Source organism: Aspergillus caelatus (genome assembly GCF_009193585.1).
Source record: "Aspergillus caelatus strain CBS 763.97 unplaced genomic scaffold BDV27scaffold_223, whole genome shotgun sequence".
Taxonomy (NCBI): domain Eukaryota; kingdom Fungi; phylum Ascomycota; class Eurotiomycetes; order Eurotiales; family Aspergillaceae; genus Aspergillus; species Aspergillus caelatus.
The window spans coordinates 1-51,663 of NW_022475486.1; the positions used below are offsets into that span (position 1 = coordinate 1).

At 43.4% G+C, this 51,663-nt stretch overlaps 14 protein-coding genes across 14 annotated transcripts; 5 read left to right on the forward strand and 9 right to left on the reverse strand.

The window, feature by feature from the left end:
- Positions 1 to 327: 327 nt before the first annotated feature.
- BDV27DRAFT_148887 (ribonuclease H2 catalytic subunit RNH201) lies at positions 328 to 1,419 on the forward strand (the record flags this gene model as incomplete). The annotated part of the gene is made up of 1 exon (XM_032070979.1): positions 328 to 1,419. The coding sequence occupies one exon, from the start codon at positions 328 to 330 to the stop codon at positions 1,417 to 1,419; it is 1,092 nt and encodes a 363-aa protein (XP_031923285.1).
- A 315-nt stretch (positions 1,420 to 1,734) lies between these two features.
- BDV27DRAFT_148888 (peroxisomal membrane protein-domain-containing protein) lies at positions 1,735 to 5,631 on the reverse strand (the record flags this gene model as incomplete). The annotated part of the gene is made up of 4 exons (XM_032070980.1): positions 1,735 to 1,858; positions 1,916 to 2,733; positions 3,493 to 4,854; positions 5,017 to 5,631. 4 exons carry the CDS (start codon positions 5,629 to 5,631, stop codon positions 1,735 to 1,737), a joined length of 2,919 nt encoding a protein of 972 aa, XP_031923286.1.
- Positions 5,632 to 5,978: 347 nt separating this feature from the next.
- BDV27DRAFT_148889 (WD domain protein) lies at positions 5,979 to 7,691 on the forward strand (the record flags this gene model as incomplete). Its single annotated transcript, XM_032070981.1, has 2 exons — positions 5,979 to 6,106; positions 6,167 to 7,691. 2 exons carry the CDS (start codon positions 5,979 to 5,981, stop codon positions 7,689 to 7,691), a joined length of 1,653 nt encoding a protein of 550 aa, XP_031923287.1.
- A 2,777-nt stretch (positions 7,692 to 10,468) lies between these two features.
- On the reverse strand, positions 10,469 to 12,937 carry BDV27DRAFT_134859 (YdiU domain protein). The gene is made up of 6 exons (XM_032068388.1): positions 12,373 to 12,937; positions 12,305 to 12,314; positions 12,224 to 12,254; positions 12,023 to 12,173; positions 10,864 to 11,969; positions 10,469 to 10,798 (listed from the first exon to the last, which is right to left on the reverse strand). The coding sequence occupies exons 1-6, from the start codon at positions 12,833 to 12,835 to the stop codon at positions 10,598 to 10,600; spliced, it is 1,962 nt and encodes a 653-aa protein (XP_031923288.1). The 5' UTR covers positions 12,836 to 12,937; the 3' UTR covers positions 10,469 to 10,597.
- A 2,376-nt stretch (positions 12,938 to 15,313) lies between these two features.
- Positions 15,314 to 18,742, forward strand: BDV27DRAFT_134863 (uncharacterized protein). The gene is made up of 3 exons (XM_032068389.1): positions 15,314 to 15,629; positions 15,696 to 15,779; positions 15,844 to 18,742. Exon 3 carries the CDS (start codon positions 16,032 to 16,034, stop codon positions 18,465 to 18,467), a length of 2,436 nt encoding a protein of 811 aa, XP_031923289.1. The 5' UTR covers positions 15,314 to 15,629; positions 15,696 to 15,779; positions 15,844 to 16,031; the 3' UTR covers positions 18,468 to 18,742.
- A 106-nt stretch (positions 18,743 to 18,848) lies between these two features.
- On the reverse strand, positions 18,849 to 22,051 carry BDV27DRAFT_134865 (uncharacterized protein). Its single transcript, XM_032068390.1, has 2 exons — positions 21,614 to 22,051; positions 18,849 to 21,524 (listed from the first exon to the last, which is right to left on the reverse strand). The coding sequence occupies exons 1-2, from the start codon at positions 21,624 to 21,626 to the stop codon at positions 19,252 to 19,254; spliced, it is 2,286 nt and encodes a 761-aa protein (XP_031923290.1). The 5' UTR covers positions 21,627 to 22,051; the 3' UTR covers positions 18,849 to 19,251.
- Positions 22,052 to 22,547: 496 nt separating this feature from the next.
- BDV27DRAFT_43552 (Rab family GTPase) lies at positions 22,548 to 23,844 on the forward strand. Its single transcript, XM_032076634.1, has 2 exons — positions 22,548 to 22,826; positions 22,885 to 23,844. Exons 1-2 carry the CDS (start codon positions 22,758 to 22,760, stop codon positions 23,650 to 23,652), a joined length of 837 nt encoding a protein of 278 aa, XP_031923291.1. The 5' UTR covers positions 22,548 to 22,757; the 3' UTR covers positions 23,653 to 23,844.
- A 191-nt stretch (positions 23,845 to 24,035) lies between these two features.
- pmt2 (protein O-mannosyl transferase) lies at positions 24,036 to 26,517 on the reverse strand (the record flags this gene model as incomplete). The annotated part of the gene is made up of 5 exons (XM_032070982.1): positions 24,036 to 24,679; positions 24,744 to 25,503; positions 25,557 to 26,109; positions 26,175 to 26,305; positions 26,380 to 26,517. The coding sequence occupies 5 exons, from the start codon at positions 26,515 to 26,517 to the stop codon at positions 24,036 to 24,038; spliced, it is 2,226 nt and encodes a 741-aa protein (XP_031923292.1).
- Positions 26,518 to 28,496: 1,979 nt separating this feature from the next.
- On the reverse strand, positions 28,497 to 31,608 carry BDV27DRAFT_168050 (putative MFS monosaccharide transporter; the record flags this gene model as incomplete). The annotated part of the gene is made up of 7 exons (XM_032074667.1): positions 28,497 to 29,104; positions 29,159 to 29,871; positions 29,946 to 30,139; positions 30,192 to 30,480; positions 30,539 to 30,616; positions 30,678 to 31,183; positions 31,591 to 31,608. 7 exons carry the CDS (start codon positions 31,606 to 31,608, stop codon positions 28,707 to 28,709), a joined length of 2,196 nt encoding a protein of 731 aa, XP_031923293.1. The 3' UTR covers positions 28,497 to 28,706.
- A 786-nt stretch (positions 31,609 to 32,394) lies between these two features.
- BDV27DRAFT_134875 (putative mitochondrial carrier protein) lies at positions 32,395 to 34,231 on the reverse strand. The gene is made up of 4 exons (XM_032068391.1): positions 33,824 to 34,231; positions 33,738 to 33,744; positions 33,514 to 33,662; positions 32,395 to 33,460 (listed from the first exon to the last, which is right to left on the reverse strand). The coding sequence occupies exons 1-4, from the start codon at positions 34,030 to 34,032 to the stop codon at positions 32,602 to 32,604; spliced, it is 1,224 nt and encodes a 407-aa protein (XP_031923294.1). The 5' UTR covers positions 34,033 to 34,231; the 3' UTR covers positions 32,395 to 32,601.
- A 160-nt stretch (positions 34,232 to 34,391) lies between these two features.
- On the forward strand, positions 34,392 to 38,157 carry spt16 (chromatin-remodeling protein SPT16). Its single transcript, XM_032076636.1, has 7 exons — positions 34,392 to 34,789; positions 34,848 to 34,932; positions 34,996 to 35,117; positions 35,184 to 35,339; positions 35,395 to 36,826; positions 36,878 to 37,476; positions 37,528 to 38,157. Exons 1-7 carry the CDS (start codon positions 34,610 to 34,612, stop codon positions 38,017 to 38,019), a joined length of 3,066 nt encoding a protein of 1,021 aa, XP_031923295.1. The 5' UTR covers positions 34,392 to 34,609; the 3' UTR covers positions 38,020 to 38,157.
- Position 38,158: 1 nt separating this feature from the next.
- On the reverse strand, positions 38,159 to 40,095 carry BDV27DRAFT_43710 (zinc metalloprotease). The gene is made up of 2 exons (XM_032076637.1): positions 39,577 to 40,095; positions 38,159 to 39,457 (listed from the first exon to the last, which is right to left on the reverse strand). Exons 1-2 carry the CDS (start codon positions 39,862 to 39,864, stop codon positions 38,789 to 38,791), a joined length of 957 nt encoding a protein of 318 aa, XP_031923296.1. The 5' UTR covers positions 39,865 to 40,095; the 3' UTR covers positions 38,159 to 38,788.
- BDV27DRAFT_43650 (CDC50/LEM3 family protein) lies at positions 40,096 to 42,128 on the reverse strand. Its single transcript, XM_032076635.1, has 6 exons — positions 41,748 to 42,128; positions 41,642 to 41,678; positions 41,483 to 41,579; positions 40,704 to 41,424; positions 40,491 to 40,653; positions 40,096 to 40,426 (listed from the first exon to the last, which is right to left on the reverse strand). Exons 1-6 carry the CDS (start codon positions 41,845 to 41,847, stop codon positions 40,327 to 40,329), a joined length of 1,218 nt encoding a protein of 405 aa, XP_031923297.1. The 5' UTR covers positions 41,848 to 42,128; the 3' UTR covers positions 40,096 to 40,326.
- A 690-nt stretch (positions 42,129 to 42,818) lies between these two features.
- On the reverse strand, positions 42,819 to 44,234 carry BDV27DRAFT_43726 (SWIRM domain-containing protein). Its single transcript, XM_032076638.1, has one exon. The coding sequence runs from the start codon at positions 44,132 to 44,134 to the stop codon at positions 42,953 to 42,955; it is 1,182 nt and encodes a 393-aa protein (XP_031923298.1). The 5' UTR covers positions 44,135 to 44,234; the 3' UTR covers positions 42,819 to 42,952.
- Positions 44,235 to 51,663: the final 7,429 nt, after the last annotated feature.

Genomic DNA, 51,663 nt, shown 5'->3' on the forward strand with positions numbered 1-51,663 from the left:
AAAAAAAAAAAAAAAAAAAAAAGAATATTTTGGATTAGGTACCGTAAAAAGAAAAGCAATGAAAGAAAAGGGAATCCCCGTTAGCAACAAGGGTAAATTTTAATTGGGAGGAGACGGAAAGCTAGTGAAGCGCTGTGGAGGGGAGTTGGGAATTCAAGATAGGCGGCGACACGCGCGGAAGCGCCGCTAGTCCGGAATGGTTTGGGACGCGTCTAGAGCACAACCTTCTTAGCTTACAAGAAGTCCTTTACTTCCATAGAAATGCTTTCGTCTTTGTTTATAGTTCTTTATCCCTAGCCAGCAGTATTTATCATGAGACAAGCTAGCATGGGAGAACCGACTCAGCCTCCCTCGTTCAACTCTCAAGGGACGATCACTTCTGCGGGCCTTTTCATCCCTCCCAATATAAACCGCCCACGGTTGTATGTGGGAGATTCTTATTCCTACTATTCGCCATGCCCTGCCACAATCGCAACCCGCCAACCGAGTTCACATGCTTTTAAAGCTGACGAGATGGCCATAGATGATTCCACACCGACTGAAAGCTACCCGGAGAGCTATTTCGTTTTGGGTGTTGATGAGGCAGGTCGTGGGCCGGTTTTGGGTCCTATGGTATACAGTGCTTTCTATTTGCCACATGACCTTCACCACTCCCTCCTTGCACGCGATTACAGCTTCAATGACAGCAAGGTTCTAACACCTGGTGTACGCGCCAATTTAATGCGTCTGCTCTGCACCCCAGGGACTCCCTTGTTCGAGTCATGTGGATGGGCAACTAGACTTTTATCCGCAAGAGATATTTCATCAGGCATGATGCGCCCTGGTGCGGGGATGTATAACTTGAATGCACAAGCCATGGACGCTACTGTGGAACTCATTCGAGAGATTGTGGAGGGTCGCAAAGTTGACATTAGAGAGGTGTATATTGACACAATTGGAAACCCGGCCACCTATCAGCAGAAGCTGGAGCGGGTTTTTCCGTCACTAAAAATTACAGTGGCTAAAAAGGCCGACTCTTTGTACCCTTGTGTTAGTGCTGCAAGTGTTGTTGCGAAAGTGACCCGAGATGTAGCCTTGGAACTCTGCCATGAAGATATAGTGGAGGCCCAACAATCCGATGACCCTTCACAGGCAACTTCTACTGACAGTTGGGGCAGCGGTTATCCCTCTGATTCGAAGTGCGTAAGCTGGCTCCGAAGGAATATGGATCCCATATTCGGGTGGGGTAATGAATGCCGGTTCAGCTGGGGCACTTCGAAAGAAATGCTTGAGATGAAGGGGGGGATGAAGGTGGACTGGCCGCTTGATGAAGAAAACACACAACTTCGAGATTTCCTTTTGACGTCTTCTGAAGCTCCGAAGGGAACCAATCAAGAGTTGCGAGATTGGTTTGGGCAGAAGACAGCAGAGGTCCTCTAAGCAGAAATAGCACTCTTCCAATATGAAATTGCGATAGCGATGTGTGACACCCTAGAATGTATAAATATAAGACGCTAAATGTGCAAGAAGATCGCGAAAGTATCAAACAATATTAGAAAACGCCAAAAGGATATAAAGGAACGGGGGAGAAACAGATAAAGAAAATGTGTCATCAATGAACGGAGGGAGACAAGAATGCTAGGATCCATTGGGTATCAAATCAATTTCACTCCTTTCAATATCCTAGTTCGAGGAGTCGACGGGGATATTGGCGAGACTTAGTTCGGTGAAGGCAGCAAGATGAGATACTTCAGCTCATAAAGTCGCTGTTGAAAAGTAGTAATTGTCCCACAGGTATTCATAATCTTCGACAACACTGCCTACCAAGTCAAGCAGTGGTTTCCCTTTCATCTTCCCAGTTAACCCTTTCAACCACGGCCTGGTTAGAGTTAGCAAAACAATGGCATTGATTAGTGGTAGTAATAAGCGCTCATACTTGGTCAAGTTTTCATAGAGAGCGCCTCTCATGAACCACCATCCCATAGCCCATCCTCTCTTTCTCAATTCCTCGCGCTCCAGACCTGTCAGGCCACGAAGGCCACCAGCAAGTCTCTCTCGAAAATCGGTTTTGGCAAGTTGTCGGCAGCCATACTCCATGCCAAATCCAATGAGCCAAGGCCTCCAACTTCGTTTATTGCCATTCCATCTTTGCATCGCTAGTGCATAGGCTACTGGCCGCAAAATGTACAATACTTCTGCCAGCTGGCCTTGACCAGTGACTCGGTGCAAAAGGGCCTTGGGCGGCTTGATATCATCAGCAGTAAGTACTTTCGATATTAAAAAATTTGAGACGTCGTTCACATCCGGAAGGCAAGGAAGCGACAGTCCCGTACGAGGCATGGCCCAGCTCAGGTCCGAAGACCGCTCGCTTACTGGCGTTTGCATCCCGTTCCAATCGCCTTCCTCCTCTTCCGCAGATCTCGGGTCGACATCGCGCTCTGGTAATGGAGGGCTGACTAGCGGCCTCGAGTTTGTGAGACGTAGCAGAAACAAACGACATATTGCTTTGATACATTCGATGAGGATAACAACTCGCCAGCGAACTTTTTCACCTCGACGCCGCGCGATCATTTCCCAAAGTAGTTCTGTGTACTGAACCATTTGAAGGGCGATGGCGACCTTATGGTAAAGCGAGGAGTGGGACGTCCAGTACTTTGTATAGCGGGAATGTGGAGTGGGTGCCGGTCGAGAGATGGTCGATGGAAGTCTAGAGATGACTCGAGAAACAAGGGAATCATGATACAGCGAAAGGAGCTGTACAGAAGAATGTACTGGATGAACAATGTTAGAAATCTAGTTCGTGTTTGAAGTTGGCGGTATATATACCGCACTCTGACGAGATCTCCGAATCTCTGTATCGTCCTGTGTTGTTCGTAGGCATCAGTTTTTGTATACGTATATGTATAAGTAGATTACCCTGAAACGAACCCGGGATTATGTATGTGAGAGACCTCAACGCCGACTCTACTTGACCTACCGAGCTAGCGTTCTTAGTCACGAAGTCCTCGTACAATGGTAACCATTTAGATGGTCTCAAAAGCGTCGAGGGGACTGATCCTCTGCAGTTCCGCGTTGAATCCATAATCAATGAAGAACGTATTTTGTGTAGTAAGCGAGCCCCTATTAGCCTCAGGAAGAAGGAGAACGTAACAACAAAGTATGGGGATGAAGTTGAGCAAATCAACAAGTGACAGGGATATATGCAACACGTGCTCTCCGCATGCCAAGGAATATGTGCCGAGGTTCCGTTCGGACTATCTACTATTACTCAGTCCACCTTTAGATGTAACTAACTAGGGCAAAGTTGGCTATTCAAAGCTCCAAGCCATTGATATTCTCTTGATGTTAGAGTTATACCCCTAATCTCAAGAACCATAGTAGAGATCAAATATCTACTTCCTCCATAGCAATCACCACTCAGGTGCCTCGTTCCGGCCCTCGCCCATAGGCTCACTCATCCGCGTATTTCCAAAGGCCACCCGGGCGCATTGCTTCTCTATATCGTTCTTTTACTTTATCTCTCTCAAGCCTTCTTGCCTCCTCATGGTCAAATTCTAGTTCTTGTGTGTCAGGCATATCCGTGCGCCAAAACCCTGGCGGCGTAGCCGGACGTGGATGATGATTTCTATGTTTCCCAAAACAGTTGGCGATCAGCCTTGCTTTTGCCTCATCAAGGAGCTTCTGGCGGTCCTTTTCACCAAGCCCATCAAGTAAATGCTTATCTTCTCCCAAGTAGTCTTCTAGGATTTTCTGGTCATCTTCTCGACAAGAGACTGTAGAGTCAGTTCGTAGACCAGCAAGGCGTGCCATGACTAAGAATTTTTCTCCACAGCAATCAGGGCGCGTGCATCCCTTGATGCACTTGCGTTCTTTTTTCTTGCGGGTAACAGTGTTATATGCATACTCGAGCCCTTCGTTATAGTCAGGGTTTATCCTGAAATGACTAAGCTCGAGCCGGTGCAGTGGCAGAGCTCGATAAGGTCCATCCTCTGGATGCATTTCAATGGAATTAGATTTAGCTCGGTCGGAAATTAGGGCATTGGTTGATAATTGTTGTTTAGTCGGCCGTTTGTTGGCTTGCGAAGAATCCAATACTGCCGTTGTATCAGTAGGTAAAGGTGTATTATACTCAGATGCTTCGTGATCAGCATGAAATTCGTGCTGTTTGTGCCTTTTGGTATCGTTCGCGTTACCATTATCCTTCGCTAAATGCAACAGTGGCCTAGGAGGCAGCGGTTTCTCCAATAAGTCCTGCAAACGGTATGAGACACCTTTGGAACTTAAAGCTGCTGATAGGTAGCAAAAATCCGCCTTCAGCGGTGTCCTTCCTGCATGTGCTGTGGGGTACATTTGTTCACCATCCTCAGCTACGCACGATATAGCATGCTTGGGCGCCCTCGGGATTACTACTGGCTTTTTTTCTGGCCATCGAGCAGAACCATGCATAATGCTAGCATTGTCATCCACTGATTGAGGTGCTGTGGATCCATTAAGAAGCATGTGGCCTGATGCTAGGCAGTGATTATCCTGAGGCGCTGGTTCTCGAGATGATGGCGAATGAATAGTCGAAGGGTCTGTTTGGGATTTTTGATATGCATCAATGACCATCTCTTTGGTCGGTGTCTCGACAGTGCCGCCAACTTCATCCAAATCTTGGGTTTCAATTGTTTCGACGTGTTGGGAAATGTTTCGCACGGGACTAGAGAGCATACTTTCGCTTTTGATAGTAATGGGCGGTTTCGATTCCCTTTCCCTCAAGCCACTATAACGAGCTAATGCCCCAGATTCGGGTAAAATCCCGCGTTTCCTCTTCAATCCCGGGTGACTCTGCCTCGCTGATGTATCGATACCTTCGTTCTTGAAAGGAAGACCGGACTGTGTCAAAATTACTTCTGGGGGTTCAGTCTGCAGGGGCTGTCCAAAGTTGTTCTCTGATATTCTATATTCGCCGCAAATGACAGACGTACAAACTTCACCCAGCTCAGGCCTAGGTAAACCCAAGAGCCCAGGAGCCCCGTCTGCTGCATTGTGACTAACCGGCACTGACATGCCATTTGCAGGTACCGACTCTGCTGTTGGAAAGCCATCATGGTCTTCATTTGCGATGTTCTTCACACGTTGAAATTTGGCAGCGACACCATTCAGCACCAGTGTAAACTCATCCCGCTTGAGACATTTGCTCCAGTGTTCCAGCTTTCTCTTATGCCGCTTGATCTGTTGTCTGAGACCCTTACACGCCTTTGCGAGTGTTTGTGCATCTCCATATAGTGCAGCATATTTTCCATTGACAATTCGCATCTCTTTAGCACTATATTCCCGCGACAAGAGATTGTGGTCATCACACAGACTCAAAACACGCTGCGGCGCATATGCTTCCTCCAATTGAGACTCGCTCACAGAGACTTCAGCACCATCTAGGCCAATGTCATTACGGCTTATTTCTTCTCGTAAATGGGTAACCTCAATATTCAGCCTCTCGATCTCGGCCACGGCTTTACTTCGGGCATCCTCCGTAGCCCTGAGTCTCTCTTCTGCCGCGGCGACTTTTCTGTCACGAATGGTAAGCACAGCAGTCAAATCGCTGTATGCATCATCGAAAGATTTCTCGAAGCTCTGAGCCACAGAGGCATGAAGTTGCTTTAGAGTTTCCATGGTAAATGAGAGTAGTCCCATGAAAGGTAATGGATATACATATTTTCAGGAGTCTTGGGGAGCGCGGCAGTACTTATTCAAAGGACGTCATACCCGTGACCCTAGGCGGGTTCTGGGCTTGGCCTGTTTTTAGTCTTGAAATTATCGTTTATCGCCCTTTAGATAAGCGTCCTTATCAGACACCCATCATACTCCGTGGTGTCCAAAACCATCTCCTTAATACACAGTTTCAAGGAGTCTTCATTCTTGTGACTTTTCTTAAGTCCATACATATTTTTTTGTATTATTTTTATATGAAAAAGAAAGCTGCTAGCAGCATGTCGAAAAGACGTGATGACGGTGATACCATGACTTATCCATCGCCAAAACGGCGGCGTATATCCCAAACTAGCGACTACCTCTCATTCTTAAGCGATGAAGTTTTATTGCATATCCTATCTTACCTACCGATACCCGCTTTGCTAAAATGTCAGAGGTATGCTTACTCAGTAGGGACTCAATCTGGCAGAAATCTAACCTACTTCTTCCCCTTTAGAGTGTCCCGTCGCTTCCACACTTTAGCCGGAGACTCGGAGCTATGGAAGCGACAGTATTATTCTCGATGGGTACGACCTCGAGCACGTCGCTTACCGAGAGTGAGACGTGCCACCCCTCAACTTTCGAGGCTTGAATACTCGCCTAAAGTATCTACGTGGCTTGACCACAGTCATCTGGCAAGAGAAGGCAGCAATACAAATTGGAAAAAACAATATCGCCTTAGACACAATTGGTCCAAGGGGATATGCCGTGTAACCGCAGTTGAGTTGCCTCAATCTCCACAACCACCAATCTTGGTACAATTTTGTGCTGGGCTTGTGTTTGTAGCAGATTCCGCTCATGGGCTTAGAGTTTGGCACGCGGACAATACAAACTCTTGCTTAGCAAGTGTACCTTTCACGAACGCCACCACACAAGCATCTATAGTACCCACGTCATTAAAAGCAACTTACTGTTCACAGCAAAATGTGGCCAGAATTGCTGTCGGATTTAAAAGCGGTTGTTTTAGTGTGTATAACATGGACATTAGAGCCTTACGATTGAAGTTGGGACTCACGTACACTACTTCCACTGATCGGGCAATAACAGGGATGGCTCTGTCATTCCCGTATATCTTAATGGTATCCCAATGCAATGTGCTATCGTTATTTGGTATCCAAACTATCAATGAGAACTCGGACCACAATCCCGTCGAATTGATGGAGAAGGCCTACATCCTTGCAACACTCAAAGCCGAAAGCATATTGGCGCCCATGTCATTGTCTGTGCGTGTTGCAGGCTCAGAAATCATAGCTTCCATAGCGTACAGCTTTTACCACATCGGTTGTGGTTGGTCCATAGGGGTACAAGAACTACATTTCAATAGAGGCGGCCAGCAGATCAGCTCGCGACTCACAACCACAGTGGACTGTCAATATGGTGCGATACCGTTACGCCCCTCTAGCCGGGTATCAGACGAGCAACAACTTTCACTGAGCAGTGATCTGTATGAGTGGCCTACTGGGCCATCGATTTTACATCGACAGCCTCCAACTTCGATCTCCTATTCGCACCCGTACCTCTTGACCTCTCACGCAGACAACACCTTGACTGTGTACCTTGTTGTTTCTACAACAACAAATCTTCATGTCAAAGGCGGCCAGAGACTCTGGGGCCACACCACGTCGGTTGCAGCCGTACAAGTCGGTGATCACGGTAAAGCAGTATCTGTTAGCTCTCGTGGTGATGAAATTCGAATATGGGAACTCGAGCCATTGATCTCTTATTTCGGAACGCAAAGGATATTAGAGGAAAAAAGCATCCAAGTTAGCCCTGAGAACAAGCAATGTCGGAAGTATGAGAACTTCGGTGTATTATCAGGAGTCTCTCGTTGCGAGGTCAGTGGGGATCAGTCCTCTTCTCTGGAAAGGTCATACGAATTGGACGGGATACGAGGCTGCATTGGATTTGATGATGAGCGTGTGCTTCTGCTACGAGAACGGAATATCGGAAACCAACTTCTAGAATTATATGACTTCACATGATTCAGTGGGTAGAGCTAAAAGAACAGGACGGTTTACACCGTCCAAAACAGAAAGAATCAAAGAGAGATTTCCTCTGGTATGAACCAAACTTCTATAATACTCCGGAGTGATTGAAGCAGAGTGGTTGGCTCTAATTAATCACAAGGTGTTCATCTGAGAACCTTGGGAGGGTGTATTATTTAACTGCATGAATTGCTCAGATTGAACAGGAGCCCCTATCATATACTAGCAGTGCCCCCGCGGAGATAGGGACAAAAAAAACGTTCCTCTCTTAGACTACGTTTAAATATTTAGTAAACCACTCCGGTGATTTGGGCTGGTAAAGCTTTCCCCGTGCCATCTCTCCAGAGCCTCCTCACTGCGACAACGGCCTTCGCTCAACCATTCTGTTTCTTTTAAAGATAATTGGACACGTTACGGGGAATGATGAATGTTAAATGGAATGCAACTCAAAAGATCGTTTCATACATTCCTTGGTCTTGTCCCCAGTACGGCCGGACTTTTGAGATCCTCAGATGAAAGCACCGGTTGCTTTCGGTGAAATACAACCCTCCGACTAAGTCTTGTTTATCATTCAGTTGATTTCTTTTCTGCTGCTTTTCCTTTCCATTTGATTTATGGGATAAGCAAAAGAGGACGAGGGAGAGAGGGTTTGTAAAGGATAATAACGAAATCAAAAGGGTAAGGTTAAATGCAGAAGTTTCGTACCACAGAATTGCAGTCTAACTAAAAAGATGGGAGCTCTGCAGGAACCGCACGGCAAGCGAATTTAATTTGATTAAATAAATTAAATTCAATTTCTCGTCCCCGCGCACCGCCTTGGGCATATTATCTGCATTAAATTTCTCATCAATCAATCAATCAATCTCTACCGTTATTATTGTGGTCTCTTTCCTACTCCTTTCTTAAGAAAAAAAAATTCTGCTCATTCAATAATAGTTTCGCTACCATTCAATCTACCCAGAATATCTGCTAGATTCGATCAATATGAGTTTCCAAACCGGAGGTCGTGGATGTTTCAACTGTGAGTTTTTACTACTCTAGCGGCCTCGCTTTCCTGGCGCTCGCTCCAATTTTGGTGTCTAGCTTCTGTGCCCTCGCCTTGCGATTCACGCTGAAAGGTTTCCCTTCCTTCACATTGCCTGTCTTGCTTGATTTTTATTTCACTCAGTTAGCGCCTGTTTGATCTTTTCTCGCAAGAAGTGTGGAACTGAAAATCGGTGCCACTCTCGTAGGTCACTAAAGAAATTGAACTAACATCTTCTATACAACAGGTGGCGATGCTTCCCATCAGGTAATTTCTCCCCAGGTCACTAGTGCAAAGGACATTGATTATGTATTTCATCATTCACTTTTCATCAAACCATAATCTCACGGACCTGGACTCATAGGCCCGTGACTGTCCCAAGAAGGGCACCCCAACTTGGTATTGTTTATTCCTCTTTCCTCTAGTCATAGTTTACATTCACTAATGGAATAATCAAAGTTACAACTGTGGCGGTATGCTATATCCTGCCAGCTTATACTTTATTTGCACCTCATTAGCGGGTTTTACAATCCCAACACTCTTCCTCGTGGTAATATTCATTGCGTCTTGTCTAACGGTTTGAAAATCAATTGCAGGACAGGGACATGTTAGTAAGTGGATACTATGAAATATACTGTACAGTAATAAGCGCAACTTATCTGACGACCTCCCCTCTGCTAGGCCGCGAATGCACAGTAGCGCCTAAGGAGAAGTCCTGCTACCGCTGCGGCGGCGTTGGCCATATCTCCCGTGAATGTCCTCAGACAGCCTCGGGAGATGGCTACAGTGGTGCTACCGGTGGTCAGGAATGTTATAAGTGCGGCCGCGTGGGCCACATTGCAAGGAACTGTTCTCAGGGTGGGAGTGGATTTGGTGGCCGTCAACAGACTTGCTACTCTTGCGGTGGCTTCGGTCACATGGCTCGTGACTGCACCCATGGTCAGAAGTGTTACAACTGTAAGCTTTCCCCTGCGTTATGCAATATGTCACATCTACGCCAATGGGAGGGACTTTCACATTCTAGTCTTCATTTTCGAATCCTTACTATTCTCTCCTTTCTTCGTTATCTCTTATGCGAGTGTGTACTGACCCCTCAAATATAGGTGGAGAAGTTGGACATGTTTCGCGGGATTGTCCCACTGAAGCCAAGGGTGAACGGGTTTGCTATAACTGCAAGCAGCCAGGCCACGTTCAAGCTGCCTGTCCTAATTAGGTCAGAAACCAATTTGGGTTGTTCGTCTAATTTGCTGCGCCAGTATATACACGAGACGAGGCTTTAGAGGCTTTCTCATGGACTGAGCACGCGCTCTTCGAACCACTCGAACTCTCATATTTCTGCTTTCTCGTGTAGCCAGATCAAGGCTTGGCTCAGAGCCCTGGTCTTGGTGGGTTTTGCCCGTCCCTACCATGAGCATGATATTCATGAGTACTCGCGTGCCAATACATTGTATCTGTGATATTTGCCTTCGATTTCCAAGACGTGGACAGAAATTACGTCGGCAGTGATATGGCAAGTGGTCTAGGTTGCAGGACGACAAACGTGGCAGGCTTCTTTTGTGTGTAATGAGGATGGCAGCAAGTAAAATAAATCGATTCAGTTGATGTCTCAACTACTGGGAGTATTCTTGACTTTCTGGGACTCCTCTAGGCCTTTTGCTCAATTGTAGGTTTCTCTAAAATTCGTATGGGGGGAGCACGACGATTCGGAGGCTGAAATCTTTGTCCGCCGCATTTGATGGCATGAGTCCGAATTCAAAGTGCATTGGCATGTAATACATTCTTGCCTACACTTCGGACACCGCTATCAGAATATATACAGATATACTACAGTTCACGGAACAGCGAAAATATAATTTGGATGACCGTTGACTTATAATACCTAAGAGCTGCAGCTGCACATCATGGCCCGCTTGTATCGAGGAACATCTCCACAGAAGCGTTCCTCCTCCTCTTTGTTCCATCCCCAATCCTCTTGGAAGGGGTTTAGGGCCATTTGCATTACGCAGCCGAGGATCTCCCGATCTCCCTGACGTTCTACTCGATCGATAACTTCGTCGAGTATCCATCCGCGAGGCAAGAACTAGTGAATTGCCACCGTTAGAGAGGTAATCTGACTAAACTTGAGGGACTACAAGACTCACTCACCTTTGGATTCACTGTTTTCATAGCCTTCTGTCGCTCCACATCACTATGGGGCCCCCAATCCTCAAGAATCCTCAGTCTCCAGCGCTCGAGCCAATTTGCGATGCGCTCCTTTGCAGAATCTTCTGTGTACCCGATCCCGCCACATCCTTCATTATGGAAAAATATTGATGCAGCTTCTTTCCGTTTTTCTTCGGTGTCGAGGGCGCTGAGCGGTACATGAGAAAGCCGCAGGAAAAAATGGTTGAAGTCCAGCTCTAAAGCCTCCAATGTGTCAAGCATTTCTGAAAAGAGGTCCTGAAAATCTGACTCTTTCTGAGTCTTTAGTCCTAGTCTTCCGCCCATTAGCCGCTTGTATTCATTCAAAAATACAGTCCTGAACTCTTCACCCGTCCTTTCAATAATTTGTTCTGCAAGTTTGACGATAGCTGGAGCGGTATTTTCGGTTACTCCTTCTTTCAGAAAGCTCTCTTCATCAACTTTAGCTCCTACCCCAATGAGCTCTCCTAAGGATTCTCCAAGTCTAACCAAGTTCCACCAAATAATAGTTGGCTGGTTTTTATACGAGTACCTTAACAGATGGTCATCGTGGTTTGGTGTGTATTGAGGATCAAAGTTGTCCATGAAAGCGAACGGGCCGTAATCAAGCGACAAGCCATAGATTGATGTGTTGTCGGTGTTCAATACGCCATTCATGAAGCCATATGATTGCCACGCAGCCACAGTCTTCGCATTTCGTCGTGCAACCTCTCTATATAGCCTTGCAAACCGATTTTCTTCGACTCCTTCGTGTTTTTGAACCACGTCCCACGGCACGCCTCTTGCTGGATTATTAACGGCATCGGTGGGCTGATCTTCACCTAGAGGTACTGCAGCCGGTAGAGCTTCCCAGCCGTGAAATACATCTTCGGCAACATATGTAGCTAGTCTTCTGATTAGATCCCTGTCACCGCGTGCGCGGAGAAGGTCGAATGTTCCTATTCTCAGCCAGGATTCGGCAAACCGGGCCACTATAGCTCCAGGTTCAATACGCTCGCGTAAAACTTTGGACTCGGGCAGTAGAGTGATCGACAAGGCTCTGGTAGTTGGCACACCAAGTGCAGAGAGCGCTATGCTCGTCGTTAGCTAGACCGGTAGTATTACGCGGCTGTTGGTTTGGTACCTTCCGACACAACATACTCGCGGATGCTAGATCGAAGGACTGATTTTCCATCTGCAAAACGTGAGTATGGTGTCCTCCCAGCTCCTTTGAGCTGCAATTCATATCGAATGCACGTATTGGGGTTGGTGCTCTCGAATAAGCTGATAGCACGCTACTTGAGGTCAATCCAGGTCAGAGGTAAGGTCAGGAAACAAAGCTTACCCCATCCCCAAGCTGCCCAGCCCATGAGCCGCTGTATCCTGTCAACTTCCGCATCGTAGTATAGGTACAAAGACAACATACAATTGCCATCCTTCGCATCGTTAACTAACCGCGGCCAGCGTGTGAGTCTATTGAAAGGTCTACATTACCTCCATAGCATTGCGCCCATGGGTAGATGCCTCCGTTCTCCTCAGTCCAAAAAAAGTGATTCCCAGACACTACCGCTTTAAACTGAGGTGTAAGCTCTTCTCCTGACTTTAATCCCAAGTCCGCCATTGCTTTGGGGCTGACATCTAGAAGCTCCGTCTCATTAGCCGGCTCGGGGCGAACAAAGGTGTATAAGGCGCCTTTCACCAAGCGCGGACCGAGAGCTTCCCTCGGAGCTCCATGGGAGATCTTGGGAGTCTCGAAAGCAGGGTCTGGCGGCAGTTTGGTAGTGAAAATATTGGATTTTGGGAGGTCCTCCAACGAAAACCCCTTTGCAGGGTCCGAGAGTTGCGTAGCCATCTGTCCCAATCGATTCCGGACAGTTCGTGTCTGGTGCAGAGTATTGCAAAAAGACATATAATGACGATGGCGGCTTAGGAAGAGACGTGGCGTAGCAAGAACCATGAGGACCTCTCACAAGGCAATGGATGAGGCGGTGTGAAGAATGAGAGAAGCCGCCTAGTATAACGCTAAGTTGTAATGACCGCAGAGAATAATTCGCTCTTCTGTACGGAGTATGATTGCGGAGAAGACGGGTATCGGAATAGTATACTCGTAAGCTAAAAGCGGAGGTGTGACATCATTTGCGCTCCGTGACTAGGACTGGAGTTTCCCCCCCAACAGTAGGTCATATGATCAAAACGTAACATACTAGTGGGAGGCGATGAGTAAAGATGATTATGATCAGCAACGACACACGCCTTCAGGTGGGAATGAATATTTAATAGTGCCTTAACGTAACTGGTAAACGAGCCGCCACTGTAAGCGGCCCGCCCTCTTCTGTTTTCCATAGTAAACAGCCTATTTTTAAGCAATAATATCTCAAGATTCTCAACCATTATTAGATATATCAGTTTACAATCAAGGTATTGTACTAATATTATTATATTTCTTATATATAAATTAAACTTAAGTAAAAAAGAGCCCTGGAATATATATATCCTTATGTGGTTCTGGGTAGTAACCACCCTATATATATATCACCTAACCGATTGAATCCTTGTTCAGGATTCAATTGTGAGCCTTTTGGTCGAGCGGGTTAGGTGACTCCTAGTGGGAATCACACTTACTATATACTATAAAATATAGTATATTCTACCTTAGCTTAGTAGTAAGTATCTAAAAAGATTTATACTGTTTATATATAATTATTCTACTGCATAATAAGTTATATTTTAATTTTCAAGTAGAGATAAACTGAATTGGTTGAGATATTATTGCCTAAAAATAGGCTGTTTACTATGGAAAACAGAAGAGGGCGGGCCGCTTACAGTGGCAGCTCGTTTACCAGTTACGTTAACTACCAATATTGCATATATAGCAATCCTACAAATGCCAAAGTCCTCAAGGAAGGTAAATGACTATGAAACTGACTAGCTATGGATAATAATGATTTGGCTCCCTTTACAGAGTGGCGTCACTCAAGGATGGGAGAGCCTTCTTTTTCTTCCATTTTCTGTAATTGCAACACGTTTACGGAGTACTAGTACCTGAAATGAGTATTGGCTAACACACCATCGAACTTATTCCTAACAATGGAGGTCTTGTTCCTCTTTTGGAAACTGTCCAGGGCACTGACGTTTCCTGGCCTCCTAGCTTAATGATTGACGGAATCTCCCTATTACCCATAGCTGGGTTATGGCATAGGCACTCCATGGTGGAGCCCGCCTGTCAACTGTGAACTTGATGCAATAAAGTATGCCGTCAAACCTGGATACTGTCATGTTTATGGAGCTGGGATATATGCTACAGAGCAAGAAATATAGCCATGTTATCACGAAAAGTGGTATAGAACGAGAGAATCTGTTCGTGCTGACCAATGCCATAATTCATACCACACATGTCCAAAGAGTGACCAACGCAAGTCTGGAAAAGCTCCAGGTGAACTGTTAGCAGTCTGTAGATTTAAACATTTTCATGATTTTCTTTTGACGGGTGCCTCTTGCAGTTGACTTCCTTGGCCAGAGCTAACAATGGCCTACAGGGGCTATCAAGGAAGAGGTCAAAGCCGCAGGGGAGTCGCGTTCGATAGGAGTGTCTACTTACAGAGTTACCTTGATGACATTTAGAAAACGGCTAGAAATTATACCTTCCAACTTAAGTAAATCAAATATATCTGTACCTACAACATGGCAAACTTTTCCCCTCTCATGAACGCAGGGAATATGAACAGTGAGTTGTGGACCATTGACCTCCATCACTCAGGAAGTTATCCACTCGATGAGTTTGGGTATTGTCCAGCTTGGCTAAGAAGAGTATGCTCCAAAGATTGTGGCAGTGTCTGCAAAATTACAAGGAGCGAAGAGCTCTGCCTCACCACCTATCCGCGTGCTCTGATCTCCCAATCGAGGCTGGGGGTAGGCGGTATACCTACATCTGGCGAACAGGAGCATCAGAAGCTAAAGCTTTCTCGAAAGGCAAATCCCAAGTTGATGGTTGGCCATAACCTAAACGACAGCATTTGAACTCCGACAACCAGCCACTAGCAACGTTTTGTGCTGCGTGCAACTTGTACTCTATTTATTTAGCGAGCAGGAAGAAAAGGGAAGAAAGTAGCTCGGGTGCCTTTTCTCGTTATTCCCATTACCCTCCCCCCAACATTCAAATACCAAAAGTGGACACAAAAGGCATTGGCTGGGTAAGAAACCCAATATATAGCTTTGTATAGTTACAGGGAGCACACTATGAATTTAAACACATAGGAAGTAAGGGTCCCTGTTTGTATCCAGGTCAGGCACATCTCAAGAAGTCTTGATTACATACTAAACAGCAGATAGAAAAAGTAAGGTTTTGATAGTGTGCTTACTGCCAAGCGTCTCCGCTTCGGCTGCAGTCCGAATAGTTTACCTTCCCTAACAATTACAATTATCTTCATGAGGAAGTGTTGCTCTCTATATTTCTGCCCACCTTTGTCGTCGCCCACCCCCCTTTCTTAATTACCATCTTCCCCTCCTCTTCTTTGCCTCTACTACTTTGCCCCATTCATTATAGCTCATTTGGGTGCCACGCATAGTCTTCATCCAGTGAACGGAAGGCCCTCCGTCCATATGGCCTCGTTCTGGCATCGGTCGTCTGTCAATCGTCAGTTCTCTTTCTCGTGAAGACCAGAAGCTCAACAACCGCCCGTCTCCAGCTGGAAAGGTTCCGCTCATTGCCTGCATTCATAGAAAAAAGTGATATGGGCCAGCGGCCTTGGACTGTACGCTCTGACTATCACCCTTGTTTGTTTCGTGTTATTGATTGGCTTCGGCGAACGTATATTCAGTTGCCAGGGTTTCCTTGAAAGACCTAAGCGGTGTGACACGGAGCTGGAAAGCAAGCTAAATTGAGCCGTGTCGATCTCATGTCTGTACGTATAAGGTTTCTTGATTACTGACCTAGTAGAGAGAGCACGGGTTTAGCTAATTTACAAGGCGATCGTTGTGATGCTCTTGCCTATTTTTTTCACGTCGGATTATCGTACAACGAAACCGCATGAGTCCAAGTGACTTGGACTCGAAAAAGACGGGAGCACCGAGATAGCATATTCAAACATCCGACTGCCATAATATCATTTTAAACGGTTGTCAATCATTCATACTCATCTAGTCAACGGAGTGCAATGTCGGTGAACCGGCCCTCTCGCGCCACGGACGATGATATAAGAACTACCAAACTTCCCAGTGAACTGGCATATACATCGGAACAGTATCCGATCGATCAGCGACTGAAACGTCTCAAGGAAGACGTTCTTCCTCTTTATCCTTTTCTCCTAACTGTGCCTACCGATGTGCCTTTCCGCCTTGGGAGTCGCTTCGTCAATAATTGGGCTGTGGGTAATGACGGTCCATTTGCACCAGAAGAGCATCAACTTCAGTATATGACCTTCTTAACACATCACGAAGGGGACTCGTTACTGGTGGCTGTTGGTGATTGGTCAGACGGGACTGGAAACGTCATGTCCGACCAGCAATCTGGACTCCAGGGTGCAGCAGGCACTCCATTGAGCGGGCCAGTCAAGAAAAAGATTAGTTTGAACGACTATAGAAACAAAAGAAAGACAGGCGCTTCAGCCTCGCCCGTTGGCCAGGAAGCTTCTAGCCACCATCTCTCAATGGACTATGTAATTGATGACAGCCAAAGAGCTCCCAAAGTCGGCCCTGCTGGAAGCAATTTGCAGAAGTCCTCTGATAAAATTACGGCTTCACGTATTTCTATTCGAGCTGGTTCTGAAGCCCTGGAACGCAAGCGGCCCGCTGAATCTGAAGCGGAGAACTCCAGGCTGCAGGAAAGGAAGGGTGTCGAAATTGGAGTCTTAAAGAAACCGAAACTCTCCGCCGAAGCAGCAGAAGCAGAGTTCAATAAGCCTGGGCGCTCAAAAGCTAATGGCCTCCCAACTCTCTTGTCACCTACCCTTCCGCCAACTTCAAGCAGCCCTAAACTTCCCAGGCTCTTATCACCCACCCTCCCTCCAAACATAGAGAAAGAGCTCGCTAGACTTGGTGAGGAGACGCTTGTCTCAGATCCTACGCGGACGAAAAACGCTCCCAATGGTGATGCGTTGAAAGGCAAGACTCAGAAAGCAAAGTCCTCTGATATCGGCACATCCAGCATAGATTCGATCTCTGTGGTTGGCCGTCAGAGTTTGCGAAGCAAACACCCAAATTCAGTCGCTGATAAGCGTCCATCTACTACTCAAGGCTCTGTGGCTTCTTCCTTCTGCGAAACTCCTACCTCCAACTTACGGTATCAAATAGATGACAAGCCCAACAGCCATGAGAAATCAGCGAAACCGCAATTGCTGATGAAACTCAAGTATGGCAGAGCAAATAGAAAGCGTGTTGAAGCTCTCCTTAAATTTTCAGGGAAAAGGAAAATGGCGCCTCCAGGCTCACCTGCAAAGAATATAGCTGACCCCGATTCCACCCTGATTAAGAGGTCCAACGAAACTATTACAAAGACTACGGCCTCGGACAACTCCAACTCTAGAATATACCGGCCTGAGGGGAAAGCAAGGCATGTTCCGAGCATCCAAACACCTAGGAATGCGGGCTCTGAAAAACCTCGAACCCCAGTGTCTTCTACCCTTAGTGCGATAACACACAACCAGGAGAAAACAAAACAAGCCTCTGTTACGCCTGTTAAAGATCCCAAAGACTTAACTTATCGTTCGGAGAATGTTGATAACGATGGTAGAACGCTCTCTCAGCCGACAATCAGATATCAACCAGGCGATGCGGCCACTGGTGTAAAACAATCACTGTCACAAGTGAACCTTCAGTCAAACGCGTCACGCAATGGTGAGCGCCGAGCTTGGAAGGATGAATATCAAAAGTACGGGAATTTAGGGCGGGAATTAAAACATGCCGCGGAACGACATACCACCAGAGATTTCGTGACTGATGTTGATGAGAAGCTTGCGGCTGCTACTGCTATTGAAGCTATTCTCTGTTTTATTCTAGCCTTTGTTGCTGACGATCAATCCAAAACTTTGTCTCGTCAGATTAGCGACTCATCGTCTTGGCTATCTATACTCGCTTATTGGCGTGTGGTAAAAAAAAATAGCGCCCCCTTTCCACAGCTTCATAGCCTTTGTTTGATTCTTGGTGCTACATCCTATGATGCTATCCATGCGCTTGATCTGGAGCGGTTTGCGGTCACTCCTCTGCCAGGGGAAAACACCCCTGTGCCGACACCCGGTAGTGATGGAAATACTGTTGTATCCGATGAAAGCAAAAAGAACCGAAGGGAAATACTAGAGCTAAAGAGTCGACTGCCTGAATGCTACAAAGAGTCCCAGAGGCTATGGCTTGAAGGCTCACAGGGACTTTCAGAAGACGTTCTTGTTCATGAATTTCCTGATACTTGGTCCAGGCGGTCTAGGAACTTTTCAGAACAAGGGAAGCAACGGCTCAAGCCTGGTGACTATTCTGGTGAGTTTTTCCTGCCTTTAGGAAGAATGACCACACCAGTAGAAACTGTCCGATTTGGTTACTCAATACTAAGAGAGTGGTGCAAAAAGGAAGGTGTGGAATGGAATGGCCGGCTTTGTTTATAAATCTCCACCTTCTCATCGCACAATCGTTTTCTGCACATTTCGAATTTTCATCATTATCTGTTAGTTGTCCTGTTTCTTCCAGCGGTTTGCGTTGGCGTCATTGGATTTGGAGAGGAAGTCGCGTACAAAAGTCTACTTCTACCTGTTATTATAGCATGATACCATGGGTTATATCCCTTTGTCATAGAGGCCATATATAGTTTTGTCTGGTTCTTACGGATATGGTTCTGCAGTCCATAAAGTAGTGTTGATTCTATCGGTCATGATCTTTTTTTCAGTAATAATGGCTTCTACTCTACATTGGTATACGAGATGAGCAATGCTCGTCACTAAATTATTTATTTAAATCATCCATAACTTCCACTATCATGTAGGCAAACTACATTATGCAGCAATCAAATTTAGTGTCTATATCCCAAATCCTCGCTGTTCCATGTATGTATCTGCTGTAATACCGATGAGTTGCAAGTAAATAGGAAGGCCATAGCCAAGTACTATAAGACTCGTCGAGATCTAGATCCACGATGCACCGATCTGCATATCTCTCGCTTTTCCCAGAAACTCCACTGCTAATACATCCAAATAGACGCTCTTTTCGATACTTGAAACGCTAAAACCTTTAGTTAAACCGGAATCATGGCTTTCCCAGGCTAAAACAATCTATGGCCGTTTGAAAAGAAGGAGGCGAAGGGGGGGAAATGAGACAAGTTTGCGCCGAGGGCTAAGAACAGCACCCACCTAGCATTGTGCTAATGCTATGTAATGAGTACAACCATTCAGACAATCAAGTTGCCTCTCGATGACGTGTAAAGCTTGAGTCCAAATTTGATCCCTCGCCAAAGAGCCAGCCAGCTTCCCGACAATACCTAGCTTCTCTACCATACGCGCCAACCTCGCTGCTCCAACAGATGACGGAGGCATCTACAATATCGGCTATTACACGCTCTATTGCTCCCAGTACACTCCAGCCAATCGTCCCCGCAATTAGCCCGACAACATAAGCATATACGCTGCCTCTAATAACACCGCTACCGCTCGACACACCTAGGTCACGAGCAGTAGTCACCCAACCCCCAAACCCAAGACCCAGAGACATCATGAGTCGGGCAGCGTGGAGGATCAATTTTGAAAGTCGATAGGAAAGAAGAGGTGTCATGCTTTCATGTGATCGTGAATAGAACCGAGGATGAAGTGAGGAATTAATTATGGTGGGCGAAAGAGTTGTCATCCGGGCAAGACTTCGAGCAGATACCACCAGCGGCTGTGAATGTATTGAAGCATAAGTGAGTGCAAGAGGATCTGTGAGTGTTGTGACTGGAGTGGGCACAACGGAGTAAGCGAACAAGCTCAAAACAGAGGTGGCACGACTCGGAAGTAAGAGAAGAGGAAGTCGAACAAGGAGTGCACTTAATCTGGACAAACAAATCGTGCCAAATAAAGCTGTGAGTGAGTGAACAATTGCTGCCCAAACAATCTGTCTTGAAGTCGGGGCAGGGGAAGTGAGTCGGTGAAAGTACCACTGGCTCACTGTAGCAGCCGTAACTGCACGCTGAATGCCAGCGATGACTCCCAGTGACCAGGCATAAACAAGAATGAAATAGACCCCGAGCCACCAACTACTGAAACTGACGATGAAACGACCCGGTCCCGTTATGTTTCCTCCTAGGAATACCCGCGTGAACATAAGTATCCACAACCATGTCCATGAAACGATGAAGGCGAGAATACCAAGACCAAGGATCAGTAGTTCCGGGTTTGAGGCGAGGATCCGACATGCAAATTCGAGAATTCTGATCGCTTTGCCTATAGCATGACGGCCCCGAATTACATTGTATATCCACACGCTAGCTATAATGAACGGGGCAATTGATCCCCATCTCATTACTTTATCCTGTATGCTTGTTCCATGCCAGGTGCCTTTGAAGCTTGAAACAAATGGATAAAGAGAGAAGGAATATAAGATCACTGGAACAGCGAAAATGATAACGTATACGAGTTGACGTATGTAGGACCGCAGTAGTGCAAGCCAAAGCAGTGAGACGAAAACCGAGGCAACAGTATAGAAACCAAGCAGATAAAACGAGGAATGAATAGTCAAGTATATCGTGTCGCCCCACTTCGATTTGTCCCCCGAAGGTGTGGAAGTATGGAGGTAGACAAGGAAAGAAGTAGCGAAAAGACAAGCGATGGATATTAAAAAGAGTTGGCCCCAAAAGACATCGTGCACAGGCGATTCGGGTCTTACTGGGGAAAAAGAGGCCTGAACAGGGTTCGTGGGACTTAGTTGGCGGGGACCGTTTATCAACGGTTGCCTGTCCGTTCCCATGGGCATGAAAAATGAATCTATGCCGAAATTGCCCTTCCGTGATAGAGACTCACCCCGAAATCGTTGTATTGAGGGAGGATTATCGTCACCTGCCTCTGAAGAATCAGCTCTATCACCATCCGACGCAGATCGCAGGCTATCTTCGAGATGAACGTCAACTAGGTTCTCCCTAGCTCTGGTATTATATTTGTCCATAGGTGGTCCATCTTCGACCTCAACAGCCTCGGGTACGGTCTCAGCAATCGTGTCTCGCTCTCCGTGGGAGGACGTCCCAGCACGCCAGGAGCTTCTGATGCCTTGCGCCCTGCTGTATATTCCATATCTAGATTTTCCAGAGTCCTCAACGCTATTTGAATAGTCATCATCTTCATCGATCTCCGAAGAAGCTTTCAGATGACTACTGCCGAAATCTCGCCTTGATTTCTGGAGGGCATAGAAGTCCGCGATCTCACGCTCATGCTCTGCTTCATCATCCTCTTCACAAAAATCATCAGTAGCACTGTAGAAAAGAGGCGCATGCTGGGCCAGGTTTCGAGACCCAAGAGGAAGGTTAGAAATTTGAGATGCCGCTGGTTGATATGGGTCAAGGGTTGCTCTTTGCAAAAAGGAACGTGAGGATGGAAAGCGGGAGCTTCCCGGTTGCTGCATCAGTCGTCCATGACCTTTCCTGCGTGTTTCATCAGAGTGAGGAAGTAGTCGTGATTGTGACTGGGCAAGGAAGCGAGAGGCATCTGTGTGATGGTGAGCGACGTCGGTCCAGTGAACGGCCAGGGAACTAGGTGTAGACAGTGAAAGCTCCATAACTTTATATAACACATACATTCCGAGAACATCTCTAACTAACTCCCGGTAGAAGGCCACTTTGCGGTACAAAGCAGTTGCTGCTCCTCGACGGCCTTGAATGTTGCTCGTTCGAAAGTGCGATATGGAAGCGGTGAGCTCCAATAGATTTAGTGATAGTTTCAGAGCCAGTGGTACGTGGAGGCTGGCAAGGAGAACATCTGGAAAACTATTTATCTGATAGTAACTTGCTCAGAGAACGTAAGGTGAAACAGAAGGCAGGAATGAGAGCATCTGTAAGGCGTAAAGTGAACGAGTAGTGAAGAGGGTGCAAGCGTCATAAGGCAAGGTCATGGTGATAGATGACTCAGCTTTCGGAAGCGTCTCCACTCTAACCTAACCTAACCTAACAAACACCCTAACACCATGGTTCCGGAAGGAACCTTTTAACTAACCGTTGTCTGGCTTGTACCCGAAGTGCTCTACTCCGTAGATACAGTAGTGTAGTATCTACTCCGGATACCCCATTCACGGATCTACTATGTACTAGTCTACGTACTAAGTATAATGTGAGGACCCACACAGCTGATCCACAGTTCTTGGCAAATCATATCTTTTCATCTCGCAAATCTCTGCTGGCGACCCATTTATTATTTATCACATGGTGAGGTTATGTATGGATCCTAACAAGATATCGTAGCATGGCAGCTCACTGTTTTCCGATGATATTATATGGAATCGAACAGCTTTGGAAGGGAAGAACAAAAAAATGAAGGAAAAAAAAATACATTATCAGATTAGTTTTTCCGAGTCATAATCGAATATCGTATATTATGCATGAAGAGCAAGAGTCCTAGCGTAAAAGGTCGGTAAAGGGTGCTGTGTCCATCTAATCACGTGCACGAAGGCCGCCGCCCTAGACTTTACAGGAGAGCTCTGAAAAGCCCGCTTCCGCCGGTGTGTTAAAAGACCGCCTTAGGCAATTCTCATATGACCCATTAGTGCGGACTAGGACGATTTGTTTTATAGTCTCTAGTGCCATTTAAGCGGTTTACTTGCTCTAAGCTCTGTCTCGGGTGTTTTGCGGCGACGGTTTTCGGAGCATGAGTCTCTCAAATACCTGAGCTGGCGGATAGTAGTTAATCAGAAATCAACTATCTTCAAACCTAGAGTCCGCTGTATCCATGTCACAGCCATGGGATTACATCGCTAAGCTTGTCTGTATTGGTGACTCTGGAACTGGAAAGTCCAGCGTAAGTGTCTGATCGCTCTTTGAATGCCGTAGCTCAATCATGCTAACCATTGCTATAGTTGACTATTCGGCTTTGCGAAGGACGCTTTGCATCTTCCCACGATGTGACTATTGGTGTGGAGTTTGGGTCGCGCATTGTTCCAGTTGGACCACCTAGTTCAAAAACCCTAAATATAGAATCAAGCACCAACCGTCGCAACCGTTCCTTTTCGTCACCGGTAGCTTCAGATACCTCAGAGGAGCCTATCGTCTCTGGTTTACCTAACCCTCCACGAAAAATAGCCGAGTCTCAGAAAAAGATGAAGTTATCACTGTGGGATACAGCAGGGCAGGAAACGTACAAATCCATCACACGGTCATATTTTCGTGGTGCCTCTGGTGCTCTGCTTGTGTTCGACATAACGAGACCATCTACGTTTACTTCATGCACACAGTGGTTGCAGGATTTGCGGCAAATTGCGGAAGAAGGAATTGTAGTTATTCTCGTCGGTAACAAAAGTGATCTGACCGGTAATGATCCGGAACGGAGTGAGAAGCATGTTACGAGGCGGGAGGCGGAAGAGTGGTGCCGTATGAACAACGTCGTACGCTACGTTGAGACCAGTGCAAAGTCCGGTGACGGCGTCGAGCGTGCGTTTCTTGAGGTCGCCGAGAGAATTTATCGAAATATCGAGGCGGGCAGGTACGATTTAAATGACCGCCGAAGCGGAGTGAAGGGCTTCGGCGCTACTGGTGGGGGGAGCACTAATGTGCCGACAACTGTTACCCTAGGCTTGAACGATGCAATGCGCAGGGGCGGAAATGGATGGGCTGGAAACTGTTGTTGAGTAGATTACGTCCACAACTGCAATAATCCTGATTGTGCAATGCTACCTGAGAGCAGCGACAAGTTCACTAGATTACTCTTTCTAAGACAGTCATCAATGCTCGAACTAGGCTTTAGGAGGGTTGGAAATATCCTGGGAACTACCAATAAAGAGAAAAAGTCCTTCTAGATTTGACGGAGTGAATTAGACTTCATTGACATCGCCGGTATAGCCGATGAGATGCTACACAGACCATAGTGAAGGTGATTTAATAGCAACACAATGGAAGCATGGGGGACTGGAAACAACGGGAAGACGATAATAAAGAAGGAAAGTAAGACAAAGAATAGGGAGACAAGGAGGAAAGAAAAGTAGAGAGGGAATGATACAAGAGTCAAGGTGTTTCAATTGGCGATGCGCCAGCCGCTCAGCCAATCCAAATGATCCCACTGCTGACTCGAACCTTCAATGCCAAACACAATCACGCGGAAATGCACGAACATTCCAACTATGATAGCATAGAGTAAAGAATAGACCATCCAGCGGGGTTTAACATTCATCGTTTGCGTGAGCCAGTCAACGCAAAATCCAAAGGTAAGAATGGCGTAATATAATGCTGGGTAGTAATGATGAACATACGTCACTCTTCCCATGACAATGAAGGGCAGATAATGCAGAATCCATCCAATGATTGGGTACAAGCCAGAATAATGGATATGGTTGATGTCAGCCTGGGAAAGCTCATTGTAACCTCGCTGCCAACGCACGAGGTACCAAAGTACCAAGAGCCCAAAGACGCCAAGGCTAAATGTACTTCCCCAGTAAACGAATGGGTTGCCAAGGAGATAGTATTTGATAGTATTGTCGTCCCAAGAGCACATCCGGAGCCCAACATTAAGTATAGGCCACTGCCAAAATTTCGAAGCGAGATCATCCTGTTTATCGGGGTCGGGAACCAACGCATTGTTAGATGTCATCATAGCGACATTCAAATGGATAAAGTCTTTCAAGAAAGGCGACTTGTAGGATCCTGGATCTCCCGGTGGAACTGTATAAGAAATAGTCAATAGCCTTTCCTTTGTAATGGCATAGGGCTTAAAATTGAAGCTTACGTCGGTCGTTAAAATGAGACTCAACATTCCAGTGTGTGTAAACATCGCTCGGTTTGTTCTCCTTCACGCATGTAGTTTCAATCTGCTTGAAGCCCCACTGGGGGAGATTGACATTGCCTGCTCGTAAATAACAACCCAGAACAGGATGTCGCAGGCGGAAGGCAGAGGTAAGAGTACGGATTTTACTTCTATCCTTCGATGCAACATCATCAACAACCTCAACCAGCCAATGATCTTTATCATCACCGATAGTGACATTGCCGTAGCATGAGACTTCGTAGTGTGACTTGGTAACTGGTGCAGAAATAGCATGAGAGTGCAAATTCCGGCCTGTCTGTCCATGAATAAGACGAATGACATCACCATCACCTACAAACTTTAGAGGCGCACTCGGATCATACTCTGGCTCGCGGCGGTTGGGGTAGATGAACCAGTCGTTGTTGGCGTCCTTGTGGTGATAACAGGTAACCTGTTGCTGGGTGGATCCCTCGGGGTATGTCTGGATATGCGAATGGAGAAGTCCGCCGCCGTAACCCATGTTCTTCAGTGTGACTCTAGAGCCGAGAGCAATTTCCAGGGGGCTATCTTTCCCGACCTCGGTTCCTCTCAGATTGGCCTGGAAAAGTGAACTCATTTGGGCGTCGCCCGGTCCACTATTTTCCAGAACCAAGAAATGCAGGTAGAATGAAAATACATAAACCAAAACGGGTATAATGATCAGCCCCACCACACGAGCCATGAGATGCTTGGCAAGGACGACCTGCTAGTGGGCTTAGCAATAGATTCGAGACATGGGTCCCTTCCATAACTGACCTCTGTCATCTTTAGATCGCCAAATTTGTTCCAGAGATCCTCGATCGTATAGAGGCCTACAAGCGCTGTGCAAAAGAAACCAACCCATTTCACACTGCACACACAACCAATACTTATCCCGGTCAGGAACAGCCAGACAAACCACTTAATCGAGAAACTCGCATGCTGTAGTCGATGAAACTTTGCCCAACACAGGGTAGTGGTGAACGTGAAACAGAGGAGCATGGAATCCAGTAATATAAACCTTGAGATGGTTGCGTAAGAGTTTTCAAGTAGCACCATCAAACTCACGAGCCAGATAGTAGCTCTGCGGAAGCCAAGCTCTCGTGCTGTATAATAAGCAAGTGGCACGCACACGACGCCGAACGCAGCGTTGAAGACGCGCATGAAAGTATAATTGACTTCTTCCGGATATTTCTCTCCAGATTTAAATTCGAACGACCCGTTGTAACCGGCAAGATATCCTGACAAACCGACAAGCATTTTCCCCAGAGGGGGGTGTACGTCGAAGTAGAACTCGCGTTTCAAGTAATGTGATCCAAACTTGCCAAAGCTAAACCTAGGGGTAAGAGACTGGGCCAACAGGGCATGATTCATTAGGGGTTATGTTTCTCTTACTGCGCTTCATCCCAAGTCACAATATTGGAGCGACCAATTCGGTACATGCGAGTAAAGATAGCTGCAGCCGTCAACAGAATGGGCATTATCAGAGGTTCCCAATCATCCAGAACGGAAACTGATGGATTGGACTACACACCAGCCCGACTAGCGTTAGTCTTTGGACAATGTATCTTTAGGGCGCTAGGATTGAAAGGAAACATACTTTGAGCTTGGACTGGGTATTGCTTTCCTTCGTGCCATCGGGCTTCCTTCTAGGCCCCTCAGCATGCGGGACATTTCGGCGCCGCATATCAGAAGCTAAATTGACCCCGGTACTTGATGCAGAGTCCATTTCCGCCATAGTGGAGGATCCTTTCCTGTAAGTTTCTGGTTTGGTTATAAAGGGAGTAGGTGGCATATATCTGGACGGAAGACTCGAGGTATTGCCAAAGATGGAGTGATAAAAGGAGCAAGGGGAAGGAAGAAAAAGAAGAAAAAGGTGGTTGAACGAAGGAAATATTCAACGAATGCAATTAAGTTCAAGAAAAAGACAATTTCATATCCGATAGCATAATATGGAGTTTCGTGGACGCGAGGTAATGGGGAGGCCGGGTCTACAGTTCTAGTGGAAAAGTGAATCAATTGCGGTGGATTGAAGAAAGGGGAGGGAAAGAAAGGACCGAGTGTGGAGAAAAAGAGAAGGAGCCACGAGAACAATCAAAGGATGGAGGAGGACAGGGAAGGCATTGGAAATGAAAGACGACAACACTTTCAAATGCAGAGCAGTGGTGTAGGTAGTGGAAGCAAATGGAGAGTTGGCCTGGACATAACACGGAAAAACCGGCGCGGTCATCCCAAGCTGCGGCCCCGCTTAGGCCACATTGAATTCTGGCCAAGGGTACAGGGTATGTACTAATAATACTGTACCTATCAGGAGTCTCTCCACCGTAGATGAAGGCTACCCTGCATACAAAACCAGGTGATATGTAGCATTATATAGCAGTATGTTTCTCTTGAGTAGAAACCACCTGCCTCTTAGGGCCATCTCACGCTTACAGAGTCTATCTTGCAAGGCTCATCTCAAGCGAATACATATAGTGATTTTTGTGCTGTCTGGACGGTATAAAGACCAAGGAGATAGGTGATATCCCATACCACGTGGAGTGCTAGTTTTGTCTTCAAGTTGTTCTAAGTACGTTATACCCAGGTAACAAGCTAGCAACGGTGTAAATTGAGCAAGTACAAGACACCCAAGACACAAAACCGACAGTGGTCTAGAACATTACTAGCTCAGTGTGGTATAAATTTCGTATAATAAATCCTACTGGAAGTTCCCCCTTGACCTAACGATTATCACTCTAAAACACCTAAACAAACTTCCCGGATAGTGACATAACTCTAGCTTCAATAAGAGTTATTCATCGTTAAATAAGTACTGAACATACTTTGAAGATACTACTAGATCGGTGCTATCAAAATCCATCTCCTATTGGCTGCATGGCTTTGCTCGACGCCACTAGATCATGGTTTAGTCCAGAAACTTCTAATCTTCAATTGCCGCCAGCTCATCATGGGAGTCGGTATGTTTGAGTTTACATGGAGATATCTATCATAGCGAGAACGATGTACTGACCTCGGCATTTATATTTCACGACCACGAAGCTCCCTCTGCTTATCTCTGTTCTACTTTATGTATGGTGTGGTATTACCCAGCGTGACAGAGATAAACTATTCCCCATGCCCAGCTATAGCAAGAAATTCATAACATCAAATAATGTTACTGTACCTGGGGATTGAGTCATGAGGCCTAGAGTCACCAACTTGGTCAGGCTTACTTGGTGCCGTTCGATCTTGTCATTTTACCACTTATGAAAAGACCCTTCCTGCAGCGTGTTTTGAGAACCTGCACCGCAGTCAATACTATATAGTTCATTTTTAGTCCTACATGACTGGCGACGCCTATTTCACATACCTTAAAACCAGCGAATGCCTGGATTTAATTGTGCATACATATAACACCTCACCCATAGTTCCAGCGTTCACTCCCAAAGAGACCGACGGAGTGAATTGGGGGGCACAATTCTCTGTAATACCCATTGTCCTGAGCGCTATCTTCAAGGGTGTGAACATCTAGGGCATAATATTTCGATCTCTTTTATCCCAGGGCAAAGTGATCAGCCCACATTCATTGAGATATCTAGTCCGAGCTGATGTCCCAGTATAGGTGATACTTGATAACTCCATACTCTCTCACAAAAGGCCGTGTCAAGACAAATGCACCGTTATTTTACGCACTGGCGTGGTAGGAGAATAGTAGATGTATGCGTACTGGAGGACACAGTGATATGCGGTCAAATGTGACGGCGAAATATGGACACGAAGCAAAGGCCAAAACAAAGGGCACATGTGACATGTAAAAAAAACCCACCTCATACTCCTCAGAAGAAGAAAAAACTAAAAAGGAGTTAAAAAGAAAAAAGAAGGCAGTGCGATATCGATGGATGATATATAGGAGCCCCGTTGTGATCTGATGATGCCCCTACCGTCCCATTACTCGTCCCCGTCATCTTGCTCAAGGCGTCTATACTGAGTGCCTTGAAGCCGTTGCTCAGATGACCCCTTATGACGAGAGACCATGTTCGAAATCCAACCGCCAAGGCCTTCAAGGCGGCCGCCACCGCCATTTTGAGAGCCACGTTGACCAACTTTAGCGTTCTCGCCAGCATTGATGGTTGGAGGATCGATGTCTAGACCAGGAATGGCATTTTCAGGTCCAAACTGGCCATATTGCCGGCGTATGTCAAGTGAAGGCACAGGCGAACCAACACTCATTAGAGAGCCATGTTCTCCTTGGGAGGCGGGTGTTGGCATGGCAGTTGTTGCGTCCCCGAACAGAGTATCCATGTCCTCGAGCCGAACTCCACTAGTCTCCGGGTATAGGAAGTAAACTAAGCAAAGCACATGTCAGGATATAGTAACCTGCTAAAGAGAATGATACTAACCAAGGACGAAGCTACACGCGCAGAAAAAGGCGTGTACTAGGTAGAGTCGCCATTTTATTACGGCCTGAAGGACCGGTGTGAGCTCTCCAACAAGCCAATTAAAAGCCCAGTTTGTAGCCGTGCTAAGACTGGCACCTTTTGCACGAATGCTTAACGGCAAGATCTCGGGCGGGTATAGCCATGGGATAGGTCCCCAGGATGCACCAAAAGCAGCATTGTAAATCATAACGAGAATCACAGTGAGCGTTGGAGTTGCTGCAACATCAATGAAAATAAAATATGATATCAAAGAGAGAGAGACAATCATAGCGACTGCTCCCGAAAGGAGGATTGGTCGCCTTCCCCAGCGATCAACAAGGTACCATGGCGGAACCGTGGATGCCAGGTATGAAATCGCATTGATGCCAGTCATCAGAATGGCATCGCGGCCAGCCCATCCTGCTGATTCGAAAACGAGCGGGGCGTAATAGGAGATGACGTTAATACCATTCAGTTGGGCTAAAGCCTGAGCGGACATGGCTATTAAGACTCGTTTGTGGTATCGCTTGAACATATCAGTGTAGGATCTTTCACCTTCTTGCCGCTGAAGAAGGACATCCATTTTAATTTCTCTGTACTCCTGCCTTGCTTTGTCATTGTGCAAATCTCCCTGTCCGTAGAGATTAGCAATAACTACCATACCCTCCTCATCATAGTCATTATCTAACAGCCATCTGATTGAACGAACATTAGCACATGTTCTGGTTGTAAGCATAAGCATACTTCGGCATGCTCTCAGGAGGCATACCTTGGTGATTCACATATAATGAGGCTTCCCAGTCCAAGAAGAGCTCCCATTATACACTGGCATAGCAATGGTAGACGCCACGAATAGTTGTTGTCGATAAAGCTACAGAAGTAATCAACCCAGACACTGGCTGCATATCCTGAGATATTTCCGGTGAACTCAATACAGGCCAACTTCCCTCGGTTATGGGGAGGCTTAAGGCTAGCTGTTAGCAGTGGTTGACATGGCTGGGGATATATGATTTACCGATATCTCAGACTGGTAAACAGGTACGATCGTTGACAATGCGCCAACTCCTAAACCAGCGACAATACGACCGACCATCATCATGGCAAGTCCATTTGCAAATGTCTGCAATGCCCCACCTATGAAAAAGACTATTGAGCCATAAAGAATCGTTCGGCGGCGCCCTATCAAGTCGCCAATACGTCCAACGAGTAACGAAGATATAAAGGCTCCAACCTCCAGGATTGCAACAACCGTACCAATTGCAGCGCGTGACGGTTGGTTGAAATAGTCCTTAAAATACCAACCACTGCCTCGTTATTAATTTGAGAACTCTCTGAAACCTTCTTTTGGGACAGGAGACGAACGTGATAATACCAGACATGACACCTTGGTCATAGCCAAAAAGAAAGACACCTAAAGATACAAAGACACTAGTAAAGTACCTTTGTGGGGTTAGCGAGAATACAGACCAAAGAAAAGTGTAAGAATATAAGATTCACTTACAGCAATGGCTTCCCAACCAAGCCATGCATTTGTGCCGTCTGCCGATTACTTGGAGACATTATGACAGCGAGAAGACGTTCAACCCGCGAAATATGCCGGGCCGGGGGACGGGGTATCTCTATCGATGTTTTTTCGGGTTCGGCTTGTTCAGTGACGAGATTGCTTTCGTTAGGATAATGTACTCGTTTCAGCTGTTTTACTCGAGCCCTCGATCCCAATCGACTAGAGATCTCACGATCCAGAGATTCTTCGAGACGGATCCGAAGAGGGTCTTCTTCATTAGCGAGTTGCTCAGCTAAGTCGCCAGTGTCTGTCCAGAGAGAGTACTCAGACTCGACAGACCGTGCAGATAAAGAAGAACGCCGGCTACCCTTCTCGCTAGCAGATTCGCGTTCTCTAACAGACTGTACAGGGGGTGACCGAGACCGGTATTCTAAGGACCGCAAGGGTATGCTCGAGGAAGTACGCGGTGAAGATGTCGAAGTAATGTTGGCGGTCGTGATGGGCTGCAATTACCAGCCCTTCTTGCGGTGAAAGGTGAGTAGGCAATACGTTTGATTTAGGTAGATCAACAAGTGATGCGGGTAGAGACCCCCCGTGTTCCTCCGCAAAGAGACGGAGTAAGGAAATTTCATCAAGGGGCATACGAACTAACAGGCTGGCCCCGATGAGTCCCGCTCGAAGGGATGAATCAGAAGAACAGCACTGTGATAGGGCGACGGAAAACAAGCTGAGGCGGAGGGACAGTAAATGACCAATAGACGAATCAACGAGAGTAGAAAGCGGTGATGATGGTTGTGTTCACGAGACGGGCAGTTGACCAACAATGCAAAATGACGAAAATCGATGTTGTTCAGCCGAGAAGAGACGGTCAGGTGGAGGTAAGGAAAGGGGATCAAATAAGGCTGCTAACAGGCTGGGCGAAGAGCATATTTACGTTAGCAGGTGATGCATTACAACCAAGAATACGTATGGAGTACGGCTGATCACTGAATGAAGTTTATGTGCTTTAAAAGGCATACCCAGGTGTGGGACTTCACACAGAACAAAAATTAAGGAATAGTGCTCTGAAATACCTGGCGGCAATAATGAACAGTTGTAACGGTGACTGTAATAATAGCATTTGATTATTCTTTGCTGGAGGTGTACTCCGGAGTATCTGGGGGAACCTCCACAATCAGCGGAAGGGTGGATCCAGGAAATATGGGTCACTTGATCTAGTCTTAAGTAAATTGTCCATCCATTCGACCCAGACGCGCATACTAAACTATTCTGGGACTTCCAGATGCTAAGGACTGGATAGTAGGCCACTCTAATGAGGTAATGGACCAGGTAGAACCTCTTCTAGGTACTGGACTTTACACGAAGTTCAAAGACGTACCTTGGCAATCAGAATCACTTACCTGGTATAAGTACTGTATTTACAGAACATATACCTAGGCCTGATACTATGTACACAATATGTATATAACATAGATAAATTATCGGGTCGGGTTACTTTCCAATCGACTGACTAAGTCTGGGCAGTCACCCCGTGCACCAATGGAATATATTCATGATGCTAATTCCTCTTTTCGAACCACCGGGGTTCTCGTGCAGAAATATTTAGCCGGTTACATATGATCATTTATTCCCGTTAGGTAACCGCCAACTTTAAAGTATACCAGGGATTTTATTCACAGGAGAAAAATGGATGTACAGAGAGAACTACTAGTAGACAGCTTGCAGATATCCTTTCCCTTGTTTGGGCTTGACAAGCACATTAGCTTCCATATTTGACAGCTAATTGACATCATGGCGCAGTCTTTATACTGCGCCTGCGTCATCTTCCAACCACGGGGCTAATACGATCACTATTCGACTACTAGCTCCTCAGCTGATTTATCTTCTCATTCAAAATACATCACGTGGAATAGAGGAAGCACTATGATAGAAGAATATCATATCCATCTTTTTGAATATACACGGCATCTGCCAGACTGGCATATTTACGACGCAGCAACTCGAATATCACCAATCCAGCGCTAGTGCTAGGCACTTGACGAATGGCATTTCTTACATATCCGCGAAACAACCAATGGCGCCAGCCACCAGCTCGCGTGGCCCTCTTCCTGCATCGTTTGTATGTCTCCTGATAGGCAAGATAATAAAGACGTAACATTTGCCGCCTGGAAGGGTGGAGACTTGCCTGATGATCCAAGTATTCTAGTCGAGCAACATGAAGATTCTGTATGATGCTTAGCGGGTGCTGTATTGCTTGCTGGGCTATAGATGCCGCAACGCCCGCGGCCATCAAGAAGCATGGCTCCAGAGTATAGTGAGGTTTGATAAGTGGAACACCGCGGTCACCGGACTGAGTAGACAACAGCTCGTTCACATGATGAGCGCGCAAAGATCCATAGTATCCCGTGATAAATGAATAGTATGCCTGCGATTTGATGTACTCGAAGAACGAGAAAAAGACGCCATAGCCGAAAGCGTCACGCAAGAATGACAGACTCCAACCCGCAAAGATACCACGAATGCCGATCTGTTTGAGTTTATGTCGGCCGTAATGCCACATGCTCCGATACTGTCCTTCAAGTATGTCATTCGCCCGCAGACGAACCTGGAGAGCATCTAAAGGTGCAGCCACTATCGATTGAATAGTTCCAGCCGCAAATCCAGCTGTAAATGTATATAACGGACTAGCAGGCGGATAGATGCGCTTCACCCCACGGGACACTGGCTCATACATGGCTCCAAGAACTTGGAGGTATGATGTATATAGCACAGCACCAACCCTATTCGCGAAGTCAGACGTATACTATGGGTGTACTTTTCTCCATAAACCCACCCGGCATTTGCCAAAAGGGGAGGCATGATCTGATTTGGAATAAAGCGCCAACCATATGTGCGAACAGCGTGGACAAGTAACCCCGGGGTAGTAGTATGGAGGGACCATCGGCTTTCAGACGAGTGTGGATTGACAGCCCTGGCAAATGCCTATTATAAAGTGCATAAATAGACGGCCCGCATTAGTACTGAGAATATATGAGGATGGGAGACCGGATCAAGTACCATGTAACTAAAGGTAAAGAAGTCAAGTCAATGTGAATTCTCCGAGTAAAGTACACAAAAGATGAAATAAAGGCACGGTTTCATACTCAACTCGAGTGCGAAAGAATGCTTTTATTGGCGCTCTAAAGTAGAATGCAACCAACTGCGCGCTGAGAGCACGAACCCCAGCAGCAGAAGCCCCGGTGGCTGCGTTATTTCGTGGTTTCTTGTTGGAAGAGCCTTCGGTATCTGAACTGATAACATAAGAACCACGGTCTATTGTATGACCAGGGGTGAAGCATTTTTGGGATTCCATTTTGTAGTATTAAGATTGACATGCTCCATCAGGAAGGTGCCCGTATCTATACGCTAAAACCAACGAAAGCGAAAGGTACAATAAGTCCAGAAACAATGAACCAAGAACCGTCTTGATAGTATAAGAAAATGTGATGAATAGAAATAATTTAGGGATACATCTGGCAATATGAGGCAGTTGTACTAGTAGTGGCTGTGGACATACCTCAGCGCGCTTGAGGTCCCATATGTGATAAACTCTCTCTGCCGTAATATCGTCGCTGTAGTTGAATCAAACAGTGCAAACACTTGAAGGCTTTGCCCAAAACGCGCTTTGCCGCTCTTGACTCGCGTTCGTAACAAGTCCTGAGAATTATTACTAGCTTCTCCTGATAAGCGTCTACCTATGTCGCTTGCTTCCACAACCACATATCAACCTAAAGTAGCCGTGCCAATAGTGGCTACTTGGGTGACTGTCTGATACATGCCCAGTGATATATTACTCTCTTTTTTGCTTCATACTCCCGTCCCCTCACCCAGACTTTGGTTGAAGATCAGAAGGTATCAGATCTTCGACTCGAACCCGAATAATATACACCATGGCTGAAGAGATCGTGATCGATAAAAACGCTTTTTTCAACCGTCTTTCGAGCTTCTTTGCAGCATGGAAGGCAGACAAACGATCTGGCCACGCAGCTTTTGGCGGCGTAGGATCAATCGTTATCCTTATGGGGAAAACAGATGAAGCAAATAGCTTTCAGAAAAACAACGCGATGCATGTATGACTCATTGTTTCCTTCACGCACAAAGCTCCAAATTGTTAATCATCGATTCTAGTTTTGGCTTCTTGGCTATGAATTTCCGGCTACACTTATGGTTTTCACGACAGATATGATGTATGTTGTGACTACAGCAAAAAAGGGTGAGGACTAGCCTAATACTGACTCCACGTATCTCTCAACTAACACTGGCCTGTTAATTGTAGCCAAACACCTTGAGCCCTTGAAAGGTGGTAAGATCCCAGTGGAGATACTTGTCACATCCAAGGATCCAGACGAAAAGACTAGATCTTTCGAAAAATGCTTAGAAGTCATAAAAAATGCCGGCGTGAGTGTTCCCAGGCACTAAACACGCGAATATACACCATACGTGCTAATCGAATACTTGCAACAGAAAAGGGTTGGTGTACTTCCAAAAGATACAGCTGCTGGCCCGTTCGCGGAAGATTGGAAGCGTGCATTTGCAAACATAACGCAAGATGTGGAAGAAGTCGACATTTCACCCGCTCTTTCTTCGGCCGCTTTTTCGGTGAAGGATACAGATGAGTTGGTAAGCTCTTTTCCTGGCGCTGCACCCGAGCGAACTGAGAGCTAATATTGTGAAGGTGGCTATACGAAACGCGTCAAGGGCTTGTAGTGGTTTAATGTCAGAATATTTCGTCGATGAGATGTCCCGCTTACTTGACGAAGAGAAGCAAATGACCCACAAGGCGCTCTCGATGCGGATCGACGCAAAAATTGATGATGCGAAATTCTTTAAGAAACTTGCTAAGCTCCCAGCGGAATTTGATCCCCAACAGATTGATTGGGCCTATGGCCCTGTCATTCAGAGTGGAGGAAAGTATGACCTTCGACTTACAGCTACGTCTGATAATAGTCACCTTCAGGCTGGGATTATTGTTGCTGGGTTTGGAATCCGCTACAAAACTTACAGTTCCATAATAGCACGCACCTATTTGGTGGATCCGAGCAAGTCCCAGGAAGCTAATTATGCCTTTCTACTGAACCTTCATGATGCAGTCATGAAAGACGTTCGCGACGGGACGATGGCCAAGGATTTATTTAACAAAGCGATCGGGCTGGTACGAGCCAAAAAACCTGAGCTTGAAAGTCATTTTGTTAAAAGCGTTGGGGCCGGTATTGGAATTGAGCTCCGAGATTCTAATATGGTTCTGAATGGCAAAAACAACAAGATTTTGAAGAGTGGAATGACTCTTTCTATAACGGTGGGGCTAACAGATGTCGAAGACCTGGAGTCAAAAGACAAAAACAACACTGTCTACTCAATGATTATTACAGACACTGTACGTGTTGGAGAAAATGGTCCGCACATATTCACTAAGGAGGCAGGTATTGATATGGATTCTGTTTCATTCTACTTCGGAGACGAAGAGGAACCGCAGAAACCTGCCAAAGAGAAAAAGGAAGTCAAATCCAGCGCAATGGCTAGCAGAAATGTTACTCGCACCAAACTTCGCGCCGAGCGACCGACTCAGGTCAATGAAGGTGCAGAGGCACGACGACGCGAACACCAGAAGGAGTTGGCGACAAAAAAGACAAAGGAAGGCCTCGATCGCTTCGCCGGTACTACTGGTGACGATAATGGAGTCACACAGAAAAAATTCAAACGATTTGAATCGTACAAGAGGGATAATCAGTTGCCTACTAAGGTTAAAGATCTAACCATTTATGTGGATCACAAAGCATCAACGGTAATTGTTCCAATCATGGGTCGACCAGTACCTTTCCATATCAACACAATCAAGAATGCTAGCAAAAGTGACGAAGGGGAATACGCTTATCTCCGAATTAATTTTCTTTCCCCAGGGCAGGGTGTTGGTCGGAAGGATGACCAACCATTTGAAGACATATCAGCACACTTTTTGCGCAATTTAACCCTCAGGTCTAAAGACAATGAACGACTTGCCCAGGTTGCTCAAGATATCACAGAGCTCAGAAAAAATGCTTTGAGGCGAGAACAGGAGAAGAAAGAGATGGAAGATGTAGTGGAGCAAGATAAACTCGTGGAAATCAGAAGTATTTGGCAATAAACCTTAATCTTGCTGGCATGAGCTAATATTTCTCCAGATCGCCGTCCTGTGAGATTACCCGACGTTTATCTTCGGCCTCCATTAGATGGCAAACGAGTCCCCGGAGAGGTCGAAATCCACCAAAATGGTCTTCGTTATATGTCACCTTTCCGAAACGAGCATGTCGACGTACTTTTCAGCAATGTGAAACACCTATTTTTTCAGCCCTGTGCCCACGAGTTAATTGTCCTGATCCACGTTCACCTGAAAACACCCATTATGATTGGCAAGCGCAAGACGAGGGACGTGCAGTTCTATCGGGAGGCAACTGAAATGCAATTTGATGAGACTGGCAATCGTAGGCGCAAACATCGCTACGGTGACGAGGAAGAGTTCGAGGCAGAGCAAGAAGAGAGACGGCGGAGAGCAGCCTTGGATCGAGAATTTAAGGCCTTCGCTGAAAAAATAGCAGATGCTGGTAAAGACGAAGGAGTGGACGTTGACATCCCGTTTAGAGAAATCGGTTTCACTGGTGTACCGAACCGCTCCAATGTCTTAATTCAGCCAACCACGGATGCTCTGGTCCAGCTTACAGAGCCCCCTTTTCTTGTGATCACCCTAAATGAGATTGAAATTGCTCATTTAGAGAGAGTTCAGGTATGTACTGGTTGGACGGAGTCGCGCTTCATATTGCTAACATGACTGTAGTTTGGGCTCAAGAACTTTGACTTGGTGTTTGTGTTTAAAGATTTCCACAGACCACCTGTTCATGTTAACACAATTCCCGTTGAGTCCCTTGAAGGAGTGAAAGATTGGCTCGATTCTGTCGATATTGCATTCACGGAAGGGCCACTAAACCTTAACTGGACTACAATCATGAAGACGGTCGTTAGTGATCCATACGGCTTCTTTGCAGATGGAGGTTGGTCATTTCTTGCAGCAGAATCTGATTCCGAGGATGGTGCATCTGATGAGGAGGAATCTGCCTTCGAACTGTCGGAGTCAGAACTTGCTGCGGCAGACGAAAGCTCGGAAGACGATAGCGAATTTGATGATGATGCCAGTGCTGAGGCAAGTGAGGATTTCAGTGCGGATGAGGACAGTGGTGAGGATTGGGACGAACTGGAAAGGAAGGCCAAGAAGAAAGACAGAGAAAGTGGCTTGGATGATGAGGAACGTGGTAAGAAGCGAAAACGTTAAGTCTTTGTAATTGTATCATAGGGCATTTTATGCAGCCTTTCTCTCTTTCCTTTTACTTCCCCTATATTTTTCTTCTGGGAATTCAGCTACTTTCATGGTGATGATGACTAGATTTTAGACATTGCTTTCCCTGTCATGTGAAACTAGCAGGGTGTTTAGGCAAATCGATAACAATGTCGTGGACGCCTAGGGCATTCGTCGCTTCGTATATAATCTGTATAGTCGTCATTGCCATGGCATCTTCCTAGCGTCTAGCTGTGGAGATCCAGAGGATAGCCATTTCCCTTCCTAGCGAACACATTGTCCTAGTTATTCCATGGTCTCATCCCACAGTGCACCTTGGTGGTAAAGATCTCGTGCAGCGCTGTCACTCTTTAGTCCTGCCGTCAATCCAATCCCAGCTTTTATACTCTGCTGTAAATTCCAGAGCTTGAGCGTCCTGCCTGATATAGCATACTCGGCCGAACGAAAAATGTCTGTTTGGAATGGTTTCTAGATGCGTAGTCCACTGCGTCAAACGAATTCAGAGTAACCTGTTGCGGTTGCGCGCTATTTATTACTTTTATTTATCTCACTGACTCCAGCGTAGCATACAATGTATATGTATACTGTTCCCACACTTGGACTGCATAACCACGTGGCATATTTCACATGACAAACAATATCGAATAACACACAGGAGTGGGAATAAAGTATGAATTGGCAGGTTCCATCCATGTACTGAGAGGTGATATACTCCATGAGGAAACGACGATGTATTCTTCATGTTTCATTTCCCGTCTCTCATCGTAAACCACATGTTTCGCATCCTACTGACCTGATCTGGAGTAAAGGAATCGTAACACTCATCAGATGAATAGTCCATAAAATTATGGATAGCATCAAACCCTGGGAGCTCCGGGCATGAATCTTTCTGGGCAGGACACCCTTCTGTGGGCTTGGATTGCTGCGGCGTGTCTGCGATAAAATCTCCCTCGTTATCGGGTGAGCATGACTCTCCTTCGAAGGTGTGCAGCAGACCATTCCAGTGACCTATTTCATGAATTGCTGTACCGCCTCTGTTGTAATGTGCAAGAGAACCACCCGGCATGGTCTCCGCAAGTACATTGCAGCCATCCTTGATATAAGTAGACCGAGGGCTGCTAGCGTTTATGCTCGGGTCAGGCAATGTGCAAAAACCAAGCATGCTGGTAGGTTGTTGTTGCGAGGAACCCAGTTCGCGGCCGACAAGGTCAGAAGCTCTGGCGCCCGCGCTGGCAGACGCCTGGAGATCAGTGTGAAAGTAAACGTTGAGCGTACGGTAACTCCCTCTCCGAAGGACAGTCTTCATAACCATTTCGTCCTCATTGCGAGCCCACGTATTATTTGCCGAGCGGGTCACGCCTTGTAAGCGATAGGATATTGTGGCATTCGAGTATGCGTTTTGAAGGTAAGAAAGCTTCACATAAGTGTCAGACGATCGTTGTTATCATACTTATCGAGAATACCAGGTAGGGTTTCAAACCCAGCAAAAAAGCGAACATGGAGCAAGAACTAATGTGAGGTGCCACTACTGACCTGATCAGCAATCATCTCATCTGAGATCGATTCAGTTCCAGCTTCACCAGTAACGATGTGGAACCACGTATCTATCTCAATCGGGGTGACTGCCGCCCGACTTTCGGAATCGACAGGGTTGTAACTCTGAGAACCTAGTGCGCTCAATCTCCTGTACTCTGCCTTCAGGGATTCAGTGGGCGGGCCGGTCGCACAAAAGCCACGACTCTGCGAAACAAAAGCGAAGCATTGAATTTGTAGATTGGCTATCACAAGGATCAAAATATGTAAAGTGGGAAAATGCGACATCTTTTTTCAACATTGGTGGCTTCATAGAAATTTGCCAGAACCAGCTTACCGGTTGAATATAACCAGCGATGCTGTTGAAAGAGAAGCATGATTGAGTCCAAGAATGCCATAACGTAATGGGAATGTTAACAAGGGGTGTAAACAACCTATCTGGGAAACTCAAAATAACAATCTGGCGACAACCATCGTTAGATCAGTCTTCGTAATGAGGTGGCCTCTTACTCTTGAAGACGCACCCAATCCAGATGACACTAGCGTAGCAACAAAAACAGTCATACTAACAGTTAAGCAAGAGAAGGGCCGCTTAAACTAACAGACACCAGAACTCCAGCCGCAGATGCCTCGAACTATGATGCATGGTTTGGCAAGAACCATAGAAGGAACCATGCAGATTGGCCAACTTGATGAGCATTCAACGGTGTACAATAACGCACGGTGGGGTGGTTGGAAAGAGAGTATCATTTAATGGGTATTCGGCCCAAACCTATTATCTCTCCCGGTTGCTGTGGCGCTACTTTCCTGCTCGTTATTCCAGGTCAAGTATGTGTGATCTCCAAGCTTCCTGTATGTATTGTTAGGTTCATCAAGTCTACGTGAATTAGGTTGAAGGAGGGAGGCATCGTTACCTAGGCCGCACTAGGTGAGCAATAGTGAAAAGCGCACCAAGAAGGACGCATAGACCGCCAACAACGACATACGCGATACCCATGAAAGGGTTCTGCCCACCGATAACGGTCCGAGAAGATATGAGTATTGACTTTGTTCCCCCATATTCTGTAACAGGAAAGTCTGGACAACAGTTAACACAGAACGGATATTGCGTAAAGGATGGATCTTACGGTCTGCGATATCCAATTGGTAAGTGCCTGGTGACATTGCCGTGGTGTCATTCCTCCGGGACAGTTTGCTGAAGTTGGGTAATGCAGCTGTCCTCATCCAAACCATGAATTCCTCATTATCGTGAAGGTCAGGAATCTCGGTGGTATAATTATGCGGATAGCGGGCCTGCCAGTTCGGGGGAGGGACAACCTGTCCTGGTTTGTACTGCGTGGTCTTAATAAGTTCTTTATCGCTATCCCATGCGATGCCCTTGTTAGTCATGACGTATACTACAGGATCATCGTCGTTTCCATCGTTCAAGAGCTCGGGACTTTTGATGGTATCATTGAACATAGAGTTGGCGATAAGTCCACATGGATAGTATGCCTTGCCGTTGTCATCAAGCTTGAGGGGGTCACATGAACCGCCATCAATAGTTTTATTGTCGACTGCCTTTCCTTTAAGTTGGTCTATGTCTAGCGATTTGACGTATCGCCGATGGTTTTGGTAAAAATTTGTCAGACGATAATACATAAACACAGGAGGTTCAATGCTCTCTGGGATCTTGAAACTCAAGCGACAAATGGTCTCATTCGTCTGTTCATCTCTATATTTCATCCAAGTCGGATTGGGCTGCTGATTGGAAGATTTGAAAGACGATTGGACTTTGTCTGGGATCGGGACGGGGGTCCGTTGTGCTTTATCAGCACATTCAGAGTAGTCTATCACAATTTCCTGTACCTTCAGGGATGTACGGTTGCCATTAGCAGCAGGCGCATCACGATATTTTCGATCTTACCTCAGAGCTTGCCCATAAGAGAAGGCCCCCAATGGGTGCAAAAATGACACCAACGACGAAAAACAAAGGCAGCACACTCCTTGGTGTCAAGATAGGCCTGTGAAGTGTTAGCAAGATGAGACACGAATACTATGCAAGCCGTTGGCACTCGAAACTCACTGCCAGGCTTTCAAGCGCTGTTGCCGAAAAGCAGTATCTAGATACGACATAAACATTAATTAAAATACTGATGTTGCAATACTCGCAGGACAGCGTAGATCCATACTTGCAGGTCGTCTGTTTTTGGCCTTTTTATCGCTCTCCACATCACCCCGAGTTTCCTGTTCACCCAAGGAATCTGTACGAGCGGCCTCGGTATGAGACATTATCGTTTGGAGGCTTCCTCACCGGTTCAAGCGCGTAACACAAAGGAAGACTGAAGGCTTAACTATATAAATCAGATGCCAGGATGGAGACGGTAAAGGAACAGATGCACGAAACAATAGAGGTCGGACTTTACCACATGTGGCGCGGACCGGAAGTAACGGGGATTGCGTACGTAGTTAGTTTGCTGGGCGTCGCATCCGCTTACCGCATTTGAATTCTCTATGGACAGTAGTGATAAAAACAGCATCTTGGAGTGTGTCACGTGAATAATCGATTAATACACCAGCGGCAGCAGAGGAACATTGTTTTTGGAAAACTCTATCTCGAGGCCAAAGCCAGGGTAATCACATATGGGAGGCATTAACATTAACGAGCTAGGGTGAATTGCTTGCCGTACGTTCATGAGGCCCATCTCCCTTCTTTTTTCCCCTCTACCCTCAATTTCGCATAAGCATCCTCTCATACAATAAAAGAAACAATATAAACATAAAGGTTTCTGGGCGAGATCCTGCATATAATAGGGAAAGGCATGCAGGAAGGTCAGCCATCTGCCTCAATGATACAGCTAAATGTCAAGGCCCTGGGGTCTTCTGTTTAAACCAGGTCGATCATCGAAAATTCACTAGCACCAAATGCGAATCTGCCATTCTAGGTAATATGAATCGCACCCAACGCGTCAAACCACGGTAGGTATAGTATGATAAAACATATGGACACGTCTGGGATGTGTCTCCTGCCAAATATTGCGCCTTGAAAAGGGAAAAAAAAAAAAAAAAAAAAAAAAAAAAAAAAAAAAAAGAAAAAAAAAAAAAAAAAAAAAGGCCATAAAAGAGCATCAACGACAGCTATGCATAAGAGGAATGCCAACATACCCCAGTTACAACGCCAACAGCAAAGGAGATCGGATTCCGTAAAAGGATGGGTCAAAAGTGCAAAAGTCACACCGTCGTACACAGACCAGCCATGCCTAGTGACATAGAACAAAAGGTTTGAAATACTATGCATGATCCTGGGAACGAACTCGCTAATTAACCAACAAAAAAAAATGAGATGATCGAATGCAAAAAAGTTGGATGGCAGGCTTCAGTGATATATCTCGTAACGTCATTTAAGAAATTGTTCGAAATGCTCCGGTCTGAACCAGCCAACTCGGTCATATGCCGTCCAAAGCTTGCTTGCTTTATTAACATCGATCTTGCAAGCCTGTTGAGCATCTGTCTTTCGAAATTCTTTCCCGACATTCAAAGCCTTGACACGAGCCTCAAAAATGCGACGCTTGCTGCATAGATATGTTGCACAGGAAAGCCTTAATGTGGCTGCAAGGTTGAGCTCGGCGGCATTCAGCAAGTGTCGATCTGAATCATTGCTGAGATCCAGCATTTGTCCTTTCCAGTCTGCTTTTAATGCCTTTGCATTGCTTCCGAGAGTCTCTAAAGGAGGGGAGTAATCCATAATCGATTTATAATCTGTGTCATCCCGATTTGTGCCTATAGCTCGGGGTTGCTTGTTACTGGATTGTGGGGTTAAGTCAAAAGTGTCCAAAACTTTTTGCTTCGGTGTGAATCTTGGTGTACGCTTGGCCCTGGGAGTCCGCTGCGCACGAGTCTGAGCAGGAACTGTCCTCTTGGCCGGCGCTGGCGCGATTCTCTTTAATTTCGCTTCCAGTGTGTGCGGGCGACAACGATTCATCATGACCAGTTGGCGCTCGAGCGTTTCTCGCTCCTCTTTAGCCCATGCTCCTGGGTTGCGATTATATTGAGCTGAAACGATTGGCACACACGAAAGAGCTAGAAGGTACTCATCGCGTGTCGGTTTATTTAGTTTATTTTCAAACCTTGCCATGTGGGAATTAATATGCTGCTCAACCAATGCTTCCGTCGCGGTCGGAAGCATAGGACCAAACAACGGCTCATCAGTAGCAACCTCTGTGAGCGAATCGTGGCGAGGGAAAAGGACAGGGTCCCTTGAAGAGCCAACTACTGCATCCCCCTCGATCTGCTCTGATGTATTTGACTTCCTTTTTTTGTTGCCTGTGTAGGGAGTGACAGGTGGCGACGGCAAGTCCATCTCCGATTGTGTCCGCTTCCGGTCAACGGAGATAGGAGGAAGTTTCATGTCATGGCTGAATGAGGGATCCTGTGACACTTGATGGGGTGAAAATACAGGGTTAAAACTATCGAAAGGTTTGGACTCTGGGGGCGACATTAGGCTGGAAACGGATGGTAAACGATTCATGTTTGCCTTGTCGCTTCGGCCCAAAGGTGAGGTAACAGTAAATGAGGTCATCCCAATGGACTGATTGTCAGTCGCAGACAACCAAAAATGATGGGGATGTGAGTAAGTATAACAGGAAAGTCACTGCTGGTGTTGTGCTAAAGATATAGTGCCTAGAAGCCGATATGTGACGAGCAGTGATGGTATATGTTTATGGAAGTCAATGGAAAAAGGATTGGGCAATGTTGGCAAGGCACACGTGAAAGTGATTTGTCAGGGCCGCCTCTTTGTCTTATGGGTGGCAATAGGCAGATGACATAGAACCCCTTCGGCGATAAGGCTCACTATGACCGAGCGTGCGGTGTTTGATACGAAGATTGGGTGATATCTCTTACAGGTTAAGGTCTCAATTGGAAAGAAGGGCGGGGGGTGCCGTGATGTATTTAAGGAACTCAAAGTCATATCAACAGGGCGAGCCTATTCCTATTCGGAAGAATGGAAATACACTAAGGCCCCTGAGAAAGGTGGACGCGAAACAGAGGAGAGGTCGAACTATGAGTCAATGCGCCAATGACTGGGGCTGATGCTTTAAGCGCAGTACCCATGATACTCATAAGACATGCGGGGTTGGCGCGTGGCAGTAGAAACATCTACCTAATCACAAGGTCACGGTTCCTCTGCGAACACCAATTGCATTGTCACCAGAAAGCATTGGAAGGTATGATTTTCATGTATATGTGGCTTTAATATGCAAACAGGGCCTACCGGGTGTTGAAAGCTCTACAGTAACCTGAAGAGGGATATATTGCTGTTTACCAATATATAGTGCCGGTAATAAGGGCCATATGACGACAACTGCCACAGGAGAGCGGGGATAAATTCTACTATAAAGGGGGGTAGTGGTGTGGGTACACCCACCGTGTGGCATCCATCGAGGGGCAGATTTGGCATTGTACCCGCCAATAGCGGCCCAGAATTGATATTTTCTTCTCAGCAGGTTAGGCTGAAAGGGTGGGTAAGAGTCAGATCACCTGTAGTATCACACTACCTCTGGTGGATGAATCATGGGCGATCTTCAGCCCCACAGCTTGCAGTTGCCTGACGGTCAGACCTAACAATGGCAATCTCTCACACGGGAGTATGTTAAGCACGTAGACAGCGACTGCCTAGTACTTACCCCGCCTACTCTGACGGCTTCCTGATCCTTTACTCAGTGCTTTTTGGTAATCCTAACTATGACTTCATAGGATTGTACTAATCGACAATATACTGTACTTGGTGTTAGATAGAGGCCATATATGAATCTATATGCATAGTAGCTTGATACCCCATTACCCACAGTAGCTTGGGAGCCCCAGGCAGTTCGCCTTTCAGAGTTGTTTAACCAGCACATTAGTGCAAATGCTATAACTATGCACTGTATCAGAAGTCCTCGATTTTGTCTAAGACTAATACTTGTCTAGGCCATAGCATCAGAGTTGAATACCTGGAAAGCTGCTGACGAAACTTGGTTCTTCAAGCATGGTTGTGTCCTGTGACAGTCAGCAGAATATGATTACTTAAGTGGGTACTCCATAGTTGGATGCAGAGTTCATTGATAAGAGTCTATTACTCAGATTGAGTCAGATAGAAGACACATGACTCACAACACATGAGCTTTCGGGTGACGTCAAGGGCTAGAGGTGTCGCCAACAGACATTTAACATATCTGTAACCAATAGAATTTCTAGCCTATAATAGCCGGGTCATGCAGAACCTTACCATAACCCATGGGCCTGTAGTTATACAGTGTCTAGCAGACACTGTCTACCAGACTAGATACCTTATACTAGATCAAGACAGGCGGGTCACAGGTGCCAGGGAGACGGCTACTTAGACTAATTTACGACTCTGTACTAGGCTGCGGCAAATCCGCTCCGTTGGATGTCAAAGTCATATCCGCATCCGCAGATTGCAGATATTAGATACTGTCAGCTGCCCTAAACTTAAAGCAGAATAGTCTTAGGGCAGACTAGGTAAGGTCAATATATCAAAAGATAAATAATAGATTGGATTACTAGATTAAGTAGGAAACTAGGGTTATCTGACTCGGAACCCTAGGTCAGATAGATAAAAAGATAATTAGAGCTTAGATATTGTCAGAGTAAAATTTCTGTCAGCTGCCCTAATCCTAAAACGGAATAGTCTTAGGGCTGGCTTGAGAGGATATAAAAATAGAATAATAGTATAGATTGAATAACTAGATAAGATAGAATAGGCTTGAAGAGATCAAATAAATAAATAGGAAATCTGACTATTTAATAATCAGATAGTTGGTTAATAATCTACTTGAATCAAAAAGATTATTTAGTAGATACTTTTAGATCTTATTTATAGATAGTTTTTTAGGTCTTACTTTTAGTAAATAATTTTAAATTAATATAGAATTAGTAAATTTATTATTATAACTAATTCTAACTAATTCTTAATTTTTAAATAATTTCTAATAATTTATTATAAATTATAGATTTCTTCTAGACTTTAATTAAAAATAAGATTTTAATCTAATCTAAAATAGATAATACTATAGAAGCTTTCTAGAATATTTCCTATTTAGAAAATATTCTTTTAATTTTATTTAGTATTATTTAATAAAGAAATATTCTAGAAGAAATCTAAAATATTTTCTAAATAGAAAATTTTATTTCGATATACCCCCCCCAGATTTAAATATCTAAAAATAGATATTAAATCTGAATAGAAATCAGTAGATAGATTATATAAAAAAATTAATAGATAAATTAATTTAAAATTAGTAAAAAGATCGATTAAAATCACTAAAAATAGTAAAAAATTAAATAGATTAAAATAGGACTAATTTAATTTTAATATCTTAGTTTAAATCAGTTAAATTGGTTTTATTAAATCGATCAGATATATCAGTTATATTTAGATAGTTTAGAAAAATCTAATATTTTTAATTAGATAGATTTTTAGTTAAACTATCTATAGATATCTAATTAATTAATTTCTATATAATATTAATATTTTTAGCTCTAATTTTCTGTCTAAGTTAATAATTTTAAATATTAATATATTTTAGCTTAGATTTATATATAGAATAGTTATCTGTAAGTAGCTAAATAGTCTACTTATTATTATATTCTATATAGAGCTTTAGATTAGGATTAAAACTTAAAGTCTTAAATAGATATTTCTACTATAGAAATTATCCACTAGTACTAATTAAGACTAGTAGTTCAGTTTTAGTAGTTAATAAGATAACTGTTTTCTATTTTCTAGCTGACTAATCTATAGGATTACTATATAGCTTATAGATATAGCCTTCAGAGCTCTTTTTATCTAAATAATCTATAAAAACAGTATTACTAGCTATTAAAAAAATAGAGCTAGAATTCAATATTTTAGTTTAATTTAATTAGTTAAAATCTATAGAGCTAGAGCTAGATCCTAAGTATTCTATAGATAGATATTAGATTCTATATAGATATAAAATTATATAATTTATAGCAGCTATATATCTAGAACTAGAATTTAATAGATTTTCTAAAAAAATTTGATAGCCCTTTACAATATCAGACCTAGATATAATAGATATATATAAAATTAAGCTAATTTTTTATTAATATTTATAAATATATTGTAATAAGATCTAATTATCGGGTAAACTTAATTTTTCTACCGGTAAAGAAATCTAAGATATTTTCTAATTAGTTAGATAAAATTAGTAAGTAATTTTATTAATATAATCTATCTAAGAAATCCAGATCTTTTTATTAGAGTAATTTCTAATAATTCTTATATTAATAAATCTAGATATCTAATTTAGCTCTTTTATCTAATAAGTATTTAGTAATTAGTTTTTAAAATTAATTATCTTTTTCTAATTTTTATAATAATATATAATAATTATATTATCTATATATATTATTAGAATTAGATAATTATTTATATATATACAGAGATTTTTAGATATAGATTTAAATTCTAGAGATTTTAGGATTTTCTCTATATCTTTCTACTATAAAAATAGTATTTATCTTAGATTATATAGAGCTCTATTTAATTTTAGAGCTATATATTTAAATCTATATCTAGATAACTAGAAAATATAGATAATTTTATCTAGAAAACTATTTAAAAAAATATTTACTATATCTAATTAAATAGTTTTTAGATTAAAAATAGTAATTAGGACTAGAATAGTCCTAAATATTCTAGAGACTAGGGTCAGAACCCTAATTTTTAGCTAATTAGAGACTTATAGATTATCTCTAATATAGATTCTAGCTTTAAATTCTATTAAAAAATTACTAAAATTATATTTATATTTAAATATCTATTTTAGTGTAATATTTTAAATTAATTTTTATTAATTTTTTTAATTAAAATAGAAGTTTAGATTTTTATCTAAATTAGTTATCTATATTTCTTTTCTACAGCTAATAGCTATTTAGATCTAAATTTAGATTTAAATATTTTAAATCAATTAAAAGACTTAGAAAATAAATTATTTTTAGAAATTTTTTTATTAGAGTTTCTGTCTAAATTTATCCTAATTTCTAATAAAAAAATATATAAAAATAATCTAAAATTATTCTTTTTTATAGAAAAATTTCTAAAAATCTACTGAGATTTAGAGTTTAGATTATTAGATAACTTAGATCTAGTTCTTTTTAAATTTAGATTATTTAAATCTAATTAGTTATATAGTATAGAATCTAGCTCTACTAAATCTAGAATTTAATCTAATTCTGACTAATTTAGAACTTTTAATAAAGTTTACTCTGATTTATTATATAAATCTTGTATATAACTATCGAAATTCTGACCAAAAATATAGAATTTATTAAAAATATAATCTCTTATAAATATAATCTTTTTCTAAATAGAAAACTATATTTACTATATATTCAAGATAATATACTCTACTAAATAACTAATCAGAGCTCTTAATTTAAGCTTATCTAATTAAACTATTTTAGTAATCTAGATATAGGCCCTATAGCTATATCTTTTTAAATTAGAAAGATTAGACTTAGGTTCTATATAATTAGAACTATTTTTTAGATCTCTATATAGAATTTTATAAAATAATTTCTATTAAATTAATTTAGTAGATAAGTAATTTAATATATATATTACTAAATAGACAGTCTCAGACTACAAAAAAATTGGAAAATCTAAGTTAGCTAATAAAAAATAGATTTTTAAAATGATTAGAGTATTAGCTTTTTTTAAATAAAGATTTTACTTAGATTATTTTATAAAACTAGTAATTGTTTCAATTTCTAAATTTTTATAAAATATATAGAAATTAGCTAGATTTCTATTATTATTAGAATAAAATCTCTTAGATCTAGAACTATAGAAAATTTTAATATAATTTACTAATTTAATTAGTAAATTAAAAATTTCTAATTTAGATCTTAGGGTCTACCCTATATAAAATTTTAAATAGAGATAATATATATAACTAATATATTATATATCTTTTAACCCCTTTTTTATATAGATTAGATTCTAATATAGGGTTTTAAATAGTATTTACCCTATACTAATCGATTACCTAGATATCTATTTTTTTAAATTAGATATTTAGTATATAGAATAAAACTAATATTTATTTTTTCTAGGATTTACTATTCTAGTATTTAGACTCAATTTAGTTAGATAATCTAGGGCTTTCTTATCTAAGTATCCTAGTCTAAAATATTATAAAAAAGACAATATCTAAGAAATTTTAGACTTTTCTAACTAAGTAGCTATAGTTATTTTTATTAAATTAGAACTAGATAATCTAGACCCTATATTTATTCTAGATAGAATATCTACTCTAGAATTCTAAGATTTATTAATCTAAGAAGGTCTCAGAATTCTTAGAAGTCCTAGAGATCTCGAGATCTCTAGAGAAATTAAATCTAGATAATTTATACCTAGATATATCGGGTCTAGGAAAATCTTTTCTAGATAAATTACTATTTCTAGAGATCTCGGAGTCTCTAAAAAAATTAGAGATAGATAAGTTATATCTAGCTATATTAGATCTAGAAAGATCTTCTCTAAATAAATTAGATATCTAAATAGACTCGGGATTACTAGAATCGGTAGAGCTTTTAGCTATATATAATTCAGTTAATAAGATAGGACTTTCAGAATTATATAACTGATTAGATAAGATCTATTTAATTAATAATATATCTTTCTTATTATTAATTTAATATATTAATCTACTATCTAAGATTTTAATCCTTGAAATTCTAGTATTATAGAATAGGCTACTCTTTCTACTCTTTAAGACAGATATTATATTTAAATAAAAATTAGATATAAAGATATAATTTAGAAATTTAAAATTAGTTATATTTTAGAGAAATTATAGACTTTATATAAATAGTTCTATCTTCTAAAATTTTAGTATAAGTATTTTCTATATAGATTTTAGAAAATTTTAGTCTAAAATCTATAAATTTCTAAAAATTATTATAGATATAGATATCTGAAACTGTATTATAGATCTATAAATTTTTAGAATTTAACTCTAGAGATTTAAATAGTAGAGTAATTTATTTAGCTAAAATAGCTAGGACTACTAAACTATTTTATTCTAAATTAGTTTTTCAAAAATCTTTAATAGCTGAATTATAAATCTTTTTAAATCTAGAATTCTAATAAACTAATTCAAATTAGTTTAGAATTTCTAGATTAGATAACTAACTACTAGTCTTTACTGAGTTATTAATATAGAGATATTTATTGAATTGATAATATCTCCTATTTAGATCAGATAGACAGAGGCAATAGAGATTTCTAGAACTAGGACTTTTAAAATCTTATCCTATATAATTATTCTAATTAGTTAAATTAATAGAACTAAAATTAGATTTATTCTATAAAATTACTACGGCTATTTTAGATCTAGGGTCCCTAGACTGATTTAATTAATTTAGTCTAGTATAATCTCTAAAGCACTTAGTTATCTCGAAAAAAGATAGTATAGACTTATTATTTTTAGATTTTTTAAGTAATTTATCTTACTATAGAGCTGAAAATATAGATAAAACAATAGAAATCGATTCTAGAAAATCGAATAGAGGTCTAATAGAGTTTTAAATCTCTGGAATATCTAGTCCTAGGACTTTAATATATAGATTTTCCTATATCAAAATATAAGATTCTATAGAGCCTGAATTAGATAGAGCCCTAAGCTTAGTATATCTTCTAATTAGATCTTATTTTCTAGATTTATTAATAGAAACTAGCTTAGCAGATAGAATTCTTAAGATCTAATAGAATAATTCAGCTAATAAGATTATCTATCTATTATTATAGAATATTGAATTGATAATTACTAATAATAGGATTAAAATCCTGACTAAAATTAGTTAATATTTTTTTACTCTAGTTTTATAATTTTTAATAGAATCTCTATAAAGCTCTCAATTCAATAGCTTTAGATTAATTAGAGTATTAGCTCCAGGCTAAATATTACTAGGGTTAAATCTAGTAGAATAGTAAAATAAGACAGATATCCTAGATAAAGTAGGGTCTATATAGTCCTAGACCTCTTTGACTTTAGCTACTAGTCTGATATAACAGCT

Coding starts and splice junctions, on each gene's coding strand:
- spt16 (XM_032076636.1), top strand. CDS start 34,610: ATGGCTGAAGAGATCGTGATCGATAAAAACGCTTTTTTCAACCGTCTT. Junction 34,790..34,847: donor AGAAAAACAACGCGATGCAT/GTATGACTCATT, acceptor CATCGATTCTAG/TTTTGGCTTCTTGGCTATGA. Junction 35,340..35,394: donor TGAAGGATACAGATGAGTTG/GTAAGCTCTTTT, acceptor AATATTGTGAAG/GTGGCTATACGAAACGCGTC.
- BDV27DRAFT_134875 (XM_032068391.1), bottom strand. CDS start 34,032: ATGGAATCCCAAAAATGCTTCACCCCTGGTCATACAATAGACCGTGGT. Junction 33,461..33,513: donor CCCCTTTTGGCAAATGCCGG/GTGGGTTTATGG, acceptor CTTCGCGAATAG/GGTTGGTGCTGTGCTATATA.
- BDV27DRAFT_134863 (XM_032068389.1), top strand. CDS start 16,032: ATGTCGGTGAACCGGCCCTCTCGCGCCACGGACGATGATATAAGAACT.
- BDV27DRAFT_134859 (XM_032068388.1), bottom strand. CDS start 12,835: ATGGTTCTTGCTACGCCACGTCTCTTCCTAAGCCGCCATCGTCATTAT. Junction 12,174..12,223: donor CTGGGCAGCTTGGGGATGGG/GTAAGCTTTGTT, acceptor GACCTCAAGTAG/CGTGCTATCAGCTTATTCGA. Junction 11,970..12,022: donor CGAGTATGTTGTGTCGGAAG/GTACCAAACCAA, acceptor CGACGAGCATAG/CGCTCTCTGCACTTGGTGTG.
- BDV27DRAFT_43710 (XM_032076637.1), bottom strand. CDS start 39,864: ATGTCGCATTTTCCCACTTTACATATTTTGATCCTTGTGATAGCCAAT. Junction 39,458..39,576: donor ATGAGATGATTGCTGATCAG/GTCAGTAGTGGC, acceptor ACTTATGTGAAG/CTTTCTTACCTTCAAAACGC.
- BDV27DRAFT_43552 (XM_032076634.1), top strand. CDS start 22,758: ATGTCACAGCCATGGGATTACATCGCTAAGCTTGTCTGTATTGGTGAC. Junction 22,827..22,884: donor CTGGAACTGGAAAGTCCAGC/GTAAGTGTCTGA, acceptor CCATTGCTATAG/TTGACTATTCGGCTTTGCGA.
- BDV27DRAFT_43726 (XM_032076638.1), bottom strand. CDS start 44,134: ATGACCTCATTTACTGTTACCTCACCTTTGGGCCGAAGCGACAAGGCA.
- BDV27DRAFT_43650 (XM_032076635.1), bottom strand. CDS start 41,847: ATGTCTCATACCGAGGCCGCTCGTACAGATTCCTTGGGTGAACAGGAA. Junction 41,580..41,641: donor CAGCGCTTGAAAGCCTGGCA/GTGAGTTTCGAG, acceptor AACACTTCACAG/GCCTATCTTGACACCAAGGA. Junction 40,654..40,703: donor CCAATTGGATATCGCAGACC/GTAAGATCCATC, acceptor ACTGTTGTCCAG/ACTTTCCTGTTACAGAATAT.